At 40.3% G+C, this 72,089-nt stretch overlaps 1 protein-coding gene across 3 annotated transcripts; it reads right to left on the reverse strand.

The window, feature by feature from the left end:
• Positions 1 to 302: 302 nt before the first annotated feature.
• Positions 303 to 54,553, reverse strand: LOC308560556 (uncharacterized protein C1orf87). 3 transcript variants are annotated; one of them, XM_081144570.1, is made up of 12 exons: positions 54,472 to 54,528; positions 53,288 to 53,420; positions 42,079 to 42,313; positions 35,875 to 36,003; positions 35,027 to 35,290; positions 33,147 to 33,268; positions 28,971 to 29,136; positions 22,105 to 22,202; positions 16,589 to 16,653; positions 11,206 to 11,285; positions 7,521 to 7,728; positions 303 to 1,161 (listed from the first exon to the last, which is right to left on the reverse strand). In XM_081144570.1, exons 2-12 carry the CDS (start codon positions 53,392 to 53,394, stop codon positions 1,001 to 1,003), a joined length of 1,635 nt encoding a protein of 544 aa, XP_081000696.1. In that variant the 5' UTR covers positions 53,395 to 53,420; positions 54,472 to 54,528; the 3' UTR covers positions 303 to 1,000. The 3 variants fall into 3 exon arrangements, with proteins under 3 accessions (XP_081000696.1, XP_081000695.1, XP_081000697.1); XM_081144569.1 differs by having other exon boundaries at positions 718 to 1,161; positions 11,194 to 11,285; positions 54,472 to 54,553; XM_081144571.1 differs by having other exon boundaries at positions 718 to 1,161; positions 54,431 to 54,538.
• Positions 54,554 to 72,089: the final 17,536 nt, after the last annotated feature.

Consider the following 72,089-nt stretch of genomic DNA (forward strand, 5'->3'; position numbering starts at 1 on the left):
GAGATACTCTACAATATAAAATGGATAAAAGGGAGTGCTCAAGAGAGCTTCCTGTTCGCTTTTTCCCTTGAACCCAACTCCTTCATGTCGTCTCCACACAGATGAGAAAACCAGGACCCAGGTTGCTCAGCATTAGTGATGGTGCTGGGAACACCTTTGTACCTGAAGTCCTGGACTAGTGTTCATTCAAGGAGCTCGCGCTGTGTGGTGTGATGTGTGTGTGTGTGTGTGTGTATGTGTGCATTGTGGAAGGTGCAGAGTTGTGGGGGGATGTTAAGGATAGAACTATGTAAACTGCAGCAAAGTGAAAGTTTTGCTTTATTTTTCTGCCAAAAGAAGTAAAGAAAATGCTATCCATTTCTAGAATCCTTTGTCCCAGGAGTCCCTCTTCAAAGCTTCTATCCAGTACTCTAGGAAAGCATCCCTGGAGACAGTGCAACATTATCTAGTTTTGTAGTAGAGAAAATATTGGGCTTGTTTAGAAAACCTCACTTGGAATTCTACTTCTTAGTATTAAGATAATATATTGTTAATGCTTTTATTTTTCCTATAACGTGAACATCTTTCCCAGAATAGTGATTAGAAGGGCTGACTTACTCATCCAACAACAAGATATTTAGGTCTATTATGTGACAGGCCTTTTGGGGAATTGACAACATCTAGCATGTTTTTTTACTATATGGAAAAACATAGTTTGATCAGCAATGTAGAAAAACTATGTAATATTCATAATAAACTTTATTAGAATAGAAGATTTTAAGAAATTGGGTTCTTTCCACTTCAGAAGAGAAAACCTGGTTTTCTCGGATCACTTCGAGCTGCTTATGAGCAAGCATCACAGCCAGAAACCAAGTCCAAGTCCAAAGCATCTACATTAGCTGCATGGGCCTCCACTCTGACAGCGTCTGCCTCCACCGCTACACTCAGGCTGGGCATAAACACGCGTCTGGGTAAAAAGGGAGATAAAGGAAACATCTGTTCTCACAATATGGGCTTGTTATCATAGCTCCTTTAAGTACCGGAGTGCTGGTTCCAAGAGCATATTTTCTCCCGAACGAAATCTCCTCAAGGCCTGGTCGATTTTCCGAGGGCTCAGGGACAGGTTGTAAATGAGGTTGTAGTTGTGAATGAGGCGCCTGGCTCGCTCCTTCTCCAGGGCTCCTGTGATTAGGTTGGGTTGGTGGGAAGTTTTTAAAAGAGGGCACAGAGAACAAATAAGAATAAAAAATCTATTAGCTTGAATGACTTCAGAGTAAACATGGAATGATAATACTTGAATCTTTAAGCTTCTTAAAATCAATCAACACCCTAAAAAGATATTTCCAGTCCCGGTTGCATTATAGATGTCAGGAGGATTTTGAGGGTGGCTTTAGGGAGACGGGATGGGGGTCCATAAAATCTGTAGACAGATTCTAAAGCAATTTAAGCTTGTTTGTGGCCATAAAACTTTAAAAGCCAAGTTTTGAAACAGGTGGGGTGTCTACTTTAAACAATTTTTAATGGTTCTGCTTCATTTTTATCTGTGAAGCATCCAAACATATTCCTAAACATGCAGAATTCAAAAAGCACATTTTTATGCATCTCTGGGAATGTGTTTACTGTGACTCCCTCCAGCTTGCTGTGTAATCACAGGGAAATCATATAATTTCTTGTGGCTCAGAGTCTGAATCTGCCCAACAGAAATGGTGGTGTTTATCATTATAGGATGTACTCTGGTACCTACTTGTTGTATATACCAGTGCCAATGTGTCTTCTATGGTAAGGTTAGATAGATTTCAATAGTTGTGAAGAGTTTAGGTGTAGAACATAGCACCAGCCAAGATCAACAATTCATTCATATGCCCCTAATTGTGAACTTACATATGTCAGATACTGTGCTTGGGAATATAGAGGGTTTAGAAAGGTGGCCTATTACCTCAGGAAGCTCCCCAACCAGTTGGAGCTAAAAGATTTGCAAAAAGTTAACTAAAGTGCAACAACAATAACAACAATGACTGATACTTATATATAAAAGTCATCATGTTTCAGGCACCCCAGCATTTTACCGACAACAATTCATTCAATCCTTCTGAGAACCCATTTTACAGAGAGAGAAACTGAGACAAGGAGATAGTAAGTCACTTGCTCAAGGTTGCTTTGCTCGAGTCCATGCATTAAATCACTCCACTAGATTACAGAATTAGGGCGATGAGATTGTTTCTAGTCAGGCTCATATTGGTTACTAGATATATTCCTTGATTGTGAAGCTCTATGCTATCAGTGTCAGTGAGAAGATTTTAAATATCTCCTAGAGGGAAGAAAGGTACATCCCTTGCATATTGCTTTATTACTTTCCTGTACTTGTGCAGACTGTAATAATGACTGTGAAATTCTTTCTCAAAGAACCCATAGGCAGTCCCCTGGTCATTTACCCAAAGCTACTGCCAGTCGTAAGAGTGAGGTCTGCGGAAACCTGTCATCTCTGTTTAAGTTACCAAGTGCTGTTCGTATTTGAGCGTGCAAGGAATGCTGAGCAAGATGCCCCCCTGAACTCGCCTCTAATAGGTGTTCTTAACAGTGGACTACCGACAGGTGGTCCTAATGTGATTTCTTCATTCACTTCTCGTCTGTCCAGTCCTATTCTATAGTCCACCCCATCCTATCCCAGCTCGTTTGTTTCTCTCCTCTCAGATTTGTTTATTGTCTCTCTCTTCTAGTAGAACGTTGGTCCTTTCCTCTGCAGAAATCTCTTTCTTGGATGTTGGCCAAGGGCATCTCTGCAGATCTCTGGATTGGCTGCTGGCAGTCTGGCTTGGAATCGATCCCTCAGGACACTTTCTTATACTGAATGTCTGTCTTGGAAAATTACTTTAACCTTTGAGCCTTGATTTCTTCGACTTTAAAGTAGGGATAATGAAATTGTATAAAAATCAATAAAATAGTAAGTGCTTAGCAAAATGTTCAGAACTAGTAAGCACTCATTAATGCAGGTATTATCATAGGATAATTAGAATAATTATAACATCAACATTATTTAAAATATATAAGAATGTATTTTAGTAAGAAATTATTTTTAAAATATACATATAATTTAGTTTATATTTTAATTTAAAATTTAAAATCATGTTAAAAATACATTTAGGAATCACCACTGGTGTGTGTGGGGGAGGGGGAGGCATTTCCTATTTCCTAAGATTTACCATTGGTAGGGGATCCCTACTGTCAAACAAAAGTCTGTTGACTGCCTTCTCTGGATGGCTCATTTGGTTGGAGTGTTGACCATACGTCAAAAGGGTGCAGGTTCGATTCCCAGTCAGGGCACATACTTAGGTTGGGGATTTGTTCCCAGTCAGGGTGAGTATCATATGGGAGGCAACCAATCGAAGTTTCTCTCACATCGGTGTTTCTCTCTTTTTCTCCCTCCCTTCCTCTCCTCCTTCCTCTGCCTCTAAAAATTAATTAAAAAACATATCCTTAGGTGAGGCCTAAAAAAAAGTCTATTGACTGGTATTTGTATCTGTCTAATTTACTGTCATTAGGGGCTGCCCAGGACAGCTGCATAAAGTAACCCTTACAATCCACCTTAGTGATGGAAAGCTCGTCCTTCCCCCACCAGAATCAAAATGAAAGAAATAAGAAGAGCCTCTCTAATGCCTACTTCATTTTATAGTTCACAAAGAACTTTCAAATCTCATGTGATCCCTTCTCAAATCTGGCAGGTATATCATCTCATTATCAGTCTTCTTTTACAGAGGATGAACCAGGCTCACAGAATATAAGTGACTGGTTTTCAGGACTCAGAAATTGGTACCATCTGGACTTGAATCTAGGTCTTTTGGTAAAAACAAACAAAATGACAGATGAAACCTAATGTTCTTTCTGGTATTTCATGGGAATTCGGTGTAGTGGGAAGTCCAATGGATCTGGGCTTGGATTATGGCTCAACTTCCTACTGTGAGCTTGGCTTTCTCCTCGGTAAATAAGGACACCACGTGGCTGATGTGAGGAGCTAGTGATGCGCGCCGAGTCCAGACCCACCCAGGGAGTGCCCTTGAGGGCTCTCAGAGTCTGCCACCTTGAACCCTAAAATACTTTTTATCTAGCCTTTAGTTCACTGGGAAAATTCCAAATCTACCATTCATCCAAACATTTATCTCAACCACCCTTCTTTCTTTAGAAAACATGACCAGTTATTCAGTCATTTCTTATTCCCTCTACTCAAGGATATTCTCTTGACAACTCTCATTAGAGAATAAGCACCAAGTAGGTTCCCAGAAACGCTAATTTGATGATGGATCATCAGCCTTCATCTTGGATGGAGAACGCCCTGGTCTACATATTTCCTTGCACATGGTAAAGAACAGTGATTCATCAGTGGGCAAAGTAGGTATCATCTGCTCAGTGTTTAGAATGGGGCTGTGGTGCTCTGCTAAATACTGTGGTTAATAAACCAGCAATATGACTTCAGTTAACGCTCTTTCCTAATTAAAGATAGTTATAGATGTTCCCAGATCTGGCTGACACATTCCTTGGCTGTTGAGGAACTAATGAATTTCATAGAAACAGAGCAAACAGGCATAAATAGTGAAGAGGCCATAAGAAAGGCATTTCAGATCTGCTGGAATCTGCCTCCAAAGTCAACAAAACTCCGATTTTCCTCAGAACAGTTCAGAAGTATGAGAAAAGTCCCAGTCTTTGGGAAGTCCTTAGCAACTGAGTTTATGATCCATCATCCATCATCATAAATCAGCATTTGTTTCTTTAAAAATGTCTTATTTCTACTCAGTTTTTTGTTTTATTTTGTTTCATTTTTGTTTGTAACCTCACCGCCCCTTTCACAGTCCTGGTATGAAAACTTAGATTCTCGTGATTATTTCAATAACCTTTTTATCTTCTCTTCTCCAGTATCTCCCTTAAAGTACTTATCTCAGCTTTCCTTGTGTTCTCTTTTGGTGAACACCGGGTAGAGAATGAAACCCCACCCTGGCCCTCAGGATTCACAATAGTGTCTCAACTTCATTATCTAACCAACAGGAACCTCCAGTTCTGACCTGTTCACTCTCTCCCCCTCATACTCATTCCCACCTAATCTTTGCAGAAGATGGTTTCAAACTTGGAATGCCCTACCCAGCTATCCAAAGTCTACCTCTCCTCAGGCTAATCTCAAGCTCTCTTTTGCATGGAGCCCTCTCTGAGTACCCCAGCTCACATTAGATGATGAGCTTCCTTTCATCTCTCTCTCTTTTCTTTGGGCTCTTTAACTCTTATTTGTGTCTCTAATTATAATACTTTAATATATACTGTTTTGTTTTTTAAAAGATTGACATCAATTTACTGCTAATCTCTATGTTTTACCTTTTTACCTAAAAGCCCTTTGAGGCCAGAGACCATGTCTCATTCTTTCTCGTTTCCTTCCTGGTCCAGCTTCTGGAACAGGGCTGGGCTCATAAGAGATGTTTGTTTAATAAATGAGCTTCTAATTTAGCTAAATAAATGTTCATTTGAAATTTTTATTTTTCCTTCGCTTTGTATAATTATTAAAAGTCCTTGGGCATCAGAGGGTAGTTATACTTCATGTGGTCTACATTTAACTTGCTTTGGAAATTCACAACAGAATGAAGCAAAAAGAAAAACACACATAGAGAATGAGAGCCAGGCATTGCTATTGTTGTATGACTGCACGTAGAGAGTACTAGTGCATATACTAGTTCTCCTTAAAAATTAATTACTTCCAGTTTTAAGGTGTAAAATGTGATAATTAGATACATGTGCATATTGCTAAATGTTTACCACATAAGGTTAGTTAAAACACCCTTCACTTCACATAACTACCATTTTGTTGTCACTATTATGGTGAGTTCGTGAAAGCTCTACTCTCATGCTTATGCTCAAGTATACAACAAATATTGTTAGCTAGTCACCATACTGCGCATAAGATCCTTGGGACTTAATTTGTCCTGTAACTGAAAGTTTGTCCCCTTGGACCAATGTCTCCCCATTCCCTTTAGCAACTACAGGTCTCTCCGTTTCTTTGAGTTCAATGTTTTTAGATGCCACATATAATACCCAAACTCCTCACGAACCACAGTATGTGATTAGATACAACAGTTCCGGTCCATATGCTGCTGTGTAAGCTCCTCGTTTCCATTCCCCTGTCTCTGAGCACTGGGACTCATCCTCTCTCACTTGGACATTGCAGTGGCCTCTTTTCTCTTTTTCCTATTTTCATTTTCTCCTTTATTCATCCACAGTCATTAAGGATCTTTCTGAAATGCACTTTTATCATATGCTCCCCAGCTTAGAAACTCTCAGTGCTACTCACTGTCTTTGAATTAGGTCCAAATTCCCTGGTCCAGCGTCTAAGAGCTTCCGAGATATGGTCCTATCCCATATCTCCACCTTTATCATTTAATATTCTTCTTTTAAATTTTTAAAAATTATTTTATTTTTAAACTATTTATTTTTATTTTAAAATTATAGTTGACATTTATTTCTTCTTCTTAACAGACCCTCTATTCTGTCCAAACCAAGCTCCTTCTGTTGAGCTTTACATATAACACTTGGCTCGGCAATCCTGCACCTTTGCCAGAAAGGGCTGTTTCATTCCTTTGTATACAGACTGCATTTTCTCTTACTGATCCATTTCACACTATGACCCATTCCCTGATCTCCTCACTACGCAGGAGTCTCCTTTTTCTGAATGCCCACATAGCACACTCTAATGGCATTTACCACCTTCCGTCTTGAATTTAGTTATTTATGTACATTCACTCACTTATTTATTGCCTCAAAAATATGTTAAACAGAATTGTGCAAAGTGCTGGGGATTAAAAAAGGAATGTAGTCTACTGGTGAGATAGTACAAAGCCCTTAGATAAAAAAAATACAATATATCAAGTATGATAATGGATGTTAAAGAACTGTGAGAGGCCAGATAAAGGTTTGCCTAGATCTGTCTGGGGAAATCAGGGAAGTCTCAGAGGAGCAGAGCTTGAGTTCCAACATGTAAGATGTTTAGGCACTAATTAGCCAGGTGGACAAGATCAGCAGCTGTCAGGAGGTGGGGTAGGTAGACAAGAGGCAAACAGCTCAGATGGCGGGGGTAAGGTTAGGAAAGGCAAGCCCTAGAAGAAGCAAGGGAAGTCTGACAAGGCAAGGCATTCGTTACGACTGGGTAAGATACGATGAAAGAATAACAATTGAAGGAGAAGAGACTCGTCAGGTGGGCAGGGACCAGATTTTGCTTTCTAAGAAGCTTGGCGCTCAGCCTGTTAGAGGCAGGCCGAAGTGTTTCCATGAGGGGCATGAGCTTGGATGGTGGGCTAGACTCGGGCAGTGGCGCGGAGGGAGGGGCAGAGATACGAAGAAACTGTGAGCAACCTGGTGGGGGTTCATTCATGTCTGATTCACTGCTCAGCACAGTGCCAGGTACATAATTTATATACAAATGGTGTTTGTTAAGAAATGAAAGAAAATGTGTCCGCTTTCAGACTAGAACGTGAAGAGAAAGGTGTATCAGTTGGAAGCGTCACACACGTCACCTGCGTTACTCAGATCACACAGGTAGAGGGCATTTTCCAGCTTCCTGAACCTGTCGATCCACGGCTCACATTCTTCACACTTGTTCCTCATGGCTGGACTCACAAAAGGTTGGGAGACTGGCCTGATCATCAAAGAGCTCAGGGGATCTTTGGGAACTGAAGTCTCAGCAGGAAGGTTTTCTGGCTGCAGCTCCTCTTCTGGAGGTTTCTACCAAAAACAACACAAGCATCTCACTGGCAACACATTCACCACCCAGAGCTCCTCCAGTCTTTTGGCCAAAGATGAGGCCACACAACGAGTAAGATTTCCTGCAAGGCCTGGCTTTGTAAAGCTAGGAGGACGTGTTTCAAATCCCCAGTGCCAAAGGACCAGATCGGCCAAGTCTTGTCAGATATAAACTATGCTGAGTGCTTTTTGGGTTTTTTTAAAGAAGGATGAAATCATGAATTTTATTCAGTTTGCATTTCTGATTTATATAAAGCAAAGTTTTTGTAACTAGCTGAGACTCTTCATGATGTTCTACTCTGTTTTGTATTAGTGGCATCCACAGGGCATGGGTTTCAGGAAATGCTTTAACTTCTTGGTAGGAAACCTCTGGATCATGAATGTGAGTTTCTTGACAAAGAATGACTGAAACAGTAGTGCTATTACTTTAGGCTTAGTGGGCTCATTATAGCAGACCATAAAGCACCTCTCGTTCTGTCTGTCCCAGTCATTGAACAAAGGAAGCTGAGGCCCAGAGAGTGGAAGTGACTTACTAAGATCATACAGTGAATGGTAGACACAAAACTAGAGCAAGGGTCTAGAGGTTATGTCTAGTTCATCTTGGTATTGTAACCCCATGGTCAGTATACAATAGAGATGGTTTTTTTGTTTTGTTTTGTTTTTTAGAATAAATAGACAAGTCCCAGTAGGGCCATGTAAGACATCCTGTCACCTACCATGTAGAGAGAGTAGGCTATGATCTGATCTGCCCAACTCCACTTTTCTAGGTATTGCTGCTCTCTACATGGTTGTAGAGAGAACCGACATGTGTCTAAGTACTTAGTATAGGACTGTGCACCTAATGAAACATGAATCAATGAACACATTGTCCAGTGATTTTGGAAGCATTTGTGAGAGGCAAAGACAGAGAGATAGACAAATGGAGATTACTGTGCATGAGAGGTAGGTACTCTAGCAGGGTTTCTACTGTATAGGAAATGAGCAAAAGCTGGTCTGCTGAGAAAGATATAGATAGATAATAGATGACGATGATGATGATAGATAGATGATAGATGATAGATAGATGATAGATAGATAGATAGATAGATAGATAGATAGATAGATAGATAGATGATAGATAGATGATAGATGATAGATGACAGATAGATGATAGATAGATGATAGATAGATAGATAGATAGATAGATGATAGATAGATAGATAGATAGATAGATAGATAGATAGATAGATAGATAGATAGATAGATATAGAGATATGAAGCTGACAGCAGAGAGGAGAGAATAGATATGGGAAGTTATGATGATGTTGAAGTTCCTGATTTTAGTTCATTGTCACATTTCTAACTTCAGGTAGTATAATATGCTTCTCTATCCATCCAATAAATTGTGTTGGTAGAGTCGGTTCTCTTAATTGCTAACGAAATAATCTTAACTAATTCACCACAGAATTATGCCTCTAACTTTTGTATACGATCTGTGCGTCCCCCAACTTTCAAATACCTGAGTTTTTCCAAATTTGTACCTTTATCCCAAACTTCTCACATATAAGCTATGGAAATTCTGTAGCTCTAACCTAGTCATTGCAGTAAGAAGCCAAGTTTTGAGTTTGTTAGCAAACATGGATTGAGCTGCTGCTAGGGATGGGAAGAATTGTTTCATTTGAAAAAAAAAGAATGATATATGAACTTGTACCCATATAGATGACCAGCAACCAGTAAATTTTAAGAGATTAACATAAAAAAATTCCACTTTGATAAAATTGATTTTGGGAAAGGCTGCAAGTTTCCTAAAGAAAACCAAGCAGTGAGTCTTAGACTTGTTAGAGCTTTGGACCATTTTAGAAATCCAAAGGAAGCTTTAGATAACCTACCCAGGTGAGTGCACATTTGCAGACAGCTTGGTGGGTATTTAGAGAGTTCAAAGAGATCCTTGGATGTGAGAAACTGATTCTAAATAACTTGGTATTTCTTCAGATAGTTCAACATTTTGTTTGACCACTAAAGACAGGGAAATGGGAAATTTGTATGGACCTGAATTAAGCTCAACTCAGTCACTCACTCACTCACTCACTCACTCACTCACATACTTGATACTGTTCTGGTCCCATTGTATCCAAATGAAATCCAAATTCCTTTCTTGGCACCTAAGACCATTCAAGTGCTTGTTCTTGCTCAACTTCTTTCAGTCCTACTTACCCATCTCTTTCCCCAGCCACACAGAATCGGAAGAAAATGAGGCAGCCTCATTCCTTATACGTGCTGTTCCTCTTCCCCCTGTGCCTTGATGGGCGGGCTCCTCCTCCTCACCCTTCAAGGCCCTGACAGCTGGGTGAGGGGCAATCCTTTGCAGCCCCTTTATCCACACAGCACTTCCACGGGCTATTGCAATAGTCCTTAGAATCCCTCTCTCCTCCATCAGAGATCTGGGGACTGGGCCTGTGACATCATCACTTGTGGGTCTTGGGGGTCTTGTTAGCAGCTGGCACATGGTTCTCAAGACACGTTTACTGAATGAATCAGTGAAAGAGTGAATGCTTTTCTCTGGGGCAGTAGGAAAGTTGCTTTACCAACCTCTGCTTCAATTTCCCTTTCTGAAAAGTGGGACGATGAATGCTGTCTATAGGGGGAGGGCTGCGAGAAGAGTCAGTTCCTGCCGAGATGCAGCAAACCCTCCAACAAGAGGCAAAATAAAAGAGCAAAGTGTATTTTTCATAATCTCATTCACAACAGACGTAACACTCAAGGAGAAAAGCATTTGCTGTTGTTTCTTGTGTGGCAAGCGGCTTGCCAAAATGGATACTATTTTTCTAAAATATTTCAAAGTGTGAAGAGCATGAAGAGGCCTCCCGTCATTTTAAGATGAATTATGTTCTAATCTGGGCATTTAAAAAACAACAACAACAGAAAAACTCAGGCTAGTTTTCAATTCTGTCTGCATCTTCTCCTGGCTAAGTGCTGGGAATATTAAAACAGATTGTAACTTCTTGCCAGATTTTTTTTTTTTTTTAAAGCAAAGAGAGAACCCATTATATTTTAAAATGTGATGCCTGGTGAAAAGGTCACTCTCAGTTTCTGGAAACTGGACTGAAGATGTTAAAATAGGTCTCCTCACCACCCTTTATTTTGGTGGCAGCTGTTGGATTGCTCACAGGCTTTGGAAAGACACCTGTACACGTGCTAGAGGTCCAGTTTCTTGGGGCAGATGGCACGCCTGTCACCAAGTGGTGATGAGGTCCCTGCATGCATACCGACCAGGACAGGGACCAGCCCACACTCTAGGACTTCTGCTTCCCTTCTCTACCGGAGGAGTCTCAAAGTCAGAGACAATCTGACATCAAGGCATTGGGTGGAAATAAAAAACTCAGAAGGGAGGGCCCCACCAGGGCCCCACTCAGCACCAGAGACCAGAAAGGGAAGGATGGGGGAAGCCCTTTCCCGAGCTCTGTATACCCAGGGGAGTACCGCATGGTCAGTGCTGCCTCGAGACATCTCAGTAACTTCGGCCTGCACTGGAGTGGCAGAGGTTTCTTTTCCAATCTTTCCTGGGTGAGAAATAAAAAGTGGAAGGGTTTAGTTTGGTCTCTACATTTTAATACATACACGCATACCCCCAGGCAAAGAAGATATTGAGGCTCTGCTCTGTGGTTGTCGCTGTGCTAGGTGGCGGGGACACATGGGCGGATAAGAAGATCAGGTTCCCATCCCAATGAAGCTCTCGAAGGGGAGGCAGATGCTAAATAACTGCTCAGAATGATCATTTAAATTGCAAACTATCACAAACACAACAAAGAATGTGAAAATATTTATTTATTTATTTATTTATTTTTAATATGTTTTTATTGATTTCAGAGAGAGGAAGAGACAGAGATAGAAACATCAATGATGAGAGAGTCATTGATCGAGCCCACAACCCGGGCATGTGCCCTGACTGGGAATCGAACCCCGATCGCCTGGATCCTAGGTCCACTCTCAACTGCTGAGCCACGCCCGGCCGGGCAAGAATGTGAAAATACTTAAACTCATTTTGGAGTATGTTTGAGAATGGTAGAGGGTTAAAGAAGGCTTCTTGGAGGAAGTGACACTTAAAATTGGGGACCTGGAGGATGAGTAGGAGTTTCCAGGCAACTCCAGGTGGGGCGCACATGGAACAGAGAGCTCCAGATAAGCACAGACAATGGCTTGTAGGACCACCCTGAGCCTGAAGGGCTTTCACCGTCTGGGGAGCGGGAAGGGACCTCTTCTGGAGGCCCTGTCTCTTAACACAGAAGCAGGCACTTCTGCCCTTCTCTCCACACAGGTGTGCACCTGAAGGCTCAGGTAAAACCTTTGTATTCTCCTTTCCTTGCTCCTTTCAAAGGTCAGAGCAGAGATCCTGTGCAGGAAGATGTTTGAATAGCATATTTAGCCCAGAGATTCTACAGTCCAAGTATAACTTGCTCAGTTGTCTGCCTTCATGGACAGAATAGATTTCTTTAGGATGCAGGAAAAAGACATGAAGACCTTCTGCTGAAATCCTTCAAGGCTTATTGTGGGTACCACTCACTCATCACTCAGTACCTTCCATCAGCCTGGGGACTCATTTATTTAAAAAATCTGTGCGATGACCACACAGCACAAATTTCTGGGCATTTCAGCTTCAATGTTTAATGCATGATACAAACATGCCATTAAGAAATACATATTGCTTCTGAGTTGGGTTTCACTATTTTCAATAAAAATGAGCCAGTAATACATTTTAATCAAGAGGTAGAGGGCAACACTGTACCATAGTGGTGGAGGGTAGAGGCTCTGAAGCCAGAGAACTTTGGTTTGAGACCTGACTCCTTTCTCTACTGGCTGCATGACCTTGGGCAAGTTACTTGTCCTCTTTGTGTCTCAATTTCCACTTCTGTAAATTGGAAATAATGCCACCTATAGGTTATTGTAAGGATTAAATGAACTAGAAAAGGTAAAGCAAATGCCTGGAGCATAGCAAGTGCTCACTAAATGTTAAGTAATAGAGTTACCAAGGTAAGGATGTTTATATAAATAAACTCACCTATCAGATTAAAAAACCTTTTGTTAGACTTTTAACACTGCACCTGCGAATCATTATGAATCTTCTCCCTCAGTTTCTTGATGGAGAAAACAATGTGATGTCATAATCTTCTCTGAAGCCCCAGCACCCTGCAGTAGACTAAGGACTCAATGCATGCTTGTTGACTAAGTGAATAATCATGTGCCTTAATTTGGAGTCTGGTAAATAAAATCACTAATCTGCTTCTCCAATTTCTTTTCAGGCCCTAGAAGAGACGGAATTTTCTCTGTACTTCTTTACCCTCCCATACTTAACCCAGATGCTATACAGAGTAAAACTTAATAGATGCTTAATGAAGATCATGATGACAGCCAGTTAGGGCAGCCCCTTCCAGGCAGATCTAGTTTAATCTGCTGAAAACTTAAGCTGTCATGGGAACCCATCATCACCTAGGAGCAGTGGCCCCTGCTTATTTTACCCAGATTGTGAAAGAAAGCTTTCTGTTTCCTGTAAATGAACAAAGCTTCAAATTACTCTGAATCACAGAGTTGGGGAGTTAAAGGGATTCGAGAAACAGTGTATAGCATAAGGGCAGAAAGATGAATTTTGCTGTCAGACCTGAATGCTAATTCTGCTTCTTCCCTTTATAAAGCTTTTGGATTTTAATTCTGTCATTTGTGAAAAGGGGATGATACAAGCAATTTGCAGTAATGTGGGGATTTAAAAAATTTGCCTTAACACAGGGAAGATGCTCAATACAGAATTTATTATTTGTTGTTGTGTTACTATAATTTTAAGGCCTTAAGAAAACCTAGTTTCCCTGGGGCAGAGAACTTAACATTAACTATGATGTGCCAGGCATTTTTCTGGGCACGGTTTCTATGCATTATCCCTCTTAGCATAAGATCTAGAACCTAGACTTTGTCCTGGTTCAGGTTCTCTTTATCGTCTGCACTTCTAAAAGTTCCATTAGCAGAAAATACAGGCTAGTCTTCCTGGCCTCTTTTAAGCTTCCCTGTCTCCTTCTTAATACTTATAAGCATATAAAAAGGTAATGATTTGCACATGTAAAAATCATTTGAGAAACTCCAAGGCAGAGCTATTTTTTTCTTTCTAACACAGCAGGAAGAATAAATAATAACCATCTGTCTAGTCTGCCAGTTGAAGATTTGTACTGGAGGAAATCAGCCAAGCTGGCTTCTAGAGATTTCCAGGTGTTGGAAGGGTCAGGTTTTACAGGGCTTCCCGTGGATTCCGATAGTTACACAACCAGTGCTCCTGTTCCTTCCCCCACCACCCCTCCCACTAATGACTTGAAATCAGTGGTCTTCAGTGCTGGCTGCTAATATGCTCATACTTGGGGAGCTTTAAAAATGACCAATTCCCAGGCATCACACCAGACCAATTAAATCACAATCTTTAGGGGTGAGAACCCAGTGCAGGACTTGTAAAATAATTCCCTATGTAATTTTAAAGTGAAGCCAGGGTAGGTAGCAACTGATTTAAATAATGGATTCTGGCCTCACTGGACCTACTGAGTGAAGTTTTTGTGAGAAGGAAATCAATGAATGTCAAATACCTATATATGCCTGACACTTCCCACATGTTTTCCTACTTATCTAAAGAATAACCCTGTGAGGTAGAAACTGCCTCCATTATATAGATGAGAAAATTGAGGCAATGAAAGTTTCAGTTACCGGCTTATGACAACAGAGGTAGAGGTAGGCCTGGGGTTCTAACTCATTCATTTATTCAACAAGCATTTGTTAAGTGCTTACTTTGTGCTAGGCATTGTTCTGGGCACCATGATACAACAGTGAAGAAGACATAACCTTCTCATGGGGTGTGCATTCCAGTGGGGTTGGGGGGGGCTAAACAAGTAAATATGTAAAATAATGTCAAGTAGTGAGTACAACTAAACCAATTATAGGTGTAGAAAGTAATGGCAGTCACTATTTTAGAGAGGGAATTTGCCAAAGGTCTCTCTGAAGTGAAATATAAATAGAGTCATGAGTGAGAAAACAAAGGAGAAAAGCATGAAAATGTCTGGGGAGAGAGGATTCCAGAAAAAAGCTATGACAAGGGCAAGGATCTCAAAGAAGGTCTGCTCCGTGCATTCTAGCAATAGCTGAGAAGACAGCCTCGCTGAGCCAGAATGAAAAGGAAAGAGAGATGGATTAAGTATTCACACAACTAGAGGGCAGCATGGGCCATGCATGTGACGGGAGCTGGGAGGGTTTTTCGCTTCCCAGCATTCATTCCTTCTCTGGTATCAGTCCCGTCATTGCCCTCTTATAGTGACAGCAACTGTGTTTTGCTTTGCGAGGACCGCTCCTTCCCATCCCAGTGCTGTGGTGGGGCAGGAATGTCTCAGCTCCAGGCTTGGTCTCAAATAGTTGAAGACTAGGGTGGGTCTTAAAAGAAATGAAGAGTGATGTCTTTATAAGAGAAAAGAGAGAAAAATTTAGAAACAGAGGCACAAGAGAGACACAGAAGGAGGAAAGCCACAGGAAGGCAGAGGTGAGGTTTGGAGCTATGCAGACATAAGCCAAGGAATGCCTGGGGCCCCCACCCCTGGAGGAGACAAGGAAGGACTCTTTTAGAGCCTTCAGAGGGAACATGTCACGGCTGACATGATTGATCTCAGACTTCTAGAAGAATGAGAGAATAAACTCCTATTATTTTAAGCCGCCCAGTTTGTGGTAATTTGTTACAAGGCCCTAAGGAAATGAATACACTACCACCCTCTTTTTGCCCTCAGTCTCCCAATGTTTGTATAACCGATCCTCCAATTTCCTGCTGTGAGTTCCCTCTGTTTGACATACCTAGTAAGGTTCCTGTTTTTCTGCTGGAACACAAACTGATATTCTGCCCCACCCCCAAACTCTTAGTACCTTGCATTTTGATCCAAAGGTAATCAGTAAATGGTTGATGGAGATAGTAACTAGAGAAATTGTAAGAGCTGATTAATATCAATGCATATTTTTTCACCTATCATGTTTTATTTTATTTTATTTTTAAAAATATATCTTTATTGATTTCAGAGAGAGGAAAGGAGAGGGAGAGAGAGGGAGAGAAACATTAATGATGAGAGAGTCATTGACCGGCTGCAGCCAGCAACCCGGGCATGTGCCCTGACCGGGAATCAAACCCCGATCGCCTGGATCCTAGGTTGACGCTCAACCGCTGAGCCACGCCCGGCCAGGCTCACCTGTCATATTTTAAACTTGCCAACTGCTAAATATTTTGTCCAACTCACCCTTATAATTTCACTTAATAATATGCCATGGAAATCTTCCCATATCAGGCTAGCCATGTTATTACAGTTGCATAGTTTTATCTATTGGATATACTGTAATTTAAGTAAATGACCCCTAAAGGATCTTGATATTGCTTTCATTTATTAAAACATTAAAAAATTGCTGCCATAAACATATATATGTAAATCTGGAAGAGTTTTTTGTCAGCTATCAGTCAGATAGGTAACCAGCTATGGGATTCCTAGATCTAAGGGACTGTGCGACTAAAATTTCAATAAATAATACCAGCTTCTATAAATGAGCTGCATTCACCGTAAAGATCTATCACTAGAGAATGCTTCATGATATAATAAAAACTGGAGAGTTACGCATTTTATGATCTGACTGGCCTAAAAGAATAGTCATTAAGGTGATTCTCACTCTTATTTTTTCTGCACTGGTGAGCCATATACATTTCTGGGAGCAATAAGATCAAATCCAACAAGCAAACAGCTGGAGCTGAGCATTAGAGTCAACAATAGCTCTGGGAAGCAGGAGGTCCCTGGAAGAATAATATTACTGAGCTCACCTGTAGGCAAATCAGATGACAAATCAGAGGAAGCTCTGTTCAACAGCTCAACAAAATTCTGCCATCTGTGCAAAAAAGGAGACAAAATGTTGGTGGTCAGTATCATTGCTCTGGAAAAATGTGCAATAAAGCTCCAAGTCTATATTGATAGTTTTGAAGGAGCTTTTTTTTTTTTAATCTTCACCTGAGAACTTGATTAGAGAGAAGAAAGGAGAGAGAAAAATCTCTGTGAGAGAGAAACTTTGGTGGGTTCCCTTCCAGAAGCTTCCTGACTGGGTATCAAAGCCGCAACCTTTCAGTGCACAGGATGCTCAACCAGCTGAGCCACTCTGGTTGGGCTTGAAGGAGCTTTTTGACACATTACTCAGGAAGCAATGCAGGAAACAAGAGCTCCTCTACGTATCTCCACAGGAATGGGCTTTAATATAAGGAATTAGGCGGCCACAAAATGACTATACAGGCCAGAATGGAGGTTGATTTCTGCTGCTAGGCTCAGGGTCAGGGCCTCAGCAGATATAGCCTAGAAGCCAGGGACTGCAGAAATTCTGTCTCATGTCTCAGTTGCCCCTGACCATGAGGTTGGTGACTAGGAAGTACAAACTGCATTTTGGCCACTGGAAAACTGATGCCTGCCAGGATCTAGGGCTCTTACTATGGCAGGAGAATAAATAAATACTTAAAATATCTTTGTCCCTCTTCCCACTCCCTTCTGTCTTTCAAATCTCATGCAATTGCATCTCTCTGATGGAACGTAAATCAATTCCAGAACCTTGGTGTCGAGAGAGTTTCGAAAATGTCCTTTTTATCCTTCCCAAGTATGGGAAGTATTGCAACATAGGAAAAAACAGAGGAGGGAGTAGCAACGAGTGCTGGGTGCAAATAGACAATGTTTAGTAAAGTCCCTAAGCAGAAACTGCATTGAGCAATACATCAGCATGTGATGATCTGGGAGTCACTTAAGCTTACAATACTTTAGGAATGCTTTGGTAGTGAAAATCACTTATATTTGCTTGCCATCCATGGACCTCAGGCAGTCTGCCTAAGGCCCCTGTGCCTAGCCACTATCCTATAAACTTGAGAGTATCACAGGGCTTGTAGGAGAGTCAGTATGGTGTATTAAGAGCAAAGACCCTGAAGCTAGAGAACCTGCATTTGATTTAGCCTATTGATAAATTCATTTATCAGTTACATATTGATTTTAGCCCCTCTGTGCCTCTGTGCCTCAGTTTCCTCACCTGCAAAACAATAGTACCAACCTCATGGGGGCCCTTGCAAAGGTTAAAGGCATCAATATTTATAAAGTACTTAGAACTTTGCCTGGAATATAGTAAGCACTCTACAAATATTGGCTATTAACACTAACAATAACTTTATTATTATTATTATTATCTTCATCTCCTATGAATTATGGGCTTCTGGAAGAGAAGACTGGAATTAATGAACTCTTAAAAGCCAGGTCCAGTTTCCAAGACCGAATCAATGGGTAGATCCAAGCCACATCTCTAATAGCCCGCTGCTTAACAATTTTCCTATTCTCATTAAAAAGTAATTGCTGAATCAGACACCTCATGTTTCCTTTATCTCCTAAAATCCTCTGGCTGTTCCTGGGATTATCAAACCAGTCCTTTTCAACCTAATTGCACTCTCAATAATGGGCCAGATGCGTAGGATAAGTCCTACTTGTGGCTGTGTCAATTGCTCCACTCTATTTACGAAGCCTCCATAGCAGCTTCATTATTTATCCCCTACCCCAACACAATTTGGCTTGTGTGCCTGTGTTTTAAACTGGGTTCGAAGCGTTTAATTTTGCCAATACAATTTTAGAGTATTAGTTTGCCTCCTGTTCTCTCTCGGCCCTCCTTAATTACCATTTATTGCAAAGTCACACGGAAACATTAAATGCTAATTCTGACTTACATGTTCCTGGCCAAGAACAGGGATAATAATTTCCATCCAACACAACCTGAACTCATTTTACATCAGGGTGATTCAGAGTAGAGATTTGAAATTGCAATCAAGTCTTTCTCAAAATCGCCTTACCCTGGCAGTCATTCAGCAATGTCTCTGCTAATTGGTAGGCAAATTGCAAAAAATAAAATTTCAATGTTACAAAAACACACACACACACAAAGCAACAACTTTGCAAGAGCATTCACGAAATTGCTCCTCTCATCAGCTCTTGCAACGTGACACTTTAAGAAGAGAACACAATTCATTTTATTTGGTTAGATGGGGCTAATCCCACATCACCATAATCCCTCCTGATGTTTTATTGATTCTAAAGGACATTTAATCAGGAAACAGCTCAGCACTAGAATCCTGCTAATTAGCAAGCAGCCACATTCCAAATGGGTTCCCAATTGAACAGCAGATTAATGGACAATATGTACTAAAATAATGATTCGTGCATTCAGCTCCTGAAATGTGTGTCTAAATTGCATCTTTAATCTCTTAAGGATATAGGCTTGCATACAAAGCCCTTAACGGAATGGATTTCATTCACCAGAAGAAGCTTTAGCCAATGGCTGTTTAAGGATGAAACAGGTTTATCACTTACACATCCAATTCTTCAGTGGTTTCGTGGTTTCGATGTCCTTGAACATTCAAAGGTCAAAGACAGGTGAATAAAGAGATCAGTGTGCTTCTCTGATATGCACATGAAACAGTGGGAAACTGAAAATACTGATATAATTAGAAGTAGCCTAACGTCATTTGCTTCCCATTCACTCTTACTCTCAGATCTCTGATTCTTTGAATCTTGGTTCTGAGCACCAACTTTTATTCAAGTACACTCTATACCAGGTGCAATGCAAGCTTTGATACTTTCATCTCCTCCCTTTATATTGCTGCCTTTGGGGGCCTCCCAATTTTAGCTTATTGGTTTTCCACTTGGCTCTTAGTCCATTTCTCTCCACCCTCACCCAGCAACCCCCCAAGGTTTCAGAAAAGAGAGAAACTTCCATGTCCAAAGCTGGTCTGGCAGAAATTCATGGACTAAGCTCAACCTTCTATCATCATTCATTTATCAACTGGTGCTTCCCTTAACCTTGACCCTTCTTAGTTTTCTGTATTACTCCTATCGCCATGTGATACATCACATATGCCGGTTTGCTCTTCCTCATTAGAATCCAAGCTTCATGAGAGAAGGGGCTTTGTTTTATTCGGATCTATACCTCGAATGACTAGAAGAGTGACTGGTGTACAGCAGGTACTCAATAAGTGTTTGTTAAATAAATAAATGAATGAATTCATCAACACTTACTGTGTACCTGCCATGTGCTGGATGATACCAGCCTAAAAGATGTTGAGAATAAAATGTGAAGGAAACAGTCATGTTTTTTGCCAGCATGGAGATCACTATTTAGACGTTAAACTAACAAATCACACAAATAAACACATACTTACAAATAGTGATAAGTGCTAGGAAGTATAGTAACAAGGGATCTGACTTTTATGAGGTGGTTAGAAAAGGCCTTCTGCAATTTGACCATGAGCCAGGGACTAGGCAGAATTCATGTATCTATATCCTTAAGAGTATTTTGAGACTATTCCTTTTCTAGTTCAATTCAATTCCATATTTGTTGAATACCTACTATGTGCCACACATTGCTCTAGACCCTTGGGATACATCAATAAATAAAGCAAAGTTCCTGCCTGCCCTATGACACTATAGTCTATCAGAAATCAACAGACAACAATGAACATCACACAGCGGCAAATCAATAGACTCATCAGAAGTTGGTAAGTGTGTAGAAGAGTGCAAAAGGAAAGCAGGTTAGGGTAGGAATGGATGGGGACTACGACTTTAAATAGGGTGTTTAGTGTAGGCCTCATTGATAAGGTAACATTTGAGCAAAAACTTGAAAAGTGGAGTTAGCATGGCTCCTCTGGGGAAAGAGCATTTTAGGTAGAGGAAATATTTGGAGGTTAGGTGCTAAGGAGGATGTAGGCCTGGTGTGTTCGAGGAAGGCAAGGGGAACAGTGTGACTGAAACATAAGGAGCAAAAAAAGTTGTAGATGGAGCCAGAGAAGTGATGGGGGAGGAGATCACATAGAACACTTTCTAAGGACTTGGATTTTTTTAAACCTCTGAGTGAACTAAAATACCTTTCAGTGTTATGAGCGAAACAATGACAGGAACTCTTTTAGGTTTTAATAGGTCACTATAGGTGCTGTATTGAGGATAAACTAGGAACAAGGAAGAAGAGCGTTCAGTTAGAAGGTGATTCTAGTAACACAGGAGAAAGATAATGGTAGCTTGGATGGGGTGTAGTTAAGTACCAATATGTGAAGATGGTGAGAAATGACCAGGTTCTGGACACATTCTGAACATAGAGTTGATTTATTAACGTATTACTGATGCATTAGATGTGAAATGTGGAAAAGAGAAAAGCCAAGGATTACTGGTATGTTGTGTTTCCATTTTACTTCAGTAAAACATGTTCTATAATTTCCCTTGTGATTTCTTCTTTGACCATAGGATTTAAAAGTATATTATTAGACTGGGGTTATTGGTTTTGGCTCTCTTTATATCTTCCATATCTCATTATGCTCCTGCTTTTATGAGGATGTGAAGTGTATTTATAACTGCTCTTTTAATGCCCTTATCTACAATTTCTGTCCTCTCTGTTTATGAATTTGCTTCTATTCATTGGCTTTTCTCCTAATAATAGATAATACTTTTCCATCTTCTTTTCATGCCTCCAAATTTTTGTATGAATGCCAGAAATTGTGAATTTAATATTTTTGATATTTTTTAATTCCTTTAGAAGTTTTGGGGCTTTGTTCTTGGATGTAGTTAAGTAAGTTGGAAACATTGATCATGTTAAGCTTTATCAGGGCTTTTAAAATTTGTTAATTTGTCTAGGGTAATTTCGCCTCACTACATCATGCTACCTTTCTGAGGACTCTACTCAATGCCACATGCGTTCCTCTCCCATTTGTGAAAATACGAACTATTCCCAACCCTGTGTGAGAGCTAAGCATTTTTCCACCTCTTTCTTTTGTTTTTTGTTCCTCAAAGGTATATATTGGCCAGTACTCCTATAAAGACTCTAGGGCAACTCTTTGGGGAACTCCAGAAAGAACTCTCTGGGGATCTCTCCCCTCTTCCACTCTGTACTGTGCATTCTAGCCTCCTTGGCCTTCCTGAACTCCACACTCTACCTCTTTGGCTCAAGGAGAATGCTGGGCTAAGCTTGGATTCTCACTTCCTGTTCAATAAGCTGAGCTTACCTCATTTGTTTCCTCTCTCAAGAATCACTGCTCTGTGCTGCCTCTTGTCCAGTATCTTAAGGGAGAATGGTAAATCTGGTTATTAACAGTCTGTAATGGCTGGAAATGGAAGTTCACTGCTTTTGTTTTTCTATGGCTAAGTAGAGCATTTGATTTTAATACAAGCAAATGTTTCTGAACTCTGTCTTTAGGTGATGAAATTGTTTCACACACCAGTGTAAAGACAGATCTCTGTGTTTGGTACCCTTTCAGAGGACTCTGTCAATAAAAAGTCGACTTACTTTATTTCATTTTGGTATGCCAAATCTTGGTGGTTAAGCAATGTTTCCAGGAGACCCAGAGTCAGATATAGTCCATGTTTCCCACAGATAGCCTTGACCTGCAAATAAGAGACGATTCTGTCACTGTAATGAAATTAAAATTTGAATTTCTCTCCCATAATTAGAACTCATATGATTTTGACAAAAATACTTCAGAATGCATTGTACCATTAGGATACCATTCAAGACAAGAATGCCCAATGGAATGCTCAGCAACAGGAAATTTTTATTTGGTTGACAGAGAAGTATAGTTCATTACCCAGAGTCACTGGACTTTAAAATTCTCATCTTACATTTTTGTCAGCCATGGAATTGGTGATCAAGGCCCAGAAATTACATACACTTACTATACAGGTAAATTGCAAAATGTTTTCATACATCTACTTTGATTTACAAAACACGCTTGTTTTATTAGCAGGTTAATATTACTACCTGCATTTTATGTATGAGGAAACCAAGATTTAGAGAGATTTAGTGACTTTTTCAGTGTCACATAGTTAATAAATCATGGAACTTAGTCTAGAAACCAGATGTTCAATAAATTACTTGTTGGATGAATGAACGAAGTGTCACTGCAGTTTCCTATGTACTTACATTTTCTGAGTCTAGCTGACAAACCAGTTCAGTTCTCAAGTTGGCGGGTGGGTGATACTTAGATTCAAACATGTCAACGTTTAGGGGTGTGATAGCATATGTTGTATGGTTAGCATAATGTTTAAGCATATAGACTTTGGAATAAAACAGTACTTATTCTGAACACCCAATCTGCCGCCTGTTATAACTGTGACCTCAGGAAGTTACTTAACCTTGCTGTGCCCAGTTACTTCATCTACTAAACAAGACTAGTGTTCTCTGCTCCCCAGGATTCTGTGAAGATGACATGAAAAAATAAGCTGTTAGAATAGTGCCCGACTTTTAGTAGACATTGGATTAATATCTGTTGAATGAAGAAAAGATAGAAGGGAGGGAAGAGAAAGAAAAAGGGAGAGGAGAGAGAATGGAAAGAAGGAAGGAAGGAAAGAATAAAGAAAAGAAATGTCTAATTTAGTGTTTGAGCTAAATGGTAGCTACTATTATTTTCACAGCAATTTCAGTATAATAACTGCATTAAGCATGTCTTTTTATTCTGATCTGATTCTTGAACATCATGGGGCTTGGCTGACTCTGGAGAGGTTGCTCCTCCCGGGCTAGCCAATTCCTAGACTTAGTAAAGGACTGGCTAGAAAGTGAGCCTTTGATATGCAAACCAACCACCTCCTTCGCTGGGGCTCTCACACTTGGCCACTGTTTCCCTGCTTTAGTCACCCCAGGGCCAAGTACAAGGTAAATCAGACAGACCTTATGCCCCAGGGCCCAAATTATTCAATCTAGTCAATCCTAAAGCTGGTTACCCTGCCTTGTTCGGTCCACAATGAAGGCTCTTGCCCACATTTCCCCCTTACCCTCTCTGCCTCCTGATAGACCCTGGTGCTTCCCTGTGTGGCCTGTGTGGTGTGCTGTAGCCCCGCCTCTTGGGAACTAAGAGTGACACACTATATTTTCAATGTCCATCATCTCCTGATCTGTTGGTCTGACCACACCTCAATAATAATAAACCTAGACTTTAAACCAGAAGCAAAAAGATAATTTTCACTTGTCTGTATGGAAGGAAACAAACAACAAGTCTGGGTTAGACATTTACAAGTATTACTTACTAGGTGTAGAGGAGTTGGGTCAGGGAAGCTTAACAGAACAAAAAAGATCCATTTGAAACATGAAAAAATGGCTACGAGTTTGCCAGGAGAATAAGGGGTAGGGGAGCATTCCAGGCAGAAGAAAAGCATTGTAAATAACTGGTGAGAAAGAGCCTGGTCCTTTTCAGAAAGAGCATGGATTTTGACATGATCCACTCTATAGCTTTATACCCCTTTGCATGCTGGGCAGTGATTATCTGTTCATTAGAGCGTCTCTACAAGACAGTGGCTTACTGAGGGTTGGGATTGTGTTTCATTCATTTTCCTATCACCACTGTCTAGCACACTGTTAAAAAATAAAAGATCAATAATTATTGAGTAAATGAATACATGGATGAATGAGGGAGTGAATGAAAGAGTTGAAGACACTGAAGAGTGGAGCGTGTATGGATAGAGGTTAGCAAAAAATAAACTTTGAGAGGTAGGAATTAGTCACATTATTCCATTTTACTCCTTAAATAAGAATTGACTTATCATCATGATTAGAGCATATTAATGTATTTTTATTTTATTTTTCAGAGAGAGGAAGGGGGGAAGAGAAAGAGAATATCTGTGTGAGAGAGAAACATTGATTGGTTGCCTCCCTCATGCGCCCCGACCAGGGATCAAATCCACAACCTGGGATGTGCCCTGACTGGGAGCCAAACCTGCTACATTCTGGGGCACAGGACCACACTCCAAACAACTGAGCCACATTGGCCAGGGCATATTAATGTATTTTTAAACACCAATATTAAAAGATTATTCTAAAAATAGTTTATTTACTTCTGGCAATACTGAGTTTTGCTCAAGGCTGAAATGAGCAGCAGATTAGAAATAGTACATCAGGGTTCCCAGAAGCAGATTGATTGATAGCTGCTAAGAATTGACTGCTGACAGCTGTAGAGGAGTAATAGAAATATCTACCAGAAAATCCTGGCAATTTAGTGTTATTCAGGATTATTATTCAAATCCTTTAAAGCATTAATATTATAATGATGACTTTTGTTCAAAAAGAAAATGATTATGTAAAGTTTCTTCTGTTTAATAAGGGATTTAAAAATATCAAATATAAATAAATTATCTCTCTTATTTAGAAAATGACATGTGCCATAAATATTCATTTCCCCAAAATGCTCCTGGAAAGAGTGGTGCTTAGATGCTCTCTCAACTTCCTCTCTTCTCACTTATGGCTTCATTTGCATTTTACCCCATCACTATCTTAAACTGTGTTTACTGAGTCACTAGTAACCTCCATGGTTTCAAATTTAATGAATACTTTTCGGTTTTAATTATGGATGATCTCTTCACAGCATGCAACTTGGCTGATCTCTTGGTTTCTTGACCAGTCCCACGTGCCTTCTGATTATTTTTCATCTCCTTTGTTGGCTTCTTTTTGTCCGCCTGTTCCTCAGCAATGAGTGCCTTCCTCACCCTTCCCGGCTCGATTTTCATTATGTCCTCAGTAACCCTAGCTCCTCCCATGGCTTCAGCTACCTAGTGAAGATTCTTAAATCATTATTAATTTCAACCTCTCACCCTAGATCAACATGTTCAAAACTGAACTCATTACCCCTTCTTACATCTCTTCAAACTTCTCTGTTTCTTATCAGAGAATGGTGCCACTAGCCATCAATTTGCCAAAGACAGAACCTTGGGACTTATTTTCGATTCTTCCTAATTCAGGGCCTACATTCAATTAGTCATCAAGTCCTACTTTTGTACTTCCTTAATATCTCCATCCCTCCCATTACTACCTTGGTCTAAACCCTCATAATTTCTTGCTTGAATTACTGGACCAGCCTTCTAACGGGTTTCACTGCCTCTAATTTTCCATATTCTATTAGAGTGCTCTTTTCATATTCCAAATTTAATCATATCATTCACTTGTTTAATATCCTTTGATGATTCCTCTGTGCCTTCAGGATAAAATTTACACTCCTTAGGAACTTCATAAATTTGCTCCTACTCTTCATTCCAGCATCACTTGAACAGCATCTCCCACCATCCCCAGCAGCCATACATTCACTATGTTCTGCCTCTACAAACAATGTCCAGTTCCCTGAATTAAGCATGCTCTCTCTCCTTTCAGGGCCATTTCTCATTGCTCCTTTTACCTAGAACACCTTTCCGATTCCTTCCTCCGCTCCTTCCCCCAATTCTTTGCCAAATTCACCTATCTTTTAAGATTTAGAATTTGCATCTTCTCCTATGGAGAGTTTTGGGGCTAGGTTAGGTTGGCGTTGCTTCTCTGTGTTCACTATATTTGTTATACAGAATTGTGATATATTAAAAATGTTGCCTTTCCCCATGAGCTCCTGAAATTGTAATAGTCTGTGGTCCCCAGCCTTATTCCAGTTCCCAGAACACACTGAGTGAATAATATGTTGAATGCAAGAGTAGCATGAACATGCCACATTGATCAGAAAGATGGCTGGTGAACTGGAAGAAGGGAAGGATTTGAAGTTATTAGTAATAATTTTATAGCTTTAGGGCAGAGTGTACTGATACAGAAACAACCAAATACAAAAGAGGAGCTGACACACTGCAGAAGACTGTCTTACAGTCTTAGCCACTAGGTAAACTAGTGACATAGCTGGAGTCTTGCCACTAGAACAAACTTCACATTCACAAACCCTGGATTCCCTCAGTGATGGGACTCCCTGTTAATGGTAATGAGGACGTTGCATGAAAATAAAGCAGAGTAATTAGAAGCACAGCCACCTGGGTTCTAGCTTCCTCCTGGGAAGAAGGCCTGGGAGTAGTTTGGGATGTAGAGAGAAAAGAGAATGAGTTCAAGAGATGAAGAATATAGATTATGGAGAAAAAGGGCTAGACTGAGCCTGTGTGCGTGGAGGCTTCTTAGGTCCTGCAGACCTATTGAGTCTACTTGGGTAATGGTCAGGGTGGTTAACAAGCGTATGTGGATCCACGTTGCCTCAGCAGCCCTTCCAGAAGCTATCATTGCATCAAAGATATGCCAGAGGAATAGGATGAGTGAGTCCATAGAATGAAGATGGCAGATATTGGATATGGTTTCATATTGTCCTTTGACAGTGGTCAAAATTCCATTGATCTGAGTGGCAAGACCCATATTACCCTTCAAGACTGCATTTATTTATCTGAGCAGCTATAGATCATTTGTGAACTCTGTGAAATGCCGGCTGTGAGGATGTGCCTCAGCCCACGACCCCTGTTCAGCACAAGGTGCACAGATTTTATCAGAAATTTAAGAAGGCCTGTGATTCTCTGCACTGTACCCCAAAGAGATTTAGTACTAGTCAAAAAGAAAACCCCTTCTAATTCTGATGGCCCTTCTCAGGCCACTCTGAAGTCCAGTGTCCAGGAGCAAGAATGCTGGGCTAGAATTGCTGCCTTCAGTATCCAATGTCCCTTGGGCTTCAGTTTGTCTCATGTTCTGGGGAAACAGAATTGTATCTTATGTGCCTCCCAGAACTGTAATATACTTTGAGTGAGTTCCAGATGTCTTAAGAGATGCCAGATGGCTCATGAGAGGCACACCAGCTTTCAGGAAAATGTGTCCCATTTCCTTAGATATGAACCACAAATTTAATCTTTCAGGCCCAGCTGTGGGGGGAGAAGTCCAAGGCCTGCTCTGCTAGCCAGTGCTCAGATATCACAGTGTGCTAAATGCCTTCACATGCTTATCTTGTTTAACAACAGACAGGGGGCAGATATTTGGAACCCAGTTTTTCCAGATGAAAAATCTGAGACTCAAAGAGTTTAAGCAAATTTACTTTGATGTTCAAGTCATTTATGTTCCAGTCTGTATCATCTGAGAACATTCTAGCTTCACTGATGGTGTTATGTAGTTTCTAATAACACAGAATTGGTGCTTCTTAATCTATTCCTACTGATCTACTGCTGAACATAAAAGCGTCTATTTAGGATGTGTGGAATCTCTTATAGTGTTCTCTCTCTCTTTCTAGTAAAACATGCTGCAGGTGTAATATTTACACACGTGCGCGCACACACACACACACACAGAGTCATGAGTTCTACCTTTGCACACTTACAAGTGAAGCATAGAGAAAGCTACTTCTGTGCCAGAATAAGAAACTACTTTCAGCATATTGTGTCCTTGCTTCCTTAATAAACATCACTTGTTCTTTTAAATCCTCCGGCTCTCAATTCTAATTCCTATTTACCTAAATGAAAGGTATTTTTCAATCTTTCCAATGGGATTCATATACCCCCAACACCATAATTTTCTATCCCTTCTATTCCCTCACTCCTCTGGAATCTTAACTTTTGTGTCCTGAGCTCAGTGGAATCTTCCAGATAATCTTCTGTCTAATGGAGTTCCAATTATAGCTCTTAATTTCCAGTTTGTTTCTGCATTTTGAATCCTGCTTCTGCCACGTGCTAGCAGAGGCCCTTGGGTGACTCAACTGGGACTCAGTTTTTAAAATTTATTAAATGAGTATTATAACAACCACTTAGATTTTGTAGTTATTTTGTAAGTGTTAGGTGAGATGATGTAAGTAAAGCATTTAGCGCAGTACTTGGCATTTAGAGAGAACTCAGGAAAACTTGGTGGTGACGAGTTGGTGTTAATGGAATTGTAGTATTAGTGGTAATTATTATTTTGCCTGTATCCTAGGTAGCCTCATGACTAGGGTTTATGGTTCTGGACCTTCTGCCACAAAACACATCTGCACTATTAATTAATGCTCCAAAAAGAGCATGCCCATCTCTATCAGCAATAAATCACAGCAGTCCCTACAATGTGATGTTCCTAAGGAGTGAGATACCACATGCTGACCTCATGGGAGCTGGCAGAGGGGGTGAGAAATTAACATTTGGCCTTGGCAAAACATGTGTTTTCCACTGTGAAATATGATTTGGGTATTGCCATATTCTATATTGTTAACATAAAACATAGCTTAATATAAGTAATTCCTGGATCAATGCTGCACATTTCACAATTCCTTTTCTATTTTATTTTTTCTCCTCTCTGGCACAGAAAACAAAAAACTGTGTAATATAATCCACAGGCAGAACACAGATCATAACTGTGCCTTCTTACTACAGATCCAATGCTCCAGCATAGACTTTTAGGCATGAACACATCAGAAATCTAATTTTGGTCACCTTGGGTGGGGGCAGGAAGCCAGAGAAGCCGTGATCTTCTTTTCGAAAACTCAGATTGAGGCCCTCTAGGTTGAGTTTGCCGTTGGTTGTCCTTAGTGCCATCTTTAAGATCTCCAGCAGGCTCTTGTTCACTTCCGATGGAGAGTTGGAGTCTTGAGGGGCAGCACTGCTTGGAGGGACAGGGGAAAGTCTGTGAAAAGATGATCTGCTCGAAGCTGCTATGAGTTTTCATACTGTGTGTCTCACCTGTGTTACACACCCGGGAACCAGGGAACCCACCTTCTAAATCTGGGTAACCTGGTCATGGGACTGCATGTAGTGATTTCACTTATTAACTCAAATCTGTTCCATTCCAGTGAGCACTACAGTCTCTTCTTCAGGAAAACCAACCAATTCGACTAGAATATAGACCAAAGTTTGTAATCTACTCTCTCTTTTTTGCCAGGTTGAGAGAAAAAAGTAGAAGCGTACATAGTACTTCACTTTACCTGCTTGACCTTACTTTTTTTAAGCCCAGATAATCAAATTTCCAAACTGCATATTGTCACAAGCAAAGCAAAGCAGATCCTGGTAGATCCCTGTAACCAGGGAACCAATGGAGGAAGAAACCCTGAACCAGGTGAAATTCCTGCATTATCATTGACTCTGCTATTTGTATCTGGAAAACGTAGGAAAGTTTGGGAGAAATTGTGGATTTTCCAGATGGCATGCAAATGTTGTAATTACTCAGATGGTTTATCTAACTGACTGACTTTTGTTACTTTACATAACAGGTGAAAAGTCCCAGAGTGATAAAATGTCAGAGTCACTTCTTTCATGAAACCAGTTTGAGATATTTACTTATTTATTTAACATTCAAAGGTATGTGTCCTTCCAGATCTGGCCAAACTCTTTTCTCTTCAATAAAGCTTTTCCTAATTTCCATTGTTGCAGCTTAAGTGCCACTTCCCTAGAAGGACATTCTATGACACCTCCAACCCCTACTCATGTAAATTAGTTTACTTTCAGTGATGTGCTGATAAATCTTTAACAACCAGCTCAAGATAAAGCCCTGATTTGGAGCATTACTGATTTTTCTGGTGTGAATGCTCCCACCATGGATGATTCCAAGCTACCAAAATGATGTTACTGAATGAGGAGTTGGAAACTGATGCACAGAGTAGGCCCTCAGGATGCTCCAGCCCCCCCTCCACTTGATCAACTTTTTAAAAAATTAAATTTATTGGGATGGTATTGGTTAATAGACTAGACCCGCATCTTACTGGAGCAATCTATAGAGAAGTCTTCTTGCTCTGCAAGATGTGGGTCAGGTATGTTTTGTTCTTGATTATTTCTGGGAGATGCTGAACAATAATGGCCAGTGATTATTTTTAGATGTATTTATTTTCCTAAAGGTCATGTTGTATCTTCTTTTTGCTCTGTAACTCTTACTTGAGCTTTGACACCAAACTATGCCATTATGAATTACTTAATAATAGCCAATATTTTCCAAAAGTTTGGTACAGGAAAGGAGGAGGGGCTATTCGTCTTTGTCTTGGCCACCTAGCTCTGCACCTCCTTTCCCTCATTCAGGGAGTTCCCAGCTCAAGAGTCTGCCTCTCACTCTAGCAGAGGAAAATGCCAGCTATTTGCTTTCCCAGCCTCTCTTTGCTGCTTAGGTCACATGACTTGGGCCTTGCCAATCAATGTATCTGCCCCAGATTTGAATCAGAAGTTTTTCTTCCTCTTTTCTTGCAAGGCCAGTGTCTAGCAGTAGGAATTCATGAGGCTCTGGCCCCCTCTCCATATACTGGGCACTGAACAGACAAGTACTGTATGGAACCCATTACTGCAGCTGGTGGGGTCTCTTAGGAAACCTGCTGCAGGAGTGGATTTCATCTGGTCCAACTTAGGTGATGAGAGTTGTTGCCACTCCTGCTCTCACTAGTGATGCTGGAGCCTTTTAAAACATCACAGAGCTGCCTCATTAAAGGCTCTACCTGACAGAACATGAGAGGGCATTTTCCTGAGCAGCACATTAATTAACAAAGTGCCTGGATTCATTACAGCCGCTAGTCCTGCGCTTCCACACATACACTATCTGGTTCATGTAAAGCAGCACTTTCTGTGATGAGTTCATGGTGATCTCTTTAGGCACCTTTTTTACAGGGTAGATATCCAGATGTCCCTGCACATGAAGTGATGCAAGCTCTTTGGATAATGAGAGCTGCCAATTACATTCAACAAGTATTTATTGGGCATCTCCCATGTGCCAGGAACTTTGCTAGAACTGTGCTAGATACTGAGTTGGCCAGGATAGACACTATTCCGAACCTCAAATGTCAAATAATTACAAGTGCAATGTCTGTGATGAAGGGAAACATCTATGGGACCATGCACCAAAGAGACATAACCTAGTCTAGGGCTCAGGAGAGGCTTCCTGTCTAGGACTCATATGACCCATTTCTGCCAACAAGTGGCCACGTTTTCTGGTGCATAGTCTATTACCTCTCAGGGCCCAAATCTTATAATCTGTAAGATATGAAGTATAGTTGCTGATTGTTAAAAATGTATAGGGCTCCATGGCTCTCAGTAGGATCGTTGCTCGGAGAGTGATATTTGTTTGGACTGTGAATCCTTGAAGAAGTGACTGGGCCTTGCCAAACTCTGAATTCATTGTGTCCAGCAAAGTGTGCCTGGCACGCAACTGGTATTCAATGAATGTTTGCTGAATGAAGTATCAGAGTCCAAAGGGCACTGTGTAGAAGGGAATTAAGTCTAGCACTTGGCCCAGGAACATTTGTACAGAAAACTCTACCTTTTTCTTGAAGAGGTAGGTTCCTATCCTGTGGCTCTTAGACACTATGTCACATTATTTATAACTGAAAAGAGTATTTTCTGGAAGGATAGTTTAAAAATAGTAACAAACAGCCTGGCTGATGTGGCTCAGTGGTTGAGCATTGACCTATGATCTAGGAGATCAAGGTTCGGTTCGATTCCCAGTCAGGGCACATGCCTGAGTTGCGGGCTCGATCCCCGGTGAGGGGCGTGCAGGAGGCAGCTGATCAATGATTCTCTCTCATCACTGATGTTTCTCTCTCTCTCTCTCCCTCTCCCTTCTTCTCTCTGAAATCAATAAAGATATATAAAAAAATAAATGAAATAAAATAAAAATAGTAACAAACACTTATATAGCACTTACTGTGTACCAAGGACTGTCTTTAAGAACTTCGCATTAATTAAGTCAGTCACTGTTACACATCTTTGGGGGTAAGTGAAGTCTATTATTATTCCCATTTTACAGTTGGAGATTAAAAGCATAAAGAGGGTAAGTGACTAGCTCAAGTTTCCAGAGCCACTTAATGGCAGAGAGAGGGATTGAGCCCAGGCTTCTGGCGATGGGGTTATGCTCCTAACCACTGCCCTTTGTCACTTTTCTCGGAGAACATAGGGACTATCATGCTTTACTGTGTCTCATCTCTAATACATTCTTTACGTCCTAATTTTTACTTTTAATCACTTCTTTCCTTAGAGATTATGTGAAGGGATTATTGATTCCTATACCTCAAACTTTCCTGTGCTAGTACCTGTAGCCCAGGAGTTCACTGACTGAACATATTTCTGGAATCATTCTCCAGAATGAGTTCCACACCAGGACACAATGATTTCTTTCTTTCATTTTATTTATTAATTTAAATCCTCACCCAAGGATAAGTTTTTATTGATTTTTAGAGAGAGAGGAAGGGAGAGAGAGCAGGAGATAGAGAGAGACATCGATGTGAGAAACATCAATTGGTAGCCTCCCATAGGGGCCCAGACCGGGAAATCAAACCCGCAACCTAGGTACGTGCCCTGAGTGGAGATCGAACCCATAACCTTTGGTGTACGGGACCATGCTCCAACCAACTGAGCCAGCCAGCCAGAGCCATAACCATTTCCTATTTCACAATGGATTTTTTCACTTTTACATGGCGACCTCATAAAAAAGACACATACTTAATGTTAAGAAACATTTACAATCGTTGCAAATAATTTCCTGTGCCAACCCGTGTACAGCACAGAGGGAAAACTATCAGCATAAGCCAAGAGTTGGCGAGCAGCGCCCTGCACGGGGCGAGCCTGCGGAAGGAGCGGTCCCTGGGAGCCCTGCCAGCTCAGGAGCCTAGGGACAACGTGCTCCCAGGCAGGGCAACGCACCTGGCGCTGCGACGGTCACCACCCTGGGCTTCCCTCGGGCGGCTGCCCACCATGCTTCTGCTTCGCCGTGGCTCATCTGAAGCGGCCACTTCCACAAAACACAGTAGCTTCTCATAGTTCACCTGAAAATTAAATATAAGACAGAACATTCTCATTTAATTTACATGTAAGGAAAAAGGGCCTGCTGAAATGAAACGTGTTTGGAATCTTTTACCACGAAGTTTTTAAAGCAGCTTTAAAAATATAAGTATTAGTGCTTTGTACCAAATATTCCTATTATTTTCCCTTCTGGACAAATGGTAAAATTGTACTTCTTGGTTGCCTTGTGGTTGGGTCGGGCCCTGTGACCAGTTCTGGCCAACGAGTTATAAGCAGCAGGGACATGTGTTACTTCTGGGCTGAGGGTTAAACTGGTGACGTGAGACCCTCCGGAGCTCTCTTTTCCCCCCTCTGCTGTATGTCCCCAAATATTCCAGAGTGTCTGCTTCATCAGCCTGGGTTTTGGAGCTAAGGTAATGACAATACTGAGAAGAGCCTGTGGCTAACTCATTATAGAAGAGTAACGTAAATGAAAAATAAGCTTTTGTTGTTTTAAGCAACTGAGATGTTGGGCCTATTTGTTACTACACCATAATCTAGCCTCTCGCCCCACACTCTCTCACATCTCTTTATATACTTATTATATATAATATATGCTTCTATTTAGATATATTCTGCAGATACATACAGATTATTTGGGGATAGGGCCCTACTTACTAAGCTAAGTGAAAAAATGTAAAAGCTTTTGTATTATTATTATTACATAGGAAAGGAATGTTGTCCACTTCCATTGCTGGGCTGGATGACATCCTAGGGACTGTGGTGGGCAGACAACCCCAGGGCAGTGAGTGGGGAGCAGTGGGGAAAGGAAGCTGGATAGGGCCCCTGATATAAACCAGGTTTCAGACCAGCAAATTTGACTGAACTAAAGATTCATGGAGGTTGTACTAATAAGTTGATATTGTGTTGCTAAATACTTCTCATAAATATGCAACTTATTTTATTTTTGCAGGTTAAAGATGGGCAGGAGAGAGAACTTACATTTATTTGTGTACCAACTAGCTGCTAAGCATGAAACCAGGTAATTGGCATTTCTTATATTACTAAATCCTCAGACTATCCCTATGAGGTTGGCTTGGGCCTGGTTTTCTATCAACACATGCTCACTAATGATTTTCTCATCACTGTTACTTCTTCCTGTTTTAGGGCATTTTCCTCTAGCTCCCTGAATTTGGTTACACTTGGACCATGCTTCATATTCACTCTCAGGTGTGAACTTGGGAAGGGCAAGCAGAGAAAAAGCCCTGTCCTTGTACAGGGGAATCTTGACCTCAGCCCTGGGTCTGTCATTAATTCTCTGGGTGTCCTGAGCAAATTCCTTGACCCCTCTGGGTCTCAGTTTCCTAACAAGTAAATCATTGGTGGTGAGTTATATTTCAAAGATACCTCCCACTCTCTAACTCTCTAGAACTGCCACACATCTTAGTCGAGTTCTCCGTTCTTACCTTGGAGTTTACAGACTGCTCAGCTTGTAAACGGACTTTAGTGCACCCATTATCTTGAATCTGTAACTATCCCATTAGTGTTAGGAGCAGACAATGAAAGTTGGGGAAGGAAAGTCCTTTAAAGAGAAATTAAACAGGGCTAAAAGACCGGAATCTCTTTTCTATTCTGGTCTATTTTGACTAGAGATTTCCACATATGAATACAAATAAGCTTTGTATCTTAGGGGTCAATGGTAAAGTTATTTTTCAAGAAAGAAACTAGTCTTCTATTACTCTGATGGGTTCAAGTAAAATAAATGAAAGGAATACACATTTGAAATTGCCAGGTGGCCATACCATTTCAGGAGAGCCGCTCTTGGAAAACCTCTGGCAGAGGATCTTGACTGTTGGTAACTGCAGAGGGACTTCATGCCTCAAGAAGAGGTGGCTCAGCTGAGATTGAAGAAGAAATCCTGAAGAGATGGGATCCAGAACTTTCAGCTCTTTTCGAAGCTTATCTAATAAGCCAGATTTCAAAGGATATGACTCAAGTTCTCTTCTGACCAGGGCGAGAAGAAAAGTGTCTTCTTTTGCTGTTCCACTTGGCCTCTGGCCAATATCCTGACACAACAACAACAACAAAAACAAACAAAACAAAAATTAACAGTGCTCTGAGGTAAGATGCTGAAGGCCCTGCAAGGAAGGGGAAGCCTAGTAGGCTGGTATCAGAGCACCCACTTCCAGGCCCAGCCTAGAATAGGGTGTTAGTAATCCCTGAAGGAAGTGTTCAACCTGGGTGTGTTTGTTAGTTTACAGTGCCTCAGGACCTTCTCCTTCAGAAGAGAAGAGGAAGGTCGCTTCAGAGTACATGCCCTGTTAGAAGGCTCCTTAAGGTGTATCATCTGTCTTCTACAAAATAACTTCTGTGATTATATGAGGATTTAGAACAACATATCTTAGAGACCCACAGGATTTGGGAGGAAGAAGGTGGGAGGAATGTGAGAAGTTCAGTTGAGACATTTGAGGTCTTCTGTGAACTCCCCAGGAAAGCTCCCTGAAAAGCCATTTAGACATGTGGAGTCCGGTATCCACCAGTCCATCCTCAGATTGTCATATTATCTACTCCACATCAAAATATACAGCCAACAAATATACCCCTTCATCCACAATAGAAAATAGCTCACCAGCTCTCAGTATACACACACCTCAGGCTGCTCAGAAGCTCCCCTTGCCATCCGATCCAAGGACCAGTCTTTAAGTTTTCTCCTGGGGAGGCCATGGATATAGGACAAGGACTGGTCTCCAGTTGGTACAGAGCTGCAGTGGACAGTTGCCTGGTTGGGAGTTTTGAAGAAACAAAGACAAATGGTAGTAAGTTCAGAAGGGGACAGGGGAGGACAAAGAGGAAGGAAGAGAGAATATGAGTGAGCCAACCAGTGCCTTAAAACATAGTCCCAGTTCCAAATGACCTTAGCCCATGTAGTCATTGGGTCATTGAGTCCTCAGAGAAGAAAGTTTGCCTCAACGTCAACTTCAGCATTATGGAATTAACAAGTATTTGACAAATATATCAACAATTAGATACCGTTTCATTTGTGTAAGAAAGAAGGTGTCTGGACAAAGAAAAATTAGGTAGAACATAAGGCATTTATAGGCAAATTAGGGTTCTTATTAGAGATAAGGGTATCCTTGGGCTCTTTTAATTAGCAGATTCAGGGAGGGCAGCAAAGGTAATTGAGAGCTTTGTCAAGAATGGACTAGAAGAGATTAAAAGCCCAGAACTATTACATCCCAAGAGCAATGTTATTAAAGGTTACAATAGAATAAATGATGGAATAAGGGTCAGTGATAAAAATCCCATTCCCTCTTGCTGTGGAGTAGGGTGTATTAATCACGTTTTTTATTTTCTGTATTTTATGATGGTTTGACATCTTGGAAGGCCTGGTTGGCTGAAGGAGATTGTCCCTCCCAGGCCTAATTCCTAGAGATAGTAAAGAGCTGCCTGCTAACACACTGTTCATATGCAAACCAAGCAGGCCTGAGTCCATATCCCCTACCACCTCCTTCATCTAACCCTCATACACAAAGCCAATATCCCCCTCGCCCCCCCTGAAATCAACCCAGATCCAGATACCAGACAGCTAGAGGTCTATGCCCAAAGCCCCCTGGGTTATTTAAATTAGCCAGTTCTAATCTGTTAACCCTGCCTTGCCTTTCTCGTGGAAACCCCAGAAAGCATAAGTTCTCCAGCTTTGTTCTTTTTCAGGAATGTTTAAGATCTTTAGCAACCCTTAAGGTTCCATATGAATTTTAGGATGGGTTTTTATATTTCTGCAAAAAAGTTATTGGGATTTTAAAAGTGGCTGACAATGTTAACTTTTTTCTGCACAAGAATATAACACTCTTATCTATTTTTCAAATCTACTCTTGTGTCTTTCAAGAGTTTTATATATTTTTCTCATAAAGGTTTGGGCATTTCTTGTTAAATTTATGTCTAGGCATTCGATTTATTTATTTAGTTATTTATTTGCTATTGTAAACTGTGTCTTGCATTTTATCTTCTAACTAGTTTTTGATTATATATAGATACATATAAAGTTTGTTGATATGTGTATATTGATGTTATAACTATTTTATCAAATTATCTTATTTAGTTGTTTTTTCATTAGCTGTTTTGAGATTTTATGTGTTTGATCTTAACATCTAAAAAGAGTTTTTCTGGCCTGGCTGATGTGGCTCTGCAGTTGAGCATCGACCTATGATCCAGGAGATCGCAGTTTGATTCCTGGTCAAGGCACATGCCCTGTTTGTAGGCTTGATCCTCAATAGGGGGCATGCAGGGGGCAGCTGATCAATGACAACTCTCTCATCATTGATGTTTCTATCTCTCTCTCCCTCTTCCTTCCTCTCTCTGAAATTAATAAAGATATATTAAAAAATTTTTTTAAAAAGTGCTTTTCTCTTTTTTTCTAATTATGCTTGTAATTGTTTTCTCTTATTTAATTACATTGGCTAATACCTCCAACGTAGTATTAAGAACCAGTGGAAATAATGCATACATTGACTTCTTCCAGATTCAAATGTGAAAGCCTCTAGCATTTCTCCATAAATAAGGTGTTGGCTTTGGGTTATTATATATAGAGAGAATTTTGGAAACAACAATGAATAAGATAAAATCTTATTCTTAGAAGACTTAAAGGCTTATTGAAGGAGATAGACAAGGAAACAACCTATTTTAATAGTATGTCATTGCTATAGGGTTGTGCACAGATTGATTTAGAAGTACATTAGGAAAGGCATGTACCTCAGTCTTGGTGACCAGACAATGATGCTTCTTGACAGAGCTGATATTTAAGTTGAGATTTAAGTTGAGTAATTAGGATTAAATAAAATGAAGAGAAGAGAATTTCACACACACAAAATATTAGGGAAACTGAAGTTCAGTTTGGTGCAAGGTGGGGGTGGGAGGGAGGTAGAGAATAGAGAAAGTTGAGTAAAAATGGTAAGTCAAGGAGTTTGAATTTTATACTAGGACAATGAGAATTAAACTGTTGTTTTAAATGTTTTAAGTAGGGGTTACACTTGATCTGTGGTTTTGAAGTTCCTCCTAAAAGAGGTAGCATATATATCCCTGCCCCATTAGTATTATGCTTTGCCATGTGGCTTGCTTTGGCCAATGGGAGATTAGTGTATATGACACAAGCAAAGACTTAAAATGCACTTATGGTTGAGTTTGTCCCCTTGAAATGTTTCCATTACCAGGAGAAGAACTTGCCTTGAAGAGCCCACTGATTCAGACCAATAAGGAAAATACAGAGCAGACCTGAACCAAATTTGCAGTCTGGAGCCAAGCCTAGGAAAGTCTAAGTGAAATAAGAAAATGCTGTGTTAGCTCACATCTGCAGATGTGAGCATAAATTATTATAATTACAAACCACTGAGTGTTGGGGTAATTTGTTACACAGAAGTATTATAATAGCTGACTAATACAGAGAGGGAAGCATAGAAAAGGAAAGCCAGTTTGAAGATAATTAAAATCTCCCTGCTGAGGTAGAATGGTGGTCTGACTAGAATGATGGCAGAGGAAACACAAGTAAGAGGGTAGTTTTGAGGGGCAAAAAGGAAGCAGAATTTAAAGGGCTCAGTGATTAGCTAGATATCAGAGTTAGGGAGAGAGAGGAAGAAAGCAGGCACAGGTTTCTTGCTGGTGCAACTGGGAAAACTGTGAAGCCATTCTGTGAGACAAACCATAAGAAGAAGAGCAAGACTGAAGGTTCTGCTTGGAAAATGTTGAATCTGAGCCACCAGTGCACAGTCAAGTGGAAGTGTCCTTGACATTTGTCTATTCATCTATTAAACGAGAATAACATCCCTTGCTGCTACCTACCCCACAGGGCGATTGTGCAGAAAAAGCATGATAAAACAAGCAAAGGGGTTTGGGGAAAAAAATACCACCAATCAACTGGGATAATTATTAAAATGAAAGTACTAATGCTTTCATTTTCTTGCTGCCAGATACAAAAAGCACACTCCAATTTTATTCTTGAAACCATGCTACTGAGTTTGTTGCTAGTCACACATTCTTATTTTCTGAGAAGGCAGAGCTGATGATTCTGAGAAATAATGTAAACAACATATATATTTTCAAAGTCACATAGGAGCAGAATTTGGAGACAAAAAAGATCCTATGGGTTGGTGATGAGAAGAGCCAGGCGCCACTTGTGAGACCTTGAACTAATCATGAAGCTCCCTGGGCCTTTCATTCTTCATTTGCGAAATGGTTTGTCCTTGTTGATTTCTAAGGTATCTTACTGTTCTCACACACATGGACTGATGGATTCACTTAACATTTTCTGCTTGCTTTATCTCCTAGTAATCATACTCTTCAAACTGGATCTGTAATTTAGAAATGAGTTTCACACATGCCCATCCTCACCCACCTTAGCTCCATCTTTATCAGCAACCCCTCCTTTGGAGCACATTCAGCCAGTCCAGGTCGCCTGTTACATACCAGGCAGGAAGGGTTATTTTCATCTGTGTGCGAGGCATGAGGATCTAGAAGGAGTTCTGATCGGTTTGTTTTTTTCACTGAGGCATGATTCCACTTACCACTTGTCAAGGTGGTAATGAGGGTCTCTGCACCAGGCAACTGTGGCTGCCATCTGGCAGGCCAGCGCCACACACTCGGAGACAGAACCAATTAGGCCCACACCTCCCACGGGGCCTTCCTGCTTTTGATGGTTGAGCGTTACTCCTACTGAGCCTCCCACAAGTAACCTCGTTGAGGTTTTGTGGGGGGGAGGGGCACCTCCTCTCCCTCTGGCGCTACGGAGCTAGCAGAGTCCAGATTATGGAGGTCCCTGAACAGCTCACCCAGTGAACATGCTGCCCATCAGAATGGCTAATGCAGGGTCTGTTCCAGGAATGGGCAGCTCACTGTGCTAGAGGGAGTGTCAAGAAGCAACTTTCCATTTAGAAGAGAAAACTAGAAATAACTTCGATTCCAATGATAAGGAATTAGTTAAATGAGCCATGGTATATCCCTATAAAGGAATGAATGCAGTCTGGTGATTAAGGACCTAGAACCTGGGCTTCAACGGTGGCTCTGCCACTTGTCAGTCTTATGACCTGGACAAAGCACTTGAACTTTGTTTCTCAGTTCCTTCACCTACGAACTGAAGATAATAAGTGTTCCTACCTCATTGGGTGCTTGAGAGTACAGAGTTAGTTAATGTATGTAAAGAGCTTAGAATAGCTCCTGGCACAGAGTAAATGCTATTTAAGTGTTCATTCCGAGTATGACTCACAGAGCCATTAAAGAGGATGCTTAGGATGAATTTTTTGAAGCTGGGGCAGAATTCTTGCTATGAAGTGAAACAAACAGGATAACAGAGAGAATATACATCATGATTCTCACTCTATCTATGCATGGAGGAAAGAGAGGAAGAACTACACCGTTTGTTTTGTTTTTAGTTGTATTTTATTTTCTTCTTAATTATATTTTCCTTGCACTTTCTAAAATTTCTACATGGGCATGTAATATTTTATAATAAGAAAGATCAATATTAAGAAGTGAAAAGAAGAGAAGAAAACCTTGGTAAACATCTTGTCTGCACACTTAGGAGTCTCAGTTTTATCATCAATACCATAGTGATAGACACGACCTCACAGGTTAATTCCAAGGAGCAAATAATAAAATTTACCTGAAAGTGATCAGGCAATAATAAAGTGTTTTATAACTATAATAGCCTTACCAAGGTCATCCTTGGGAAGCAACAACAGCAAATATATTAATGCCAGAGTCAAAATTAGGTAAAAACTCAGAAGTCTTTAGAAGTTCACAATAGATTATTTCACCTCTGCAGGGTCTGCTCCTGCCAAGTCCTAAATTCAAGGACTCATGATGAGAAAGCCAAACACATTAACTGGGGATTCAGAAGCCAGAGTTCTGACATAGGCTGTGCCACTGACATTTTGGGCAAGTCACTTTTATTTCTGGACCCCACTGTTCAAGTAGACATTGTAGAGTATGGCCTGAGGCCCACTAGTGGGCAGTTAACTACTCCAAATTACAATTTCTTTCCGAGTTCTTATCAACAAAAGTCACAAATCCATAGGCTTTTATTTTATATAACTAAAAACTAGCTTGTATCTGGATGATTTAGCAGGGGCTATTAAAATTATAAACTAAAAATAGTTATGTTATCGTGTACTGCAGATTCTCAGTATTTTACTAAAATATCTGCCTGTCAATGCTTGGCAGCTCTGCAAAACTCCTACTCTATGTATCCATTTAATTGCCATTTCAGCAATTTTTGGAAATGGTACTTTGTTATCAATGAATTGCTAGTTTTGTCTTGATTTGGATCCAATTTTCAATTGCTGCTATTCTTGTTTTTTAATTACAAATTACTAATCACTTAGATTCATCATTATCAAGTTAGTCTGTTGTGGATTGTTTGGCTGATTCTTAACAGAGTGCAGTGATATAGCTTTCTATCCAGATAGTTTTGGGCTCATAATTTTTTGATATCTAGATATGGTTGCACTGGATTTTTGAAAGAAAATGATCTCTCCCTGTAATGTTAAAGAAGACAGACAGCCCCCACCTTCCAACCTACCCCAAATTTGCATGGACAGTGATAATGATCACTATGTGTCCCTCAGTGAGTGAGCCACAGACAGAGTAGGTTGACCAACTCAATCGGTGGTCAACAAATATGCAATATACACAATAACCTCAAAATTCACTTTGAGAATGAAAAAATTTGTTTTAATTCTATCTAACGCAAAATATATTAATTACCATTAGTACACGTGTGTGTTAGTATGAATCTATGTTTCTATCGTAACTCTGAATTTTCCTGACTAGTCAATTGCCAAGAAGAGTTCAGGTTTTTGTCACTCACGTTGTCATCCAGAAATCTGCTTCCGAGCGCTCCTGTTGGGAGCTTGTGGTTGTTCTCTGGCTCCTGCTCGTTCTCCGGGTGCTTGCTCTCTGCCACATCACCTGGGCCGTGATCGATTTGATGATCAGTGGCATTGCTAGGCGCTGGGCGGTCTCTGCTCACCTGCCTTGAGTTACCAGGCACAGATTTCTGGAATACTCTTTGAGCTTCTGCCTTCGGGTTCTCATTCTCGTTGCTGTGAAGAAAGGTTTGGCACTTTGTCACTCACGGGGCAGATTCGCGTGCGCCGGGCTGGCATGAGAAAAGGAAGACGCTTGGTGCTGCGAGCGGTGGTAGCCCGGCGTGAGGGAACAAAGAAGTCAATGTTGGTTACTTGCCCATCATTTGCCATAGACAGGCCATGTCGTTATTTCTTAGGCTTTATTTTCCCCTGCCCTCTTCCTCATACTCATCAAGATCACCTGTCCATCTGCTCCCAAACTCTTACTGTTCGTGCTGGCAGTGTCGAAAGCGACCCTATAGGTGATCACGTATCTCGCTTACAAGTCTCAGAGGCGCGCTGGGTGTTTGTAACCAGGAAAGGAGGGGGTCAGGGCAGCTCGCCAGCCCAGCTCTGCTCCATGTCCGACCTCAGCACCTCCCCTGGGGCTTCTTTTTCCCTCATTAGTCCCCCATCGAAGCTTAATATTACATAGGGAAAAGGAAAGGAACCTCAAGACCCTGTAGGAATGATTCAAAGAAATGCAAATAATAAACTTAAAAAATTATTCAACGTTGTCTCATTACTAAAGACTTACAAGTCAAAAAAATTACCAGAATTTAAGCCTAAGTTTATCCGATTGCACCTAAGTTCCTCCTGCCTGCAGAAGGGTGAGGAGAGGGTCCGTGGAAGTTTGGGAGTACCCGAGGGGCAGGAAGGGGAGGAGGGGCAGCCAAGCGGGTAGTGCAGGGTTCAGACACAGAACTGGGCGCAGGGCAGAGAGCAAGCGCGTCCAGATCAAGTCAAGGGATAAATCATCTTTGCTCTAATCTCCTTCAAAATATTTTTGTGGGCAGTATCAGGACAGAATTGCCTGAGAAATGTGACATGTATCTGCCTGTCTGTTAAAACAGCCACAGTAGATGTAAAGCCAAAAATAATCTGTTAAATCTGTTCAAAGTAAAAGCTGTTTTTTTAAAAAAGAACATACATAGCAGTTTAAAATTATCATGAAAATGACTCCCCAGCTGAGAAACGTGATGTGTCTGTTGTTAGCACAAACATTTCGTCAACATACGTTGGTTATTACGCTGCTTACAAACTCACAGTTCTTTCTTCTGTGCCTGTGTGCTATCTACCTGCAGTACTGAAAATAGAAATCTGCCATTTCAGTAGAATAAAAAAAGGCCATCAATACTATCAAGACACAGCTAGCTTCCTCATAGGTACTTCTGACCTCAGCTGCTGCTCTCAGGGACACAGTGGAGAGTTTCGGGTCATCTGGGAGCTACAGCGATTAAGGAGGATCATTGTATTGCTGACTGATAAGTAAATGTGGAGAAAACTACCCAGTTGTTCCCTCTCTCACACTGGGCTCTTCCTGCAAACCAGCTCTTTAGTGCTACTTTCTGCTCCAGCTCAGAGACTCAGGGTTAGAAAGAAACATTGCAAAGGCGGCTAGAAGCATCGCCTGCCCAAAGCAATGCGGAGATTCACCCATTGGCCCCACCTCCCATGTAACTCCAACTCACCAGCTCTCACATTTGATTTGGATTACATCCCGCCGAGAACATCGCATCTCAAATGGAGGACCCAAGGGGCTCAGCGAAAAGGTCACCAGATGCCATCTTAAAGGTCTGCCAGCCTTGGCAGCCACTCAGCACCACCAATTTTCCAACTGTGCGCTATCTAACAGGCCCCAAATCCTCCAGAGAAGACGGCCCAGAGTGTGCCAAGGCAGTGAATGGGGATCTAATTCCCAGTAAATGAAAGCAAGTTCTTATTTGGAAGTAATAACAGATAATCAATGCAACCAGAATTTTTTTTTAAAAAGACAACAACAAAATAAAAAATAAAGTGGGACTTGGGAAGGAGTGCAACTGAGAATCTCACCAAACTCCATGGGGAAGCTGTAATGCGAAGCCTGTGCTAATGTAGCAAATGTTATTGTGATGAAGCATGAGGGGTTTTCTTCTTCTTTTTTTAAATTCCATGAAGCCATATCGTGTATTATTATCATAGAAATTTATTCTGCAGAAAGAATTTTAAAATACTTTAACACCCAAGCCTATGCCTGAATCAGTTTTTTCTTTGTCATTGTAATTATACAAGCTAACATTTCTAAATGCTTATTTTTGTGTCAGCTGTCACATATAAATTTACATACATTCTCTCACGCTATACTAATAATCTTGAAAAATAGGTATTATTATTACCATTGTACAGATGAAGAAACAGATGATCAGAGAGATTAACTGCCCAACATCACCTTGCTAGTCAGTACAGATCTAGGACTCATGCCCAGGCTCCAGAGCATATGCTCCTTCTTCCCCTACATTACTTCTCAATTCTACGCTCATCATTTATAGACTGTCTGTTTTAAACAACAGGACTGTGCTTTTCTTTTAAAATGTTAATAAAAAATACCATATATAAAGGCATCTAGTTCACCTTTCCACCTAGACCTAAAGTCCCTCTACAGGACCCCTAAGTGGCTGTCATTCAGCTTTGATTTGTAACCTTCCCAGGGACAAGTAGTTCAATGCATTTTCAAAGTTATTCCCAAAATAACCCATTTCTTTCTTTATAACATTGAGTCAAACTCTGACATCAATGAAAATAACCAAATTTATTTTAAATGGCATTTGCACTACACTATTTCACAGACTAAAAACGATTTCTCAAATTAAGTGCATTTTGGCTGCAAAATTAGCAACCAATTCGATCAGCAGTTGTTCTTTGGTATAATGTACTTTTAACTCATAGAAAGTGATATCCCAACAACCCTACTCTCGTGCGAACTTCTTGCTTCCCTTCTATGCAGTTTGACACCATTAGTTCTGTTCACACCATGGGTGTCTTCTCTCTGACTTGTCTTTGAGTTACACATTGCTGCCTTCTTAGTCGAGGTTGTAGTGGCATCCAATCCACTTATTGTCTTCAGGCTGTGTTGTCTTAAACTTTATAAAAATAGGTGATAACCAAAAAAATAAAGTATATTAAAAGAGATATGGGACCCTAAAGGAGTTTCAAATCAACTCTTCTTAAAGGGGAGGAAAATGACTCCATGAAGTAATTAAGTCTAAAATAGCAGGTGAGGGAGAAAATAAGAGGTGGAAAAACATTACAGATGGGGTGAAGGGCTTGCTCTTGTAGGAAATGATATTAATTCCCGACCATTGAATCTCAGACCACCCGAGGTGGGTCACATTCATGCAGGGCACTGGATGACAAAACAGATACTTTGATGACTCTGAAATTATTAAATTGGAATCAAACAGGACAAGAAAATCTGTATTCCTGGCAAACATCTCAGATGATTCCTATGTACACTAAAGTTTGAGAAGTAACAGCATAGAGAATCAAAAAAGGAAGGTTTTAGTCTGTAATTGTGCAAAATTTACCCATAATTTCAGGCAGTATAGCACTGATTTTGAATCCTAGCCCTAAATATAACTTGTGTGACTTTTGGCAAATTACTTCTCATCTCTGATTTTCAGTCTCTTATCTGTAAAATTAGAAAAATAATACTTATCAAGACAACATGTATAAAATATTTAGCACTGAGTGTTGTGCTCAGTCAGCCCTTGACAAGTAGTAATTTTACATTAGTCATAAGGTAAAGTGCTGTCTCCTTTATCAAAACCTCCCCATCACCCAGGCACAGAAAGGATGCTCTTTCCCTTGGATGCCCAAAACTTTATTGATAGACAAAACTAACGTGCAAAAGATCAAAGTTTTATAGTACATAGGAACTGAGGAAAATCTATTTAAGTAGATAAAAAGAGAATATTTAATATAATCTATCTGACTAAGAACAGTAAACACTAGTTCTAGAAATCACCCACTTTAAAAAACAAACCAGAGTAGTTAAGATTAAAAATCTGATGTGATAAAACACAATTCTTCAGAATCTTTAATTTTACAGAAAAAAACCCCCAACAACAAGGCATCATCACAATATCCTCAGGTGGATTATACCCAGGAGCTTTGCAGACTGTGCTGCTTTTAAATCTCTGAGCCAACCTTCATCAGCTTGAAATTTAACATCTTTTGCACTTGCATTGTCCCCTGTTTTGCTTTTGCAAGCCTAAGCAAAATGATCGTGCAAATGCCTGGCCTCTTCACCAATTATCTCAGTGCTTTAAGGCACAGTTTCTGAGCCGGGTCTTCTGTCCACACTGTAAGAGGATGCGGCACAAGAAGTTCTCCTCTCTCCGAGCCACCCCCTAGATACATACATATGGTCTAAGGGAACGGGAGCAATCATTTTTGCTATGTTATTTTCTTTAACTAGGTTGAACTAAATCAAGGGTATGTAAAGATCATGGGTTTAAAAAATGTACTATAGTGAAGGGGAAGAGGGCTGAATAGAGAGAGCACTGGATTTTTAGGGCAGCGAAACTGCTCTGTATGACACCGTAATGATGGGCACAGGTCCTTACACATTCGTCCAAACCCATAGAATGTACCAGACCAAGGGTCAGGCTGAAGGTCAGTTATAGACTTTGAGTGATTACGTTGTGTCGATCTAGGTTCCTCAATTTGAACAAATGTACCATTGTGGTGGGGAGGTTGGTTATGGGCATGTGTAGGGAGAGTAGTACATGTGCTAGCTCTGTACCTGACCCTTAACTTTGTTGTAAGTGTAAAACCTCTCTGAAAGATCAAGTCCTAAAAAAGCATACTATACAAATATAAATCTGTTCTTCCTCAAAATGATCAGTTGTTAAACTAAATGTGGCAAGGTGTGTTAGCCTTAGAGAAATTTTCTGCATACGGACACAGGAACTTTTGTTTTGCTTTGCTTTTAAACCAAACCAGAATTATACAGTTTTGTAATCATTTTTTAAAAAAAAAACTCGTCAATAATATAATGAGATAGTTTTACACATTAATACTTATATCTCTACAAGAACATTTTAAATGTCTAAGTGGTATTTCATTGTATGCATATGCAAGGGCTTATTTAACTAGTCCTATAATGTTGAATCTTTATTTCTCCCCAACTTTTACCTAGGTACACATTGCTGCCCTGCTGGATTTGCTCCACCAACACCGGCTTCTTTTTGTCTGTTCCCTCAGCCCGCAATGCTCTTTTTCAGATGTCTGCATGGTTTACCCTCTGTGTAGAGCCAAGGGGCATGAGGATGGTGGTGAACACCTGTGGGGTCATTTGGTACAGGCTGGACCTCCCGGGCAGGAAAGCAGCAGCTACATGGGTGCCCTGATCTCTGGGCACTGTGCTCCCAGAAAGAGATGTTGTCCCACTTTTTATAAAGCAAGCATAAGGCAGCCTTGTGCAAAAAGATCCGCTTGGGTTCCAGGTGGTTGACTTAGGTGCTGCTTGTAGCAGTTGCCAGGAAAGTCAGATGCCTACTAATTGGAGAACCCAGGGCCTATAGAAAGTTGCAGTCTCTTCTGAGGCAGGAGAGGGAAGAAACTGCTTGTTTTATGGAAAGCTGGAATCTAGTGAACATGCCCACTGGGATGATGTTGGGCCAGTCTTAGCCAGCTCACTGCTAGCTAACCATGGATAATTCTCGTTGGATAATTCTGGCTCTTACCTCCACACAGTCTCAGTTCCAATGTCACTTCTGCACAGAGGCCTTCTAGGAGCACCTTTTGAGATTTGATAAACCTCGATGATGCTCCTTTATTTTTGCTCATTGCACTGTCCCCACAGGAACGGTCATTGTTTAGGTTCGTTACGTTTCTTATCACTAGAACTCTGGATACACTGCTGTATCCGCAAGTCTTGGCACTCAGTTAGTGCTCAATTAACATCTGTGGAACGAACGTTGATGGAATTCCATATATGCATTAATTTCTACATGTGTTAATGTTAACACTTTCAAAAAGTTCAAGAAAGTAAAAATAATGTATTAATATGAAGGGCTTTGAGGGATTAAAAAATGATAAGATATGGGCTGTAGGAGAGTCACATGGGAAAATATAAAAATTTTATATTTCTTGGCTATAAATAGTAATGTACCTATTGAAAATATTTGCTACCTTTCCCCATAAAATCTCGTGGTCAGCTTCCCCTGTACTTAACAATGCTGTACCAACAGCAATGTAACTATGGAATGAAGTGCTTTGGGTCACTGATTCTTGGCACTGGAAAGGACTATAGAGCCCAATTTTAGTCGCTGGAAGTATCATACTCACAGGACTTTCTTTTTTAAAAAATATATCTTTGTTGATTTTAGAGAGAGGAAGGGAGAGGGAGAGAGGGATAGAAACATCAATGATGAGAGAGTCATTGATCGGCTGCCTCCTGCATGACCCCGACTGGGGATTGAGCCGGCAACCCGGGCATGTGCCCTGACCAGGAATCGAACCCTGATCACCTGGAGCCTAGGTCGATGCTCAACCGCTGAGCCACGCCTGGCTGGGCAGGACTTTCTTGAAATAAACCCAATTCCTCTTTTAGTTAACAACTCAATCCCCAGATTCAATAAATGTTCCCTTAGGCCACATTTCACACCCTGGATCATCTATAATGCCACACCTTCAGTGTCCACACCTTTAGGGTGCCAAGGTTCCTCCTAAAATGTGACATCCAGAACTAAGCATGCTACCCCACAGCTGACATGTCCAGGTCTGAGTACAGTGGGCCTCCCGCACTCCTCTGTCTGGACCCGTTCTGCCAGTGACGAGCCCTGACACAAGTGTAAAGGGGAAACAGCCCGTTTTATCCTGTCCTCTCTCTTACTACTGCGTGCTTTTGGTCATGAAACGTGTGGGGTTTTCCCCACGCCGAGCAATTCTCCCACCCCAGCTCTGTGTCCTAGCAATTCAATTCAATTCTGACAGCACCCACATGGAGTTACTGCAGACCCCACAGGTTAGGGGCTCGGTCCTGCAAGCCTGCCCGCCTCCTCCTGATGTCGATCCCAAGCCCAGGTTATTACCTGTGTCTCTGGCAGATGGGCAATAGCTCACCGTTCCCTTAAGTCCCTCCTCCAGTTTGATTAATTTGCTAGAGTGGCTCATAGAACTCGGGGAAACCATTTACTTACTAGATCACTGGTTTATTTCAGACCGATATAACTCAGCCGCAGTCAGATGGAAGAGATGCATAGGGCAAGGTGTGTGGGAAGAGTCATGGAACTTCCATGACCTCTCCAAGCACACTGTCCTCCCAGCACAGAGAAGGTTCAGCAATCTGGAAGTTCTCTAAACCTCCTATTCTTTCAGGATTTTTTATGGAGGCTTTATCTCATAATTATGATCAATCGTTAACTCAGTCTCCAGCCCCTCTTCCCTTCTGGGAGAATGGGAATGGGGTGGGGCTAAAAGTTCCAAGCTTTTAATCATGGCCTGGTCTTTCTGGTGACCAGCCAGAAGCTATCTAGGAATGCACTGAGAGTGTCCTCATTAAAGCAAAAGACATCCCATCACCCAGGAAATTTCAGGGGACTTAGGAGCTCTGTATCAGGAACCAGGGTCAAAGACCAAACATTAGAACGAAAAAATGCTCCTAGTACTCTTATTTCTTAGAAAATTGCAAAAGCTTCATGCCAACAACTGGGAGCAGAGATCAATATATATATTTTCTAATATTTCACATCAAGAAAAATCCAAATATTTATTCCATATAATCATTTACATGTACTCTTAACAAAAGACAGACTTTGCATATATCTCTGTTGATTTCATCTTGTTTCAGCTCATGTTCCTGCCAAGGCTTCCCAGCATTCTACTACCTACATGTTTACTGAAGTGATTTGTCAGTCTCCCTTCAATAGTGGATTAAAGAATGTTGACTATGAACAGGGTCACACAGAAATCCTCTCCACCTCCTTAACTCCAACGAGTAGTGTTTACATCAATTGTTCAATCACCATGTTGGTACGTCACCTATCTTAATACTATCCATCCAGAATTATCTGCCTTATTTCAAGTCTTTGTGATAGAGGTATGCTTAATGACTCACTGAAATTAACAAACACTATGTCTTCATCATTCCTTTCATTTGGACTGCAATAAAGAGAATGAGACCAGTTTGACATAATCTGTTTTTAGTCAACATGTACCAACCCTTAGTAACCACAACTTTTGTGTTTTGTTTTCACAACTAATATATTTAATTCTTTGACCTGCAATTTTGCTAGGGACTGTTTACAGTCTTAAGCTCTGTGGTTCTATTCCCTACTTTTTTCTCCTCCTAGAAAAGGAGAATATTGTCCTCCTGTTACCTGGCATATCTTCTTGATGAGTTATCAAAGATTATGCATCAGGGATCCATAGTAACATCTGCATGCTATTTTAGCAACATGGGTCTTTAGACTTGGATTTAAAGCAACTAAGTATTGCCTTTCTAGATATTTACTTTTCTTGGTGTTTATTGTGCTCTAATTTGTTTATCAGGCTTTCAATATGTACAAGACTTTGTACTCAGTACTAAGGGTACAGTTGTGCACATAGAAGTTACAGTTAAATGGGGGAGATAGAAATGCATAGGAAATTGCCATAGAGTGTCATAAATCCCTAAGGGGGTTAAGGGAGTCTATAGGGGGAGGGGGCAGGCAAATCTGGGGCTGATGTGATAACACCTGGTTAGACTTATATTTAAGAAAGATGATACTGGCAGTACTTAAGAATTGGGCTTCACTGTAATGTTGTGTAGGAGTCACCTGCCTTAGTATGTCTGAAGAGGGGCCTGAGAGTCTTCGTTTCTAAGAAGGTCCCAGGTGAGGTCGATGGAGGTGGCTCATGGACTACACTTTGAGGAGCAAGGCTTTAGAGACTGGATTAGAGAATGAGAAGAGTAGAGGGAAGGAGCTGCACTGAAATGCTGGTGTAGTGATCTAGGAGGAAAGTGATGATGACACCAATGAGGGGACACTGTTTCACTCTTTGAAGCCTATAAATTGGTCTTCTTTGTAAAAAATAGGTAAGTAGGTATTATTTTACTTTCACCTGTCAATAATTTTACTGGCTAAATTACAGAAAGAGGGAGGGAACTCAATTCCCATCTAAGTTCTTAATAACTGACCTCACTTTAAGCCCATCAAGGCCTCAGTTGTCTCATCTCACCTGTAAAATTGAAGACTGGGTTGTTAAGGGTTGAGTTGTATACTTCCCAGAATTTATATGTTGAAGTCTTAACTCTCAGCATCTTTAGAATGTGTGTGACTTTATTTGGAAATAGGGCAATGGCAGATGTAATTAGTTAAGATGATGTCATGCTAGAGTAGAATGGATCTCTAATCCAATTGACTAGTGTCTTTATAAAAAGATGAAATTTGGAGACAGAGATTCTGAGTTTAAAGAATAAACAGGAAAAGTAAAAGCACCTTCTTGTAAGACAAAGGGAATTTTTTCCTATTTAAAAGGACAAGTATCTTTCCCCTACTCACCTGTTTAGGAACATATTAGACTCCTGGAAAAAGGAAGGAGTTTGGGATAAAAGGAGCCAAACAAATAACCTCAGGAATGGAATTAGTAGAGTAGTAATATTACTTTCTGGGTAGGAGAACTCAATAGGGAGTACACACTGATCTTATTTACTTTTCTTGACAATAACTGGCTTTTGACAGGAGATCTTACAATAACCCCAGTGTCTCAGTTTCCTCATGTACAAAACAAAGGTAATGCGCCTCCTAGGCATAGAGTATAAAAGGAATGGAAACATTTCAGAGAAAAAGATTTGATTTTTTCATTAAATGTCTTGTATCCATGGAAAGGTTTGCTTCAATGATAATAGCAAAACCATTTATTAAATATGTTGAATATACTATTAGGAGCTGAAAAGGTGTTTTGCATATTTTTCTCATTGGCTCCTCACAACAACCCTACTAGATAAATGTGTTTTTCCCTCCACTTGATAGATGTAGAATCTGAGGTCAGAGCTATTTAACTTTCTCAATGTCAAAAGGCCAGCAAGGAACAGAGCCAAGATTCAGTCTCATCTCTCAGCTCTGTAGGGATCCCAACTGAAGTTCTGCAAAGCTCACTTCTTGTGCTAGGGTAGACATTAGTAACTGATTATAGCACTCACTTTGGAATCTCTTGGGGCTGACAATACTGATGGTGGGGAGGTAAAACCAATTTGCCCTTCTAAAGCCTATACTCCACAACAGTGGATCCGATGGTCCTTTCTAAAGCCTATGCTCCATAAGAGGGTTCTATCTTTAGAGATTCTGATTCATTAGATCTTGGGTTGGACCCCAAATCTTTACTTTAAAGGCTTCTCCAGGTGATTCTGATGATAGCCAGATTTTGTATCCACTGCTTTCTGCACCTATGTTGAGCGAGGACGGATCTTTTTTCTGTTTGTCTACTTGTTTGGTCTATGGGTTTCTGAAATAGAGGAAAGGACTAGAAATCATCTTAGTAGGGAAAGGCAATTATTGACTAGCTACTGTTTATGGAGTGACTACAAGATAAAAGGTGGGTCTAGTACCTTCTTTTTCTCTGGTGAACCATCACAGCTCCAGAAGGAAGAGCTAATCATACTGTTCTGTGCCAAACGTCTAGTTAATTTTAGAAATATATGAGTATACTCCCTTAACTGTGACTGTGATGACCTTGGAAGGGAAGAAAGACCTTAGTTATGCTCTGAGAAGTCCCTGCTTGGAGGAGTATAGAATAAGAAGAAGTGAAATCTTACAATTTATAATTTATTATTAACCACACTCCTTTAATTCATAGCAAATTGACTAACGACCTCCCCCCAATTACTATATGTGGTAGATTACAAACCTGATGAAGAGAAGCAGCAGTACTCCATTAATATTTATAAATGTCTAAATGCTTATATTTCCCATCTATTTGGAAAATCAGCCCAAGTAATTAAGGAATGTGGGGAATTATAAAGATGAAAAATATTAGGAAAACAGTGTGCACAGAAGTTATCAACACGATTTTACTTTTACTGTTACTTCTTAATGACTTAATTTTCCATGAACGGCATTGTTAAAATGTAAATTTCTAGATTAAAAAAAACAGAATTTAATTATCATCCAGGCAAAACAGATATTTTTCAAACAGTAAACTTACATCTTGGGCTTCTCCAGGAGGTACCGAAAGTGTTTACTTCCGATGATTTTCACCACCATTTCAGGCATTGCATCTGATCCACGGGGAGTCTTCCACACTGAAGACATGATTCTTCTCAAAAGCCCTTAAATTCCTGGGGGTGGGAAATAAGTAAATCTCTCCTCTTGACTTTCCAGTAGGAAATTATAGCACCCTTTCCAATAACAACAATAATTAGAATAGTGGGTCAAGTGCTTTAATTGTATTATCTCACCTAAAACCCCCATAAAGATGTGAGTAAAACACTCTTAATTACTTTTATCATTCTGGTTTTGCAGTTGAGGGAACAGTCATAATCCAGGCATATAACTAACTCAATATCACACAACCAGTAACTAGCAAAGTTGGGACTCCCTCCTAAGAGGTCCGCACAATTGGTCTACTGAGCCATTTGGTGACTCTACTTTCCTGATATCATCAGGTGGCATTCTTGTGAGGTCAGAGTGGTAACCTGGACTTTAGTGGGACCTATGAAGATCTTATATTTGGCTCTGCTACCCCCTTTATAAAACCTGGCTAATTCCAGTTCTACTCTAGGGACTCAAGGTGAACCCAATGAGATAATGCAGCTGAAGAAGCACCATACATAGGAAAGAGGGGATTTAGTCTATTATTTTATTATTTGATTTTTTGTCATGGCTGATCTGGTTTTGCAACAAGCCAATGAATCTGAAATTGAGATCCTACACTAGATAGGCACTGGGTGTTTAAACAGGTCTGATACAAGGGGGAACTTAATTCTGTAAACCCGGCCCCAGGCTGACTAGTCCCTTTCAGAGCCTCTCAGACAGGGCAAGGCCTTTAGAAATCATTCTAATCCAAATGCTTACATTACAGACTAGAAAAGCGAGGCCGGAGAGGGTGTGTTATTTGACCAAGGTCACAGACAGTGAGAGCATGTCTGTTCCCAGGGCTGGGGGCTGATAGCTAGACCAGCGTGCTTCCCAGGACCCCAGCTTCACTTGGTGTGGGGTCAGACCTAGGATGGCTCTCTAGGGACAGCCAATTCCGCGGGACCTGCAACCTCTGAAGGTGTCTGGAAACTTTAAAGACCAGAACTTAGGATTGTCGGTGCCCTCTCTTCCCACAACCTGCCGGTCAGACCTGAGCCCTTTCCCAGGAGAGAACGGACGGCGCATCCTTACCGCCGAGGCTGCGTTTCCCCAGCGGGGCAGCTCGGTGCGAGCCACAGGCTGTCTCCCCGGGAACCCCGCACGGAGGCGGGACGCGGGCGGGGCGGGGCTTGGAGCCCGGGAGTCTGGCCAATCACGGGGCCTGGCTCAGGGGCGGAGGCGGCTCCTGCCCAGGTCGCTAAGGACGCTGGCGGCTGTTGCTGGGCGGGGACCAAGTTTCCAGCCACCTGCGGGAGGCGGGAGGCGGGAGGCGGGAGGCGGGAGGCGGGAGGCGGGAGGCGGGAGGCGGGAGGCGGGAGGCGGGAGGCGGGAGGCGGGAGGCGGGAGGCGGGAGGCGGGAGGCGGGAGGCGGGAGGCGGGAGGCGGGAGGGAGCCCGCCCCCACAGGAGCCCAGGGCGTGTGGCTGTGGCGGGTTGAGGTGTTTCCAAATCTGCGTCCTGGGGCTTCTTCAACAATCTGTGAGCGCCGTCCTTGAAGCCCAGGTAGCTCACTTGTCGTCACGTTTGTCCCTCTCTTTCCCTTAAGCTTCATTTCCCTTTATGAGATTTGCACGTAGTTGGAAACCTTACATTCGTAGATTCAATCCAGGCTACTCCATTGTATGGCTTTGCATAAACCTGGACCTAGAGTTAAGTTGATGATAAAATTAAGGAAGAATGCAAAAAATAATTTTGAGTGGTTGGATATGTCACATCCCGCATTTGAACCAGATAGCTATTATCTTATAAGTTACCAATTTCCAAAAAATATAATTTTGTTTCTTTTTTAAAGATTAAGAATACAAGTCTTCGGGTGTTGAGAAATTTCTTAAGATCCCACAGAGCCCCTACAGAGGCAATTGACAGAGCCAAGATTTTGAGTATAGACCCACGTTACAAATATCCAGGTACTTTTTACTATGCTCAAGACTTCAGCAATGTGGGTAAAAGCACTCTAAATTGACTCCAAAATGATGTTATTTTTTCCGTTGGCAGCAGCAGCCCCAGCATCCATACCAGCTGCCTCCTGCCCTCTAGCTGTACTGTGTCCTGTGGTTTACTGTTTTATCTACTGGCACATGCATCCAGAGATGCATGACACAGTCAGCTCCCCTGTAGGGCCCTCTCTCCTACTGGGCAAGACACATAAGGACATTCTATGATTTACAAAATCCCATGGCAGTAGGGGAGAGGAGCTCCCTTCCCACTCCCCAGCCCAGCCTTCACATTGTCTCCAACTCATTCCTCACAAGGTTCAACTCTGATAACCTCTCCCTTTAGTTCAGAGTCTCAAAAGGTTCCCCTCAGCCATGGGGATTGTCCATGGTTTCCAAGTCTTCTATGCCCTGACCTTGATCTCTAGCTTTATCTCCCACTACTTCTCCCAGGCTTGCTGTATATCCCTGTGACTTACTAATTTTATAACTGGAAATTCATATTTCTTAATCACCTTCACCTTCTCCCCTCTCCCCCTCACTGCTCTCCATTCATTAAGTTCCATTTCAAATCATCAAGAATATGTACCTTGGGTTCAAATGCTAGCTCTGCTAGTTCAGTGTGATCTTGGGCAAATCACTTACCATCTTTGTACCTTAGTTTCCTCTTCTATAAAATGTAGATGCCTTTCCTTTTGTGTGAATATTAATTTATATAAGTAAGGTACTTAAAATAATGTCTGACACATAATAAGCAATGTCAATGTTTGCTATCATCATTATTATAATTATCTGTCAAGAAGCTGAACCAGATCCCAGAAGCTGAAAATGGTTTGTCCATTCTTTGTTTAATTTGTGGTTTCTCACTTATAAAATATGTCTTTCTTTGCTTGAAAATATGACTATTTGTTTGCATTAGTTTTCATATCTTCCTGGACTATGCATATGGTAGGCTAAATAATGTTGCCCTGCAGATGTCCATTTCTTAATTCCTGGAACCTATTAATGTTATCTTCTGTGGCAAAAGGGATTTTATAGATGTGGTTAAGTTAACCCTCTTGAGATGGGGAAATTATCCTAGATTATCCAAGTGGGCCCTAAATATAATCACAAATATTCTTAGAAAAGAGGGAAGCAGAGGGAGATTTGACTACAGAGAAGTAGGAGATGTGACCATGGAAGCAAGAAGTTAGAGTGATTTAAAGATGGGATCTTAAGCCAAGGAATGCAGATGGCCTCCAGAAGCTAGAAAAAGCATGGAAATGGATTTTCCTCTAGAACCTCCAGTAGGAACCAGACTCTGCTCACCCCTTGACTTTAGCCCACTGTGGCTGATTTGAGGCATCTGACCTCCAAAACTATAATAGAATAAATTTGTGTTGTTATAAGCCACTAACTATGTGATAATTTATCATGGCAGCCACAGGAAATTAATGCAATGCTGTTGAAGGATTCACTTCTTCATAGAACTGATCACACTGTATGCCTTATTTTTCCAGACCCAAGGGAATTTTCTTTGCCATTTCCTAAACAAGGGACTTTGAAAAAGCAATTTAATTCTTTTATCTTTAAGGTAGAAACAAACAATAAATATCCTGAAGATTGCTATCAGGATTAGAGATAACATTCTTAGAGCCCGTGGCATGCAATAGGCTTCCAATAAATTGTGTTCTTGTTTATTAAAATAGCAGCTAATTTTTAGTGACTATTTATTATGTGCCAGACACTGTGCTAAGAGCTTTTCATTCAATATCTCATTTAATCTTCCCAAGAATTTTATGAAATAAGGAAATTAATATCCCCATTTTAGAGATGAAGAACCTGAGGCTGAGAGAACATAAATAGCTTTCTGAAAGGAACATAGCTAGAAGAGTCAGAGCTGCACTGAAAATCCAGGTGTGTCTGACTCTAGAAGTAGCCTTTATAGCCACTGCTCCACACCTCCTTCTGTGGATGTTAGTTAACCATCATCATCATTATTATTATTATTACTACTACTATTAATGTTGTCAGTGGCATTATTTTAAGGCCCTAGTTTCCTTAGAGGATGCAAATTCTATGACAGGAATCTTAAGGAGGAGTAGCCCTTTCTTATCTGGGATTTTCTTCTTTACACTTTGCTTTATGAAATGATATAACCAGGGAACATCTCTCCAGTGGTTTATATTAAACAAGGCAAAACAAAAAGCTATGCAATAAATGTCTCCATAAGATTAAATACTGTGGTTAAAACTGCCTTCCTTGAATTCAACAGCTTTAGATTACGAGTCACCAGAGAAAGATTCCAGAGAAGCATCTTCATCCAATAGAATAAGCTCTCCTTTTTCCCCCAAAGAAAGATGAATAGCTGTAATAAGAGAACAAAAGAATGCCCTCTCCTAAAACTTCATGATGTTACATTTACCAACAGAGTAGGAAGAGGGGGGAAAATGACTCTAATGTTTTGTGTTTTGCCCATATAAGTCAAAGTAGAGTGAGTTTATAAACAGGAAGCGATAAAGCATTGCTTTCTGAAGAGTTTAATCATAGAGCTATAAAGATGAGACATTCTGCAGTGAAGTCCCTGTACAAAAAGAGAAGGGACAAATACTGACATTACACTGAGCTGTATTGAAAAGAATATGGGGCATTACATTCTCCGAGAAACATACAGGACTCAAGCCAAAGGTCTTTATGACTCGTGGGGGACTTCAGGTAACAAGATGAGCCAGGGCAAGCCGGTTTTAGACTAGAATGTAAATAAGGCCCAGTTTCTTTCCTCTTTAAAATGCTATCGTGGCTCTGGAAAAACAGGACTGTGTAGCATACTGATTAGAGACACCGATTTGGGGCCCTATATTTAGTTGACTAGGGTTGCTGCAACGAAGTACTGCAAAGGGGGTGGATTAAACAACAGACAGTTTGGAGGCCAGAGGTCTGAGAAAGTGTCCCTAGGGTTGGTGTCTTTTGGAGATCGTGAGGGAGGATCTGTCCCATGCCTGTGTCCTTGCTTCTAGTGATTCATTGACTATTTTTGCCATTCCTTGGCTTGTAGATCTCTGCCTTCATGTTCATATAGCGCTCTCCCTGTGTGCAGGGCTGTGTCCACATTTCCCTCTTTTATAAGGAGATAAGCCATATTGCATTAGGGGCACACTCTACACCAGTATGACCCCATCTTAACTAGTTACATCTGCAATCACCTTACTTCCATAAAAGGTTCTCAGACACAGAGGGTTAAGACTTCAATATGTGAATTTTTTGGAGCACAGTTTGCTCTCCACTGAATGGTTGTGCCCGCCCCCGCCTCCCCTCACATTCATATGTTGACGTGCTGCTCCACAATCAGTGCGGAGCATTTTGGAGGTAATTGGATGGGGTTTAGATGAGGTCATGAGGGTGTAGCCCTCATCATTGGATTAGTGCCCTTATAAGGAAAGGGACCGGAGCTTCCTCTCTCCACCCAGCAAAGATACAGCAAGAAGGCAGACCTCTGAAAACTACGAAAAGTCTCTCTTCAGGAACCAAATTGGCTGGCGCCTTGATCTTGGGCTTCCCAGACTTCAGAACTGTGAGAAAAAAAATGTTTGTTGTTTAAGGCACTTAATCTATGTTTTTAAATTTTTCTTTTCTTTTATGGCAGCCAACCTGACTAAGACACATTTCAACTTATAACCGGTCCTGCTGCTCGAGTCTAAACCCTGGCTCTGCACTCACTATGGTGGTGGTATTCAGAAAGCGACTTTGCCTTTCTGGAACTTTATTTCCTTTAGGATAATACCAATAGCTACTATCGTGCAGGATAAAATGAGTGACAAATGTTTAGAATAGTGTTTGGAATTTGGTAAGGGTTTGTTCCCATCAGCCTTGCCTCCCTGGGAGAACACACACATTTCCTGTTCTGCCTCCTTGGTCCGGCTCTTGCTCACCTCTGCAACCTCATCTCCGACTCTTTCTCCCACGCTCTCATTAGCTGGCCCCGCACCAAGTTTCCTGGAGTTCCTTAAGCCTTCTGCGGGGTTTTATCCATCATGACTTTGAAAAGATTGCTGTTTTTGCTTGAACTGTCTTCCTCCCAGCCCTGTTTCTAACTTCCAAGGTCAAATGTGAACAATTCCATGATGCTGTCTGTTGTCAGTGTGCCGAGGCAGATGGTCTTCTCTCTTCATTAAATCGGCAGTCCTTTTTAAAAAAAAGTTTTTATTGATTTTTAGAAAAAGATGAAGGGACAGGGCTAGGCAGATAGAAAGATCAATGAGAGAGAGACATCCAACAGCTGCCTCCTGCACGCCCCCTACTGGGGATCGAGCCTGCAACCCGGGCATGTGCCCTGACCGGGAATCGAACTGGAGACCTCTTGGTTCATGGGCTGATGCTCTTAACACCTACCACTCCCAATTGTAATTACTGGTTTAATATATTTTCCCCAGCTCAGTTGCTCCTGTTGATAGGAAATACCATGTCTTATTTATCATATTGCCAATTTTAAGCACAGTGCTGGCACATAGTATGAGATGTCATCAATATATGTTAAATACATGAAAGAAAACAAACATGTTGGATAATTTGTGATAGTGTAATAATAGTAATTATGATAAGTAAACACAATTTAACAAAGGATAGTGTCTACTATTTGTTTAAGGCTTACTATGTGCCAGTTCCTGGGTGTAGTATCTCATTTAATTTCAATAATGATCTTATAAGAGATATATTATTTCTTTTGTTCTACTGGTAAGAAATCTGGCCTCAGAGTGCTGGATTAGATAGGACTCTTGGTAAATATCATAAACTCCACTAAAGCCAACTCTAGCAAAAGGGGCATTTCTCATGGAACCCAAGTATGGAAATGACCCAGGCCTCTGGAACAGTCCGGGATGTGGAGAATTTCCTTTCAGTAACCTTTGTCTCTGCTGCTCTTTGTGAATCAGTCTCCTTTTTTCTTTTCTCTGACACACATCGGTGTTTTGTAATTCTCCAGACCATGGGAGAGAAAGTCACCTATCACAATTCATGAGTTTCTATCATTTCATTTAAGAGACTAGTAAACCCATAATTTATTCATCTCATACTAGGAAAAAGTTATGTTTGGACTAGCTTGGGTTAGGAAAAACCTGAACCAATGAATTGTTGCACTGGAGAAAGGGAGATAATAGCAGAATCATGTACAAACTTGATTTGAACAAACCCCCTTAGCTATGGGGAAGGGCAGAACACAGAAAGTTATAAGGTACAGGACCTGCTAGAGGTTAATTTGATAGGAGGTTGGATAACCTGTTTAAGGTCCTGTAGCAAATAAATGGTACAGCAATGATTCAAATTCACATCTGTCTGACTCTACAGCATTGCATTTTCTCCTTGGAGTATGTGATTTTAACATCTATAGTATAATAAAAGAGGCCTGGAAAAATGTGGTTATAATAAAAGGTTCTAGAGAGCCACTTAAGAATAGAAGTTTTAAACCAAAGGAAGACCATTCTGGTCACCTCTGCCTGCATGCCTGGATTGTTAAGAACCTTACTTGCCTTTAGGTTTTAACATCTATAAATCACAGAATCTCAAGGTTGAAAGGAACCTCACAAGTTATCTTGTCTAACCATTCCTCCACCCAGCCAGACGGAGAATGGGTTTTCCTTGTGACATTCTTGCTTAGTGATTCTGAGGGCCTCAAAGAGGCTGTATGGTAGAAGAGGCTTTAAGAACATTGACTCTGAAGCCAGAAGGCTTGGGTTCAAATATCAGCTGTGCCACTTATTACTTGCATGTCCTTGGGTCTTAGCATCTGCATCTGTAAAGGGAGTACAATTATAACAGCTCTATCACTCTCTTTTTCAAAGCAATATCTATTATGTGCCTATCATCTGAGGGTTCTCTTCTAAGTGTCTTCTTCTTACCAACACATTTATCATCCTCATAATCCTGTGAGGTAGGGAGCATTAGTCTCAATTAAGGAAACTGAGGCAGAAGGAAGTTAAGGATCTTGTCCTAGATCACACAGTTAGTTAGAGGTAAGACTGCAATTTAAATGCAAGCAGTGTGGCTACAGAACTTATGCACGACCCACTATGCTAGACACAATCTCCCTGCTGTTCTAGGGAAGAGCAAGTGATAAAACATAGATAAAGCATTTCACACAGGTCCTGGCACACGTTACATTGTCAATAAGTATCAATGCTGCTGTGGCTCCCCTCCTCCCAGTCCCAGTCTTCTTGCAACCAGCTCCCAAGCCCAGGTGCCGTAAGCGCCTCGGTCCCTGAATGCTTCTGGGAAAGAGGGAAGCCTGCTCCATCTCCTAACAGTGTTTCATGGCCTGGAGAGGGACTGCCCAGGTGCAGGGCTTTTCAGTGTCCAGTGTCCTCACCCGCTACTACATGGCCTGCTTAGGACAGTGCTCCCTTTGGGTTGGGGAGCGGTGCAGTAAGAGAGCGGATGAGAAAAGGAACGCTGCCTGACAGCATCCCCAAGGGTCTAAACTGATTTTATGATAAAACTTACTATATTAATATCACTGATATATCTATAGCTATTAAATATATATTGAGCATAATTTTAAGGCACCGAGTTGAGTTGCTGAGGATGAAATGATGAGTCAGATTTAAATGTCCCTCTCAAGATTACCAATTGGAGAGAGAAGATTTGCTCATAAATAACCATAATACAAGATATAAAGTGAAAAGAATTAATAAGAAATAAACATAAAAATTTGAAGAAAAGAAAAATTATGGAAGAGTTAGCATATAAATTTGGCCTTTAAAAGATAGGTGGTAATTTGACATGTGACAAGGGAAGAGATGATATGCTAAGGCAGAGGAAATGACATAAGTAGAGGTTTGGGAAAAAAAAACGTGCAGCAAGAAATTGTGAGACGTGGTCAAGGATTAGTGTCTGGTTTCCTTTGGAGAATGGTGGAAGGCAAAATTGAGAAGGCAGTTTGGACCAGATTGTTAAGACCTTGAGAATCAGATTATATGCATATATTATTTTAGAGAGCTGTGTATGCTGTTTTACAGTATGAATGAAACTTCCTCACCCACGGTATTAGTGAGGAGAGTCCAAGTTATGCTGTGGTAAGAGGCAACACCTAAATCTCAGTGGTTCAAGAAGACAAAAGTTTCTTTTCATCCATGGAGGCTCTGCTGTGGATTGGGTGTGTCTCCTGGATGATTATCTTCCATGTGTTGCCTCAGCTATCTGGTCTCTGTGGGTCCTATGGCACCTCCATTTCAACACATTCTTCCATGATGACAAGAGAAGAAAGTTCTGGAAGATTATCCACCTCCAACTCGGTCCTATGTTCTAGAAGTCACACACGCGCTGTTTCTGCTAATAGCCCATTGGCCAGATGGGTAACACGGCTTTACCTAATCCTAAGGGGCTGAGCAGGATGGTCCCTGCGAGCCCGGGAGGAGAGGAAGAACGGACACTGATGAGCCCCAGTAACATCTCCCACACCCACACTTGCAGAAAAATCACTATGCTTTAGAACAAGGCTGTATTTACCAACAAAACAGAGATATGTAAGAATTCTAATATACTATTAACAGAAAGTTTCCCCTCTGTTGCATCTACCACTTTCAAACGAAGGAAATGTGGTTTATAGTTTATCCACCCACAGCATATAATGAAAGAAATATATCCACTTATTTCTGTAATCTGCCTGTTGTTACCTCTGGAGTAGCTTGCTCTGGTGTGAATTGCCTGTGACATAGGCTCTGCTGATACCCACTGACACCTCCTTTGACTGCAGCTGCGAGCTGCCGTCTAACCATCATAGCCCACAGCTTCCAGAGGAGCACCTCCTGGTCAGGATGTGACGGCAGAGAGACCTGTACTTAAGAATGTAGAACACTACATAATGTATACACACGATCACCTATGTGTGATATTCACATGCTAGCTGGCCTCCAAACCTCTTTCTTTTACAGAGAGTGCAATGTAGAGCGGGTATAGTTTAATCAATTAAAGTGCATGAGCTTTTAATTCAGAGAGAGATAAGTTCCTAACTATGAACTAGATGTTCTATGACTTTTGAGACTCAGTTTCTTCACTTTTAAAATGACGCTGATAACCGCAGAGTTGTCAAAAATGTTTTCATGATAATAGCTAAAATTAATGGAGAGCCTGGTGTGTGTCAAGTATTTTATATGTGATATCCTATCATATTTGTCTATCTATCTATCTATCTATCTATCTATCTATCTATCTATCTATCTATCTATCTATCTATCATCTATCTATCTATCTATCTATCTATCATCATCATCATCTATCTATCATCTATCTATCATCTATCTATCTATCTATCTATCTATCTATCTATCTATCTATCTATCTATCATCATCTATCATCTATCTATCTATCATCTATTATAATCAACATATGTAAGGACACTAATTCAGTTCATAAGTAGCGGGAGGGGGCATTAAAGATTGAGCCTAAACTGGGATTTAGACGTATATGATGAACTGAGCTGGGAAGGCCTCAGTAGTGGGACTGCATGAGGGTTTTCCAGGGGTGGAGAGAGTTGCTGAAGGAAAATAATAAAGTGGTTTCATGTGGTGTCTAGGACTGAGCCTAAAATAAAATGGACATTATAATGTTTGTCTGAAATTTAGGTTTCCTGCCCAAATGTAAGGAGATGATAAAGGAGATGATGTTAGGAGACGCTGAGACACAGAGACACAAGCAGCACTTGTTTGGTGAGCAGGTGACACGAGAGAAAAGAGAGGGTATTTCCCACCACGTGGTCTGAGCACCGTGAGAATCAGAACGTGGCTCTGCAGAGACTCCTGAGGGTGTGATGCTCTGAGCGCTCTGGACCACAGCATCTTGGCCAGCACGCAGCATCCTCCTGGAAGGTAACCCCATCTGTAACTGTAGCAAGATGGTGTTATTTTAAGTGGCTTCCTGGACAGTTACCATTGTCTCAAGCAAAAAAATGGAAACCAAGAAAAGTACAGTGTCAGTATGTTGGTGAGAATGCACGGAATACCCGCTGGGGTCCTTAGAAATTAATGGGAGGCTGTGTCTTTATCATCAGATCCATAGATTCTAATCCAAGGTCAGACATGAGGAAGTTCAGAAAATCCTTTATCAAGAATAAAAGAAGGAATGAAGAATTATCTAAGTCCTTAAGTAAATGCTATGTTTCTCTGTGGGGACACTATTGACATTCTGGATGGAGTATTTTTCGTTGTGCAGGACTGTTCAGATGACTGAAGGATGTTTAGCAACCCTAACTCCTGAGCACTAGATTCCAGGAGTGCACTTCATTTATTGTGGCACTTAAAATATACATCCCACCTCTGCTTCAAATGCTCATTGTGGGGATGCTGCCTCCTGAGGCTGGAAATCATTGATCTAATGAGACTCAAAATTACTGTTCATCCTTAGAACCAATAGTTCTGTGGGAACCTCTGTAGAATGGGAACTCTTTTCTACATATGCTCAGTACTTTGTAACTGGGACTTTTTCTTGCTCCTTCACTTGGTTCATCTAGGACTCTCCTAGAAAGGAGCTCCATTTAACATCCCAGTGTGCTCATCCAGGGCAATGAGTAGGCCAAGGTCAACCCAGTATTCTCCTGAGGAACCAATCCTGGTGCCTCATCATCACCAACTTCTGGACCTCTCTTGTCAGAAGACTAGAAGCTTCTCTGTATTGTATTCCAACTGGTACAAATTTTGGAAAGAGGAGGTAAAAGTATCAATGTTGTTAATATTCTGGTAGATAATAAAAATCAGGTCTCTTTAGCATAAAAAAGATCTGGGACCTATTTTAGCTCATAAGGTATAATCCATACGAGAGCCTTATAGGAATATCGTGTGTGTGTAGAGGGGGTTATTTGGATGGGGTAGGTGAGATGAGTGAGACAGGAGAGAAAGATGCTGATCAGAATCATTCGTTTGTGTCTTACTCTTAAAAAAAATCTGCCACCAGCTTGGAACTCCATCAGCAAAACTGCCAGTTTTAATATACATCACTAGGTGGCAGTAAAACAGAAATGTCTGCAAGAAAAGCAGAAATCCCTTCAGAATTATAATAAGTTTTATAGACCAAGACAACTGCAGTTATAAAACATTATGATGTATCAATTGGCATATTTGCTGATCAAATCTTTACAAGGTTCGAATAGGCTCATAAATACTGGGTTCTCTACTTTGGCCTATTCATGCTTCATGCTTCTGTTTAAGACATTTTGGAGGGCTGGAAATTCAGCAAATGTTTGAAATATCAAAGCAATATGCCACTGACAATTTGTTTTCCCGTGATTGAGGGAAAATATATATGCCTCGATTAGAAGCACTATCCAAACAAGCAGAATCTGCTACATTCAAAGATGAGCTAGCTCATTTCTCATGCAAAGCACAGCCTAGGCTGGAGTGAACCAGCAGTTAAATCAGTTTGCTACTTGATTTTTATAAGTGAGTTCCAATTCCCTTACCATTCCCACAAGAGTCTTATTATGCAGGGATGTTTCCTTTTTTTTTTATAAGTGGTAACTGGCTGATGATAAAATCAGGTTTTATCATAAATGCATAAAATCATAGGGCAGGAGGTGACATCAAAATTCTCCTTTCATTAAAGTGTTGGTCTCATATGGCCTATTGAAGAGTGAACTGGTTTATGACTGTCAACATTTAACAATGGGGAAACTGAGGTTCAAAGGTATATGGGTGATTTAGACAGACTATGAAATCAGATTTCCCATAAAGCACTGAATGGGCTGCGAAACTGTTTACCTTGAGAGACCCATTCAAGAATTTCTGACTCCCAAAGCAAGTTGAGCAGCTAAGCCTCTCTGCTTTGTTTTTATAGATGTGCACATGATGGATTTAGGGAAAAGAGTGAAATTCCCTGGAAAAATCGGCCTTCACCATATGGTAGCTGCTTATCTTATATTATTAGATAAGGATCTTGTTTCTGGCCAATCGGTTCCCACAGAGTCTGTCTTAAGGAGTGTCTTTTAGCATCTTCCTCAAAGCTAATGCATGTCTTTTGCTCTATCTAGAATCTTTCTGCCTCTGTTTTTATCTGGCTAAATTCTGTTGAGGATGAGTGTGGTGGCCCTTTGATGTGTTCCCCAGGTACTGTCCCTGGGTACTTTCTCCAGGAAGACCAACCCTTTGTCAGTTTTCTAACATCAGACAGCTGGGCAGTGGCAGAACTGAGTGGTAGAATGTGGAACTCCTGGCTTTGAGCTAGATGAGAACTCTCCCTTCTGAATTAGACTTTCTGTTCTGTGTAATGAGAAAAGAAGATAAGAACTCACTTTCATGTAGCTGAAGTCATTTGGCAGATTTCAAGATTTCATGAGGCCCAGGCTTTCCATTGGTTCTGTTTACACTGAGAAACACATTCATTTGGCAACTGCCTGGGACCCATGTGTACAGCTGCTAACTTGTGGGGTTCGCTAGTGCACAGATTCATTGGTCCTCCTGACTTGGACTTCTGCATAAGTCCAGGATTGGGAAACAAAGATTCTGTAATCCATTTGTGTGTAGTAAAATTGCTTTTCCAGCTCTACCCCTCCTTAGTGATTCTCTTCCTAAGCCATCTTGCTGTGCATTTGTCAAGGAAATTTGCCATTTCTAATTCGGAGACAACAATTAAATCAGAGAAAGCTAAGCACCAGGATTCATGAAAAAAAATATTACAAACAGTTTAAAAATGGGAATGGCTGTATTTGCTCTATAACAAGCAGAGCATTAAAAAAAATCAATAAGAACAACAACTAATGGTGATAATGTCTTCCCTGACTCATAGGGATATTTAAAAGTAAAATGATGTAATTGATGGGAAACACTTTGAAAAATAAAAGCACCATGCAGCACAAGACATTACGAGTATTATACGATTGGCCTTAAGCACAGCTAAAAGTGAGCCTTTTCTCCCTCAGGACCAGATGTCATGATTGATAAATCATTTGTATAATTCCCAGAGTGCAAAGGATGTTTGCAGAACTCCAGGCTCTTGTACTTGTGATCTCGTCATCAGAGTGTTCAGTAGATGTGGCCAAGGGCAAGTCACAACCTTCTAGGCCTTTGTTTCCATGTTTTTGAGATGGGGATTAATGCTATTAGTAATGGCTATCATCCGCAGAACAATTCTGTGTTCAGGGTCCAAAGCATCTGGGCTTTATTATTTCACTTACTGCTTACAAACGGCCCTATCAGGTACCTTATTTTATAGATGTGGAAAATGAAAAACTGAAGTATCTTGGCTTAGGCTGCCCAGCTAGAAATCCACAGATCTTAAGTACAGTTGTATAGTGGACTGTATAGGCTTGACTCTCTAGCGTGCTTCCCTCTCTTCCCTCTTCCTTGAGAATTGCCCTTCCCCCAGAATATATTCCTCACAATCTGATAGGGCTGCTAATCCCAGGTACCCTTCAGGGTCACCACAGGGTAAAAGTGGGACCAGGCCTAGTCACTCACAATAATTCTCTCACTCCAGTCCCATTAATTGACTCAAGGGGTTGGTACAGGATGAAAGTCTTACAAATTGGAATCCCTGGGATTTATATATACAAAAGTAGACACAGAGACTTTTTCCCCTGTAGGGTTGTCAATAAGGATGAGGTAAGAAGACTCGAGAAGGCTATTTTACAGTAAAAATAATTGTATACTATTTTAGATTGTTTGTTGTTAGGAAGGGACCAGGATTCATTTTTCCCCCCATAATAATTTCCAGTTGACTCAGTACCATTTATTACAAAGTCCATTATTTCCTGACTGTACTGCTGAAAAATCTGTCAAAATCAAGTGACCATGTATGTTTAGGTTTATTTTTAAGCCCTTTATTGTTCTGTTAATATATTTGTCTACCCGTGCCCCAGTACTACAATATCTTAATCAATGTAGATTTAAACAAATCTTTATATTTTATAGGTAAATCTTCCACTATTGTCTTTTCTAAGACTGTCTTGGCTATGCTTAGCCTTTTACATTTCCACATGAATTTTAGAAACAGCTGGTCATTTTTCACAAAAACAATACTAACTAACCCTGTTGGAGACCTTGAATGGGACAGTGTTGAATCAATACTAACTTATTAAATCATTTTGGAGGGAATTGACATTTTCACAGTATAACTTTCACAATACATTAGCATGGCTTATGCCTCCATTTATTTTGGTTTTCTTTGCAATGTATCACAGTTGTGTTTTGTACATCTTTTGGTAACTTTTTCCCTAAGTATTTCAAGTCTTTGATGCTACTGTGAATATTATTATTTTAAAATTTTATTTTCTATATAAGTGCTATATAAAAATACAATTTTTATGTTAACCTTTCTAATTTCACTTGTTAATTCTAATTGTATACTATTTTAGATTGTTTATTGCATACAATCATGTCATCATTGAATAAAGGCATTTTTGTTTCTCCCATTCCAGTTGCTCTACTTTTAATTTTTTTCTTCCTTTGCTATACCAGCCAAGTATTCAATCCAAAGTTGAATAGAAGAGTTAGTAGCAGGCATTATTGTCTCAGTCCCAATTTTCAGGCGAAAAAGTATTCAATATTTCATTAAGTATGATACTTGACATATAATTTTCTAAAAGATAGTCTTTATCCATTTAAGAAGTTTACTCTATTCCAAGTTTGCTAGGAAGTTTTAGAGTAAATGGTGTTGGATTTTATCAAATGCTTTCATCTGTTGGGGTTATTATATTCCTTGTTTCTTTATTCCATTTGTTCTGAATTACATGGTTCGAATTTTGAGAGCTAAACCAACTAGAAATTTTAGTTTTGAAATAAATTCTAATTGGCCTTGGGTACTATTACTTTTACATAATACTGGATTGGAAGTGTTAATATTATGTCTAGGATTTTTACAGGTTCTTGAGAAAGATTTCTCTGACATTTTCCTTTTTTGTAAAATCCTTGCCAGGGTGTTGAGTCAACGTTATGCTGGTCTCATAAAGTTAGCTCCACTTTCCTATTTTCTGGAAAAATTTGTGCAAGATTAATGATATTTTCACCTTAAATATGTGGAAGAATTAACTAGCGAGGCTGTCTGAGCTTAGAGGAGACTTCTACATTTGGCAGAATGTTTTTTAATTGGAGACTTAACTTTTTGAATAGCAATAGGTCATTTAGGTTTTCTACCTATTTTTGTGTCAGTTTGGTTAATTTAATTTTTTTTTTTTTAGAAATTTGGCAATTTTATTTAAAATTTATTGTCATGAAGTCATTCAAATAACATTTAATTTTTCTTTGTTTAAAAATATGTAAAATATGTTGTGATATACTTTTTTTTTTTTTTTAATACCAGGTTCCTCTGGCCCCCCACGCTTTGCTCAATCTTGCTAGGCATTTATTCAAATAATCACTTTTCCTTCATTCATATTCTTTATTGTATTTTTTCATTTATCATTTTCTGCTTTTTAATTTTCTTCTTTATATAATCTAATAATCTAATCTAGTAGATTATTTAAAACATTGAATTTTGCCTTTAAAAATTTCTTTTCTAATATATGCATTTAAGGCTATACATTATCTTCTAAGCCAATACATCAGTAACATTCTGAAGGTTTTGCTATGTTATGTTTTTATTATAATTTAGTAAAAATATTTTCTAATTTCCATTGTGATACATTCTTTGATTTAAGGGCCATTTGGAAATAATTTGCATAATCTTTAGTTTTAGAGATTTCCTATTTAGCCATTTGTTATTGTTTTATAGCTGTAAAGCACTGTGTTCATAGGGCATATTCTATATAACTTTAATTGTTTGCAGGTTATTGAGACTTGCTTTATGGTATAGCATATGGTCAATTTTGATAAATGTGCTATGTATACTTGAAAATAATGTGTGTTCTGTTACTATTGCTTTCACTTGTAGTGTTCTATACCTATCAATTAGCTCTAGAGTGTCATTTGTGTTTTTTAGATATTTTTCTGACTGATATTTTTGTTAATGAATATATCAGTTATTGAGAGAAGAATGTTAATATTTCCAACTATGATTATGTATTTTGCCTTTTACTTATATCAATTTATATTTTATATATTGTGATGCTATGCAGTTGAGATCATATTAATTAATATGTACTAAATCTTCCTTTTATCCTATAAAATATTCTTTTTAAAATTTCTACCAATGGGTCTTGCCTTAAAGTCTACATTGTCTGATATTTGTATGGTCACACTATTTTTTTTTAAATTTTAATTAGGGGTTTCGTGGTATATATCCTTTCATTTGTGGCAGACACTATTGATGTCTTGTTCACATCAACTCATCTTCACTCTTCTAGGACATGCCACAGTATCCTACTGAGTCCTTATGAAGGCACCTTCAGCTCTGCCTGGGAGTTTTATTTTAATTTACTCATAAGGGAGACAGGAAGTGTGGGGGAATGGGTGGCACCAGGCTCAGCCTTCTAGCAACAAACTGGGAGTTTATGGATAAATTCTTCAGCCTCCTCACTCCTCAGTTGTATATTCCACACCCTCTCTCAGCATCTCTCAACACTACAGTTATAGTTGCACCTAAGAATTAAATTAGATTGTTCATTAATGCAGAATTCCTTCTTTTCCTTGTCTTATTTTTTTTAACTCCCCTCCGTGTAATCTTAGCATTACTTTATACTAAACTATTTGTACTCAACTTGTAGTATCAGGGTCTGCATCTGTGGAAATTCAGCCTAAAAAGCTACCTTTTTACTTACAGTTTGTCAATGTCTTTATATTCCAAGAACGTCTATTACAAGGAGCATATGCTGTGCTTTGTTTTATTCAGTCCAGTAATCTTTGTCTTTAATTGAAATAGTCCACTTACACTTGATGTGTTTGCTGGTATATTTGTGGGTTCTATTTTTTCCACCATGTCTATCACTTTATTATTTCCCTTCTATTAGCTTGTTAGTTGTATATTATTTTACCACAATTTTAGTGGGTATCCTAGAAATTACAACAGGCATTCTTAACTAATTACAGTCTAAAATAAATTAGATCTCTTACCACTCCCCAGACATTGCTAGGATTTAGAACATTTATATTCTTTTAATTCTCTTCCTGCTTTTGTGTTATTAATGTCAATAAAAATTCTCCATACATTGTAGTGTTCACAAGACATTATTGTTTTGTACAGACAATATTCATTTAGGTTTCTCTCCTTGTGTACCTTTACTAATTGCCCTTAATTCTTTCCTGCATTTCGATTTTTATTGCCTAGGATAATTTTCTTACTGTCTGAAGAACTACATTTAACATTTCTTTTAGTGTGACTCTGTTGATAATTTTTTTTCTCAGGGTTTTTTGCTTGTTAGCTTTTATGGAAACATTTTATTTAAACTTTAATTTTTTATATAGGTAACATTGTTTTTACTGAGGAGAAACTTATGTAATTCAAAAGCACACATCTTAAGTGTGCAGCTTGATGAAATTTTCCATGTGATCCCCCCAAATCAAGATTTTGAACAGATAGAGCACTCCAGAAAACTCTCCCATGCCGTCCCCCCCCCCCCCCCCCCCGTTCTGTGTTCTGTAACCATGTCTCTAACCATGAATTAGTCTTGTCTGCTCTTGAACTTCATATAAATGGAATCATACAGTATATACTTTTGTTTGGGGCTTCTTTCAGGCACTGTTAGGTCTGTGGAATCATCCACCTTTCATGTGTAATAATAATTCATTATCTTTATTACCGTGTAGAATCCCATTATATGGATATACCACAATTTGTCCGTTCTATTATTGAGAAACACTTGGGTTGTTTTTCATTATTGGCTGTTAA

This window comes from Miniopterus schreibersii, assembly GCF_964146895.1.
Source record: "Miniopterus schreibersii genome assembly, chromosome: 8".
NCBI classification, from domain to species: Eukaryota; Metazoa; Chordata; class Mammalia; order Chiroptera; family Miniopteridae; genus Miniopterus; species Miniopterus schreibersii.

Bases quoted from the DNA above. Each gene is read 5' to 3' on its own strand.
- LOC308560556 (XM_081144569.1), bottom strand. From the start codon at position 53,394: ATGTCTTCAGTGTGGAAGACTCCCCGTGGATCAGATGCAATGCCTGAA. The intron at 16,654-22,104 runs GTAAGTCGACTT...TTTTTTGCACAG, and splicing joins GCATACCAAAATGAAATAAA to ATGGCAGAATTTTGTTGAGC. The intron at 7,729-11,193 runs GTATACAGAGCT...TGTTTTTGGTAG, and splicing joins ACCATGCGGTACTCCCCTGG to AAACCTCCAGAAGAGGAGCT.